General features: G+C 43.2%; 1 protein-coding gene across 1 annotated transcript; it reads left to right on the top strand.

Annotated features, from left to right (window-relative positions):
• Window positions 1-15,433: 15,433 nt before the first annotated feature.
• On the top strand, window positions 15,434-67,449 carry dhx8 (DEAH (Asp-Glu-Ala-His) box polypeptide 8). Its single transcript, XM_085966388.1, has 23 exons — window positions 15,434-15,691; window positions 20,119-20,204; window positions 22,075-22,150; window positions 22,358-22,443; window positions 24,085-24,185; window positions 30,224-30,559; window positions 32,111-32,255; window positions 32,485-32,688; window positions 33,812-33,899; window positions 34,691-34,788; window positions 35,364-35,511; window positions 36,213-36,394; window positions 38,536-38,730; window positions 41,047-41,232; window positions 41,838-42,048; window positions 43,581-43,762; window positions 48,204-48,344; window positions 49,977-50,132; window positions 53,080-53,217; window positions 54,136-54,264; window positions 54,931-55,127; window positions 58,405-58,584; window positions 66,067-67,449. The coding sequence occupies exons 1-23, from the start codon at window positions 15,583-15,585 to the stop codon at window positions 66,284-66,286; spliced, it is 3,594 nt and encodes a 1,197-aa protein (XP_085822514.1). The 5' UTR covers window positions 15,434-15,582; the 3' UTR covers window positions 66,287-67,449.
• The last annotated feature ends 4,640 nt before the right edge of the window (window positions 67,450-72,089 follow it).

Genomic DNA, 72,089 nt, shown 5'->3' with positions numbered 1-72,089 from the left:
AAGGACAAAAAGCAGAAGTAAGATATTACAATTTCAGTGTATTTAACATGGGATTAAATTGTGTTCTTCTACCGTGGCTCAATGGTAGCCCTCTCACCTCTGAGTCAGAAAATCATGGGTTCAAGCCCTACTCCAGAGACTTGAGCATGTATTCTATGCAGTGCAGTACGGAGGGGGAGCTGCACTGTTGGAGATGCCGTCTTTCGAATAAGACGTTAAACTGAGGCCCCGTCTGCTCTCTCAGGTGGACATACAAAATCCCATGGCATTATTCAAAGAAGAGATGGGGAATTCTCCTGGCATCCGGGCCAATATTTATCCCTCAGTCAATACCTAAAACAGATTATCTGATCATTTATTTCATTGTTGTTTGTGAGATCTTTGCGCAAATTGGCTGCCGCGTTGCCTACATTACAACAGTAACTACAGTTTAAAAGTACTTCATTGGCTGTAAAGCGCTTTGGGACATCCTGATGCCGTGAAAGGCGCCATATAAACATAAGAATATAAGAAACAGGTGCAGGAGTAGGCCAATCGGTCCCTCGAGCCTTCTCCGCCATTCAATAAGATCATGGCTGATCCAATCTTGGCCTCAACTCCACTTTCCCGCTCTCTCCCCATACCCCTCGACTCCCTTGTAGTTCAAATGTCTGTCAATCTCCACCTTGAATATATTCACTGACTCAGCCTCCACAGCTCTCCAGGGTTAGAGAATTCCAAAGATTCATGACCCTCAGAGAAGAAATTCCTCCTCATCTCCGTCTTAAATGGATGACCCCTTATTCTGAAACTATATGCAAGGCTTTCTTCTTTCTTCTAACCACTGTTTTGTTTAATAAACAGAGTAGCTAAGCTTTCACAGAATGTAGTTTGTGTTGAATTGTGTGGGATATGGCTGCGTGCCAATGTATTGGGAATGCCTATAAACAATGTGGCAGTGGCCTGACGCACCATTGTGCAGAGTCACTGAGTGGTGCCGCACAGCTTCATAGCCGCAACTCTTATGCACTACATTAAAAAAAAAGCATTATGCAATAAAAAAGCAGAAAATATTCAGAGAGTGACAACGTAAGCTCCAAATACATCCATGTAAATAGTGGCAGTCTGTGGGGTCATGTTGGAACAGTTTCCCCTTTATAATAGGAACCATAAGCAATCAGCACGATATTCAAAGTCATGTATTATCAGAAAGTGCCACATTGACGGGCTAGTACAATAAAAAAAACAAACGTCTCAAAAGATTATACTCGCACTATTGATCAAAGATGATAAATGAGGATGGATGAACCAACAGCTGGGATGTGACTAGCTCCATTAACAGGCATTAAATATAGCATTCGAAGCTGCAGTAATATTTTCTCTGCTTTGCATTTTTTCCATCAGTGTTTCTTGCTTCCCACAAGAGCTACAAACCTTGAGGCGAAGAAATGGAGAATCTGACTGAATTGTTGAATGCCATGTTTTTCATGAAAAATATGCCTAATTCTTTAAAAAAAAACACAAGAGAAAACTTTACAGAGACCGCCTCACCCCACGGATCTGTATCTGCCATTCCTCGCATGGTAAGTGATGGCGCATTGGAGGGGAGGAGGGAAATTCCAAGGACTGGCTATTCTGGGCAGCTCATGTGAAGCTGCATTGTCAGGGCCCTGTGAGCGAGTTAATGATCTACTTTCTCGGCTGGCTGAATGAGGTGGGGGGGAGGGTAGCCTAAAGACGGAGAGAAAGATCATTAAAAAACAGGGATGGGCGATCACCTAAAAACAAATGTCCCATTAAAGAGCAAGTTAAATCCCAAGGGGGAAAAATTCAGTTGCTTTGCGCCTCCTGTTAGTGCTCTAAAAGGCGCTAACGGGGCGCAAAGCAACTAGCGCCCGGGCGCGGCGCCACCAAAGCCTCCCACGAAATTCAGCGGGAGGTTAGCGGCGGCGGTAACCATTAGTACCCCGCAGCGTTGTGCCACCGGTGATGATATCATCACCGTGCGCAGCACCCCGCTCGCGCCCTGGCCACGATCTTCGGTAGTGCCCCCTGACTTACCGCTGGACGCTATGTCCAACGGGGTCAGGGGAGCTTATCTGCGGCCGGGGCAGTGCTATTTAAAGGTGAGGTGCCGGGCGGCCATTTTTGTTGCTGGCCACCTGCCTCCGCTGCCGTCCCCGGCCTCCTGAGCACCCCACCCCACAGGGTGCCGGCTGCGTTCCATGAGCCCGGCACTTCTCGAGTGCCGGGCTCTTTTGCCAGCACTCCCGATCCCCAGGGGCCCAGCTGGGCCCTGGGTCACGATGCGCCAGGCCCCTCCCCTTTAAGAAGGGGAGGAAGGCCTGCAATATTGTGGCACGTAGCGCCGCGATATTCCCTCGCAGTGCCCCAAGAGGAAGGAGGGGCACTTCCAGTAGCGCCCCGCTTCTCTTTTGGGGCGCTACTACTCAATTTCGGCCGCGGGGGCGCGACTCAATTTTTCCCCCCAACTGTTTGGCATAATAATTCAAAAGCCCCTTTAAAGGAGCAATGTTCTCGTCTTAACCTGCCATACGAGATATTTTAACCTGCAAATAAATAAACCAGAATATGTTGATGTAATTGGTAATGTGACAAGCTCACTGCATAATTGACTGTGCATTGTTGTGGTAAATTTTAATAACTGTTCCTAAAATGGATATAGTTATTTAAAGAAACACCTTGCAAAACATGGAGCACTGAACATCTGCTGCTGTGTGAGCCTGCTCCAGTGGTCAAAGCCCAGGGTCGGCGCCCCATTCTTGCTCAAGGTTTGCAAAAAAAAGGCCTCCATCAGTGAATAGCAGCACCTCGAATTGAATTTGTTGTTTTTTTGGTAGCCAAATTGAAATAATGAAATAGCGCCGCATATACCTTCCATCACCCAGTTAACCTATTACTATAGATGGCTAAATACCTGTTGACGAACTTTTCGAGCTGGATTTTCATAGAGGAGGCGGGTAAGAGGCGGGACTACAACTTTCAGGGTTGTAGTCCCGCCTCCATCGAGTTGTAGCCAACCCACGCGATTTTGACTTGATTGACCTTGTTGAGCCCGCAGGCAGTTAATTGGCACTAATCCCCTTCCCGCCTCGGGGAGGCAGGTCCCAGCGCGGGTCGGGTACCCGCCCCCTTTGAAACTGGCATGGAGGCGGGTTGGGGGCGGGATGGGTTCGTGCCCCCCGATTTCAAGATTTTAACCCCCCACACACCTCCAATCCCGCCTCCACGGCCCAATGAAAATCCTGCCCTTCATCTCTATTTTCATTGTGGATGAGGGACAAGACTATCAGACAATGGTCTTGAAATTGCACTGTGTCGTAGGAATGCTTGGCGCTAACTCATTTATTTTAAATGGGTTGACACCTGTGCTAAGAGAGTGGGAGGAGAAATTTCAGACTAACACATTAAGCACTCGTATACCAGTAGCCCACTGTGTAATTTCAGGGTCCATTAGTTAAAACACTTTGGAGAAGATTTCCTTTGTGCATTATATATAATACAATCATAAACCTGTTCTTTATAAACAGGTTTACAAATTCATGACACACAGCTCACACAGGAAGTCTTGCTCCTATATAATTATTGTAAAAATGCTGAACTATTTACATTACATATATTATTAGACATTCCTATAACACTTACCTTGCTATAACTCATTAAGCACTTGGCTTCTAAGGGACAAGCTATGTTGTGGGTGAGCTATATTTATGCCTGGTTAGTAAAAGGCGGAAGGTGTAGAAGTACTTTTAATATGAAGCATTTCCCTCCCCCTCTCGTTCCTGGGAATGAAATAAATGTCTCTCGAGATAGTTGCAGTTTTAACATTCTTTTCATCCCTGTGGTTTGGCATCTGGTTCTCAATGCCAAATTAAGGCATCTTAGCTGGAAAGTTAAGTACTTGGTCAAACATGCAGCGGTTCTGTTGGTGTCTCCTCTTGTTAATGCCCATTTATCACTCATCAAAACAAGGTTAGGTGCTTTATATGCATAAAAACTTAAAGCAATATGCCAAAAATGTGCGTACAATTTGATTTGGGTTCTGAAACACGTGTTTTGAAATTGAGCCCCTCAAGTCATTAACACCTCCACTCACCTAAATGTTAGCCAAGATATAGCCTACTGTGCTTACTTTATGTTGGTTAATTAATTGATTTGCAGCCTAGTTACGCAGTGATTATATTAAGAAATGATTGTAAAATGGGAAGGAGTGGTAGGAATTTGAAGTGGTAGAAGAAGGAATGGTAGAAATATCCAGGGAGTAAAACTGTGCTCGAACCAGAATCATCATTAACTTTTTACTTGTTGATAAGCCGGAGTGAAAAACCAAGGCCTACAATGCAAGACACCACCAAGGTTGAAAAGAAGTCAATATAAATGAAGAACTGGTCAATAGGCGATGCAAACTTTGGTTTTAAAAACCTGAACTTAATAGTAGTTAGGGAAGACCGAAGAAATTGAGGAGCTGCCGAGTTTTGCGATCCCAGAAAAGAATGAGTTTGTGTAGGACACTGTATGATGTGTCTTGATTTCAGCACAGTGAGGATGCTCGGAGGAAGAGTATAACTGTTATATAAAACATTCTTATTGATTTCTTAATGGATTTCTTTTAGTCTTAAAGAAGATTTAATCTTATTACAATTAACGTAACCCATAATGACATATTTCAACGTGCAAGGAGACGCTAATGTGAAAAAAAACATTTTTCTCCATTTATGCTTTTTATTTTTAAAAAAAGGCTATTTCACTTTTTGCAGAAAGGCTCAATATCAGTAGCTTATGATTTGTATACCTGTGGCATCAACCCTGTGGTCCCTATCTATCACAGGGTCGGAGACTAAGACTAAGTTCAAAGGGTAGAGGTCAGCAGCACAAATACATAAAGCATCCATTCCTGCTATTGATCCCTGCTCCCAAAAATTCCATAGAAAATGATGTAGCAATAAGATTTTGTTTTTGCACAACATATCCTAACACCGAGATGTGTGGAAAATGCAGTTGGGACGCTGCCCCTTTAACTGGCTCCATTTGAACCATTGTTTGACACAATATTACACAATAAAAGATCATTGTGAATGTAAGGCCAACTGCAGTGAAAAGACTTAATCAAAGATGGAAAATCGGACCTATTCATCAATAAATGGATGAGTATATGTTGTTCGAAACCATTTTCCTTCCAAAGCTAAGTATTCCCAGATGGAGTGACACTAATTTTTCCAGTCTGTTTCAGTTGTTGAGGCAGAACTCCCACATACAATATCTTAGCAGCTGGGACCCTTTCCCAAGGCAAGTTTAAATGGCTTGACAGCTGATGGGACCTCATTAATCAACAGGGGACACGAACAGGGTCATTTCTCTAAAGCAAAAATTATTATAGTAAATTGTTGCTATTTATCATCCACACTGACATGCTCGGTGGCTTACCAAGGTAATGTACCATTCTCCAAGCGTACTGATGCTAAGTACTGCACACTAGCGTGATTCAAATTCATTTGTTAAACACACATCAATAAACATGACAGCAAGACCCATATTTGATTGTCTGTGTCATCTTTGAATCAGTGTTATATTCTGTTTCATGGCAATTATTGAGCATAATAAACTGCTCGGTTTCTTCTGTAAGGTTTAAATGTTCCGGCTGGATGGCTCTGACAGGACGCTGCTGCCTGGCACAGAATTACTTTACGTGACAAGTTGTACTTTTGTTTTATTAGTGATGGTGACTGAAGTGATGAGTACAGTTTTGAAATAACAACAGAAAATGCTGGAAAAACTCAGCAGGCCAGGCAACATCCGTGGAGAGAGAAACAGGGTTAACGTTTCAGGTCGAAACCCTTCGTCAGAACTGAGAAAAAAGCAGGACGGCTACAGAACAGCTAAAGTGATGTCACAACCAGGGAAGGAGCTGATTGGTGAGTAGCTGATAAGGCATGGCAGGACAGCTCAGTCCCATGGAATGCACATCCTGTGCCATGTGGGAACTGCAGGACGCTTCCTGTGTCCTGGACAGCCACATGTACAGGAGGTGTCGTCAGCTGGAGGAGCTCGAGCTCCGGGTTTTGGAGCTTGAGCAGCAGCTGGCGTCACTGCGGTGTATCCGTGAGACTGAGATTAAATGGCAAGTTTGGGGGCTGGGAAATGGGGGAGGGGATGAAAGAACAAAAGGGAAGGTCTGAGAGGTGAAGAGACATTAAGAGATATTCAAGGCGAGATGAGATGGTAATAGGACAGGTAAAGAGACAAAAGATGGCTCTAGACGAAGTGTGAAATACGCTGGCAGAATGAGAGACAGCTGCCATGTGGGAGAGAAAAAAAGGAAAAGGCACAAACCCAAGGGGTGGATAAAAAATATATTAAAATATAATAGGGGCCGAGGCTATGATCTGAAATTGTTGAACTCGATATTGAGTCCGGAAGGCTGTAAAGTGCCTAATCGGAAGAGGAGGTGCTGTTCCTCGAGCTTACGCTGAGCTTCCATGGAACAATGCAAGAGGCCGCGGATGGTGCACGTTTTTGACATTGCGTATGATCCATTGAAGACAATATTTATCCCCTACCCTTTTTGTTTTGATTAAATAGAATATTGTTAGAATTAATGAACAATGGGGGAAAAATTCAGTTGTTTGCGCCTCCCACTAGTGCCTTAAGGGGGCGCTAATGGGGCGCAAAGCAACTAGCGCCCGGGCGCGGCGATGTTTGCGCCACTCGCGAAATTAACTAGAAATTTTGCGGTGGCGCTAAACACTACCACCACGATCTCCTGCGCCGGCAGATCGTGACGTCAGTCGAGTGCGCAACGCCCCGGTAGCGCCCCGGACCGGATATTGAGTGGCACCCCCTACCTTACCACCTGCCGCTAGCAATGACATGTTGAGGGGAGCGTTTTGCAGTCAGGAAGGGACTGGGGGAGCGCTATTTAAAGGCGATCGCTTCCTGCCTTTTTTTGTTGGTGACATTTTTGCACCACGCATTCTGAGAGAGAGAGAGACTTCTGGAGAGATTCAACACTGTGTGAAGGAGTTTTGGGTACTGAGCAGCACTTTGCAGGTTCATTTTGATTTGCCCTTCCTTGCTTTGCTAGCGCTCTGAGGTAGCGCCTCGCTCCTCGGCCTTTGCGCCTTAAGACAGGTGTGAAGCGCCTGATTTAGACCTCCAATCACCTCCAGGGGCGATAAAAGCCAAGTTTGCTGTCGGAGGCGATAATTAGCGCCAGGCGCTAAACTTTGTGTACGGCCGATAATGGCGCCCCAAACGGGGCACTACTGAATTTTTCCCCAATGAAACTAGTCTTTAATTCCCCCGCTTTTCTGCTGAAGGTGCTGGTGCATGCTGGGATATGTTTGCCGATTTTCACCCTTCTCGCTCAGCAGAAACCTGGCAGATGGGCAGTTAAAATCGTCCTGGCTCCTACTTGTTCGAAAGCCGCCATGATCGCTGATGTGCCTCAATAATCCCGAGACTCGATGTTAGCGGAACAAAACAAGGCTTTTATTAACTTAGAAGATAACACGCAGTGGAGAGAGGTATCTTCCATCTGGAGCTCTGCAGTACTGGATATGAGGCCAGACTGAGCTGGCTTACATAGAGGCCAGGTATGGGCGGAGCCCTACACACAACACATTCCATACATTCCAATATACAATACAATGGTGAGGAGAAACCTGAAACCAACCACAGTCACAGGCAGTGATGAATGGAATATTTCATCACAATCGCAACATCTGCAATTTTAACCTGCTCTCTTGAGCAGGCAGCAAGGACACGCGCCCGGAGATGACAGGGTCCTTCTTTACATATGCATGTTGCAGCCTGATGACATCATTGAACCCCGACTGTAATTTTAACTCAGGCCTGAGCAGAGAATCCACCTGGAGATAAAATTGGGGCCCACAACCTCTGGTACTTTGGCCACAGTTTTGCCGGTGCTCAGAGGGTGGGTTTGGAGGCGGGTCAAAGGTTAAAATCATTTTGATTGACGGCAGGTTATGATCCTGCCATCAACCCGCCTCCAATAATTTTCCCAAGTGTTGGGTCCCCGATTTGCGAATGGACCCAACACCTAGCGCTGGGAAGAGGATTAAAGGCAATTACCTGCCTATTAACAGGTAGTTGCCAGTAGTCGACAGCCTATTTTTGAATTTTGCCGCTTCTGGCTCGGGTTTCCCAACCCAAACGTCCGGACACCACGCCAGGTAAGTGTGGCGTGTTGTGAGTCTGCTGTAATGTTTCTGGGTTGATGACAGCTCCAGAAGTGGTGTGAAGGATCCAATGTTGCACATGGTGAGTCTCAGAGGAAAGAAAATGTTGGGAACTGTATTTTTAATACATTTACACTTTTCTTCATAGGAGCGTTACCAGACAAACTTTGACACCTAGTCACATAAAGAGATACTAGGACAGGTGAACAAAACCTTGGTCAAAGAGATAGGTTTTAAGGAGTGTCTTAAAGGAGGAGAGAGGGGTGCAAAGAGGCTTAGGTAGCTGATTGAACGGCTGCCAGTGGTAGGGCGATGGAAATCAGAGATGCACAAGAGGCCAGAATTGGAGTAACGCAGAGATCTCAGAGGGTTGTAGGGCTGGAGGAGGTAACAGAGATAGGGAGGGGCGAGACCACGGAGGGATTTGAAGACAAGCATGACAATTTTAACTTCCCACTGACCTTGGTCTAACCGACATCAAGGCACAGACACGATGGAGTTCCGAGCATGTTAGGAGAGCATAAGCAGGAGGGTCTGTTCACTCGTAACATTGAAAAGATTCTGTGCAAAGTTTTACAAGTCCCCATGCGGTCCAACCGGCCAAGTACTCTGAAAAGAAGGCTTTACAGCAGGCTGGAGTTATACTGCAGGCGGTGTAAACTCAAGCTGTGCGAGATGGCTTCCTGCATGAAAGCACTAGATTTTATTGCTCTCAGGCCGTGACGCGATACCTGAGGAATAGTGTCAGTTTTCAGGTCAATCCATAACCGCTTGGCATCAGCTCAGAAACAACATGTAAATATATTCTTATATTATTCACCAGTTCAAATTCTCCTTGAGCACACACGACGTTTCAAATTTGTTGTGATTTATAATTGGTGTTGAGTTACACAGAATTTTGAGAGAAAGCTTCAGCCTGTCACTATGCGCAGTGATATAGGTCTTTATTAAACTCTAAATATGCATTTGCCCTTTTGTTTGATACTGGTTCTGCATTCATTTTACCATTAAGTGAAAAGCATGCTGAAACGAATGGCCGCTGTAGGATTGTACAATTAATGTAGCATATGGGCAGGGAAGACTAACTGACGTTTTGTCCTTTAATTACCTGTGTAATATTTGCATGTCTTTTCATTACATTTGTTTTATGTTTGCCATCAGTAACATGGGCCCAGACAGGGCAGTCAGTTACATGTGCATCCCACCCCCCCCCCACCCCGCCCCCTGCCAACCACCCGACCTCCACCCCCACACACAGCCTGTCCTATCAAAAGAACAGATGCAGAGTGTAAAGGGCACAGGCCCAGCTGCCTCAGCCTGTGTCTGCGAATAGCACTTTGGCCTCAGACAGACTAACACCAAAATGAATGCCTAATTTATGTGTCAATACCGATAAATTATTCAATGAGGTGGGCAACCTGTCTGACCTAATCTGCTAATGTGTGCCATGTGCACGGAGGAAAGTAAGATTTTAAACTGATCTGATTCATATAATAATGTGCTCAGTAATACAACCATAACATGCTCAAATCCCTTCCACTGGGCTAGTATTGATTTCCATCCAGCTCTGTACGATGCATGGATTTTATTCATGTGAATCTCTGCTGGTGGATTTGACCACAAGACTGGGTAACTAGAGAAGTGGTGTCCTGTGTATTTACAGACTAACCTGAATTAACAAGGGGCCTACATTAAATCACTTCCTTCAGATGACATCTGACAAAAGAGCCAACACAAATCCAATGGTAACCTTTTTAATAGGATCGCACCGATTTGATCTGCGCTACATGGTAATGGAGAATCCCAAAGGACCTGTATATTAACTCCTGCATATTTATCATGGGAAAGGAAGCACCTCTGGGAGACCAAATAATGTGCCCACTACCAAAGATGAGCTGCAAGTGCAATCAAGAAGCCAAGTCGAGGTGCTGCTGTACTAACTTAAGTGCAAAACTTGGTCCATGTTAACTTCAATTCACTTTGGACAAAGGGTCATCGACCTGAAACGTTAACTCTGTTTATCTCTCTCTACAGGTGCTGCCTGACCTGCTGAGTATTTCCAGCATTTTCTGTTTTTATCACTAAAAAACAGTTTATCTGTTTATTATCTCATTGCTGTTTGTGGGACCTTGCTGTGCACAAATTGGCTGCTGCTTTTCCTATATTGTAATAGTGACTACATTTCAAATGTACTTGATTGGCTGTAAAGCACTTTGGGATGTCTTGATGTTGTGAATGGCGCTATAGAAATTCAAGTTGTTTCTTTCATTTAACCGCTATGCCCAAGACCAGCCGCCTGAGGTGGACGATGTTCTATTTCCCAGCACTAACATCCCTCGCTCGATGAACACAAAATTAATTGCAAAAATGTTTCCAAATAAAGGTATAGACTCCAATTCAGAGATTTGTGAGCAGATCTCCACAAACCATGAAGAAAAATGGACTTGCCCCTCTACTATTCCTCCTTTATATGAGGTTAAATTTTATTTTAAATGTATTTATTTCTGCCCTTCTTCGAAGTTCATCTGCCTGCCTGAACTCGAGTGGTGCTAGATTTTTCAACCAGCGTTCCCATTTAAGCCCCCCGATTTCCAAAATGTTGCTACACAAGGGGCTGGATTTTCTCAATGGAGACGAGTTGGAGGCGGGACTGCTGCTTGTTGGGTCAATGTCCCGCCTCCATCATCTTCTGGCCAACCAGAGGGATCTTCCCCTGATTGACCTTGCTAAGCCTGCCCTGGGGGCTCAGCAGGCCAATTAGGGGGGAAGTCACTGACAGCACATCAGACGTTGGCGTGCTCTATCTGTCAAGACTTCTTGAAAGAAGAAATGTCAGCGTTTGACAGCTCTGTGAAGCTGTCAAACATTGATATTCTCTGTAGTTTGATGAGCCCTTGTGTTCAGGACTCATCAAACCTTTCAACTTTGTAGATTTCAGATGGCTGCTGGTTCGGAGGATCCAACAGCCAGTCTCTGAAATCGACAAGGAAGATGTTGGGTCTCCCAATCCAGGGTGGATGAAGGCTCTAGGCAGAAAACAAGGTAAGTGAACATTTTTTTACACTTATCACTCACCTTCCATACTTACCACTCCACACTTGCACCCATCACTCACCTCTACATCTTACTTCCAGGTGCCTCCGACCCCCGCAGACCTCCTTCACGTCTCCTCCAACCTGGCGGGGTTCTCCGAGGTCGGGAAGCCTTCACCTGAGAAGATAAAATGGGACTAATCCTTTTTTCTGCCTGTTAACTACCTGTTAACAGTCAGTTGAAAGGATTTAATCCCTTTCCTGCCTCCAGGAGACGGGACCCGAAGCAGCAGATCTTCCCGCCTCCTGGCAAAAGGGCATGGAGGTGGGATGGGGGCGGGTTTGCCATCCACCCCCACTTTCTGCTACTTTACCGGCTGTCCCGCCTCCATACCCGCCTCCTCGGGGCTTGGAAAATCCAGCCCTAGCAATCCCCTTGAGCAAAAGTCTCACCTGTACTGTGCTTCAGTCTACTCTGCTGCTGAATGGGCACTAGCATTGTGAGGAGGTTAACAGGAGTCCTATGTGAAAAGATGGGCCCCTGTCTGCTAGAATTGCACATTACTGGCACCAGGGCTATGAAGGAGACATGGGCACTCCTCTTATTGCTGATCCTTTCATTAACAGCTGGCTGTGGACAACTTATTTTCGGTTGGGAATTATAACTGTTTCCTTTGATAATGCAGGTTTATTAGGTGGGAAGCGGAGGTTGGTATCTTTGTTTAATCCCTGATATTAGAGTGGTGTCTACATATAATTGTTGCCAATGTATAAGGGTGTATGTATGAATATTCACTGTTACCATAGTGGGGGAAGGGTATCCATGTCTCAGGAGGCTTCCACACTGGATCTGTGGCATCAGAATTGAATAATTGTCGAGTGCTTACTAGCTTTGGCAAATAGTTCTGATCAGCAAAAATCAGTCAGAATTTGACTAGTTAAAACCCTTCCATAAAATTGCACATCTTGGGGCCTATGAAACAACTGGACCATGATAGCAACAAGGGCTTAACACAGACACAAGTATAAGTTACTATTTCTATATAATATATTCAAAGGGTTGTGTGTAAAACATTGTACTTGCTTGCTGTAACACTTTAGCCGTCACAGCTTAACTGTCAAACTTCAGATGTCACACTTTCCGACGCACCGTGAGCAATGCCACAGGAGATCTGCTAGTATTTAAAACCGTTTGGTGTCAGTGAACCAGCCTAATCGTGTCTAGGGCTCAGCTGTTGTTTTAGTTTAATTACAATTATCTATTCATTTAAAGCTAAGTTCTCCTTGGTCGGGGGGGTGGGGTGGTGGCTGGTAACCAGCTGAGGTTCCCGGGTTTGGGTTGGCTTAGCTTAGTTCAAAACCTCCCCGTACTGGGCCATTCGAATATTAAACCCGTTAACTCTTTGTGGAGTATTGTGTGCAGTTTTGGTCTCCTTACCTAAGGAAGGATATACTTGCCATAGAGGGAGTGCAGCGAAGGTTCACCAGACTGATTCCTGGGATGGCAGGACTGTCGTATGAGGAGAGATTGGGTCGACTAGGCCTGTATTCACTAGAATTTAGAAGAATGAGAGGGGATTTCATTGAAACGTATAAAATTCTGACAGGGCTAGACAGACTGGATGCAGGGAGGATGTTTCCCCTGGCTGTGGGGGTCTAGAACGAGGGGTCACAGTCTCAGGATACAGGGTAGGACATTTAGGACTGAGATGAGGAGAAATTTCTTCACTCAGAGGGCGGTGAACCTGTGGAATTCTCTACCACAGAAGGCTGTGGAGGCCAAGTCACTGAATATATTTAAGGAGATAGATAGATTTCTAGACACAAAAGGCATCAAGGGGTATGGGGAGAGGGCAGGAATATGGTATTGAGATAGAGGATCAGCCATGATCATATTGAATGGCGGAGCAGGTTCGAAGGGCCAAATGGCCTACTCCTGCTCCTATTTTTCTATGTTTCTATGTGATTGTGACAGGCCTGGCTCTTGACTTCTACCTGTGGTTCTCTCCTCCCCTTCTTCATTTTGCTTGCTTATCTTTCAGTTTCCAGTTTGACAAAGAATCTACATCCCAAATATTAACCTGCCTTTTCTTTTTACCTGCGGTGTCGTGCCAACATGTTCTGTTTTGACAATAGCAAAATACTGCGGATGCTGGAAATCTGAAATAACAGAAAATACTGGAAACACTCAGCAGGTCAGGCTGCATCGAGGAGAGAGAAACAGAGTTAATGTTTCCGAAACGTTAAATCTGTTTCTCTCTCCTCGATGCTGCATGTTCTGTTTTGAGTTCAGATTTCCAGCATTCAGATTTCTGGCCAAGCCATTCCGTGGAAATATTCTAAACAAAGTTTTAAGACGTCAAAAGTATGTGCGGTAATGAGCACTTTTTCAATTACAGTCTTTGCAATATTGCATTACAGGAGCTCTTTGATTCAGATCACCAAAATCTCAATAGCCCCCTATACAAGTGCAACTGGAATTTTTTGGCTATTTTTATTTTCAGAATATCCAAATCAAATCCCAAACCCTTCAGAGAAAGGTTTGGGCTTATTTCCATTTGATTGGTCAAATGCTGACATTTGTGTTCATGCAAATTGTGGCTTTGGTTTGATTTCAGCTGCTGGACTTCAGAACCCATAGGATGCGCTTTCATTTCTTGGCATTTCACAGAAATCACAGAAACCACACAGTGCAGATAGAGGCCATTTCGGCCCATCGAGCCTGCACCGACACATATCCCACCCGATCCCCGTAATCCCTACACCAACACATATCCCACCCTATCCCCGTAACCCCATGTATTTAATCCCGCTAACACTAAGGGTCAATTTATCATAGCCAATCAACCTAACCCGCACATCTTTGGACTGTGGGAGGAAACCGGAGCACCCGGAGTAAACCCACGCAAACACGGGGAGAATGTGCAAATTCCACACAGACAGTCGCCCGAGGCCGGATTCGAACCCGGGTCCCTGGCGCTGTGAGGCAACAGTGCTAACCACTATGCCACCATTTCTGGAAAGTGCATTACAAAAATGCTAATATTTAATTTGAAATAAAAAAAAACCCTGGAAATACTGAAATAAAACCAGAATCTGCTGGAAATTCATGCCAAGTCTGTCAGTATCTGAAAAGAGAACATATAGGCTAGTGTTTTGAGTGAAGACCCTCCATCAGGTAAAATTTGATACAGTACAACTGTAACAATGATGTGCAGAAAAAATTCAGCGCACACACAATAAATAAACTAATCTGTCGGAGTCTCTTATTTCCAGTGACACTTCATTGTATTTTTGTTAAAAATTAAGATCATCTTTTTCTATACATCTCAGTGTAAAAAAAAATCTAAGGTTCTAACAAAGGGACACCACCATTAATGTTTTTTTCAGGTGCTAATGAACCTGCATTGCATTTCAATATTTTCTGACTTTTCTATTTTAAATTTCTCTCATTTGTAGTTTTCACTTCTCTGTGTAACTTCAGTAGTTTTGCAACTGCAGTCTTTCAAAACACCTCACTGTGGCCTGTCCCAGGCTACAGCAGTCAGCTGTGGCTCAGTGGGTAGCACTCTCGCCTCCGAGTCACACTCCAGAGACTCGAGTCACACTCCAGAGACTTGAGCACATAAGTCTAGTCTGACACTCCAGTGCAGTACTGAGGGAGTGCTGCACTCTCGGAGGTGCCGTCTTTCGGATGAGACGTTAAACCGAGGCCCTGTCTGCCCTCTCAGGTGGACGTAAAAGATCCCATGGCACTATTTCAAAGAAGGGCAGGGGGGAGTTCTCCCCGGTATCCTGGCCAATATTTATGCCTCAATCAACATCTCAAAAACAAATTATCTGGTCATTATCACATTGCTGTTTGTGGGAGCTTGCTGTGTGCAAATTGGCTGCCGCATTTTTTACATTACAACAGTAAATATACAACAGTAAATACACTTCAAAAAAGTACTTCATTGTGTGTAAAACACTCTAGGACGTCCGGTGGCAGTGAAAGGCGCTATATAAATGCAAGTCTTTCTTTAATTGGAGCCAATATTAGTAATAGAATCATCACTTGGTCTTGGACTTGCTCCTCAGTTCTGGCTCTAGTACATAGCGCACCCTTGTGGCCAAGAGGCGGGACTTTCCGCTCGGGAGTTTCCGGAAATCGCCGAAAGGAATCGGCGCGACGAACTCACGTCAGAAAGGTGAAAGGTGAAAGTCGTGCGTGTCTGCGTCAAGATGGCGGCGGTTGGGTGAAAAGTGTTTGTTTTGATCCAGTTTAAGGAGTGTTTCGGGGGGGCTCATCCTGGCCGTCGGCTTTTGCTGAAAATAATAATAATACCTGGCCTTTGAGTTTAAAGCTGGGAATGGTGGAGGTGGCGTTGGACGAGCTGAGCAAGCTCGAGTACCTGTCACTGGTGTCCAAGGTCTGCACAGAACTGGACAACCACCTGGGCATCAACGACAAGGACCTGGGTAAGAAACCCGGCCGCTTAGGCCACCCCAGAACCCTCTGGTTCAAAAATGTTACCTATTTCTCATCGAAACCCGGCTCCATGTGTGGAAGGCTGCAGTTACACCGGCCCCTCTGCATCAGTGTGAAGAGGCTTTGAAAGAAAGACTTGCATTTATATAGCGCCTTTCACGGCCACCGACGTCCCCTAATGTGCTTTACAGCCAATGAAGTACTCCTGAAGTGTAGTCACTATATTGTAATGTAAGAAACGCGGCAGCCAATTTGCGCACCTCGAGATCTCACAAACAATGTGATGATGACCAGATAATCTGTTTCAGTGATGTTGATTGAGGGACAGATATTGGCCAGGATACCGGGGATAACGCCCCTGCTTTTCAAAATAGTGCCATGGGATCTTTGACGTCCACCTAAGAGAGCAGACAGGACTTCGGTTTAACGTCTCAACCAGAAAATGGAACCGCTGACAGTACAGCACTCCCTCAGTATGGCACTGGAGTGTCAGCCTAGATTTTTGTGCTCAAGTCTCGAGCGGGACCTGAAGCCACAGCCTTCTGACTCGGAGGCGAGGGTGCTACCAACTGAGCCATGGCTGACACATTTGGGTGCACGTTGACATTAAAGTGGCAGTATAAGCGCAGAGTCAGTCTTGATCTGACTGCAGATTACATTTAAATCAAGTAGAAGACAGTTTCTCACATCACTTGTATTTGGCACTTTTTGGAGTATAGCTCCAGTGCTGGGTTTAAAAAGTGTTCAGGTGATCTGTTGGGCCACTTTATTCACTTACTCAGAGTCTTTTTAATGTTTTGGGCAAGTGCTTGTTTCTACTTTCACCCCCCCACCCCTGGTACTCCTCCTGGCCCGTGATTGCTTCCGATCAATCCCCACCGTGCTCCTCCGGCTGCCACCCGGCCCCCACGCGATCCTGCCCACCCTCCTCTCTGCGGCTGAGTGCCGCAGGCCTACCCGCCCAGAGCCAGCCAGCCTGTCAATCTGGCTGGCTGCGGGTGGGAAACAGAGACTTCCCATGCAAATCACCGGCCTGCTGTTAAACTTGGCAGAGTTTGCAGGAAAGCCGTTTTCCCGGGTTTCCCGATCACTTCGGAGCACCCCTGCTCTCAACCCGCCTTTCCCATTAAAATTCAGACCAGTGTTTCAGGTCAATGACCTTTCATTAGAACTGGAAGAAGTTAGAGATTTAACAGTTTATAAACAAGTACAGAGCCAGGAAAAAAAAAGTGAAGGAAAGATCAAAAGGGAATGTCTGTGATCAGGTGGAGGGGAGGAGTGATTCAATGACAAAAGGGATGATGGGGCAAGGCACAAGGGGGTTTTATTTGAGACTAGTAAAGAAATGAAAGATGGGTCTAGCGGAGCTGTAAATGGCAACAGCAGAACCATTACCAGCGCCTGCTGTCCAGAAAAAATGGGAGCAGTGGTTTTGATCTGAAGTTGTTGAACTCAGTGTTGAGTCCAGAAGGTTGTAAAGTGCCTAATGAAAAGACGAGATGCTGTTCCTCGGGCTTTCGTTGAGCTTCATTGGAACTAAAGGAGGCCGAGGTCAGAGTGGGACAACCTTCTGGAATCAAAATGGCAAGTGACCGGAAGCTGAGGGTTATGCTCGCGGACTAAACGGAGGTGTTCCACAAAGTGAACACCGAATCTGCGTTTGGTTTCCTCAATGTAAAGGAGACCTCATCGATTACAGTATAGTAAGTTGAAAGAAATCCAGGTAAATCCTGCTTTCATCTGGAAGGAGTGTTTGGGGCCCTGGACAGTGGGAAGGGAGGAGGTAAAAGGTGACTATTTAATACTGGTTTTAGTCATTTTAATTTCAGAATTGTCTCAACTTAAGTGGAACGACTTTACTAATTTGAGTTCTTTTTATGCATGTTTATAAATAGCAAATAGTGGGATTTTAGAGATTTAGAAATTGCTAACAATCTTTAAACTAGTTAGGTAGCATGTAGGCTGCTGTGAGTGCACCTCTTGTAGAATACTGTCTCTCCTCATAACAGCTGAGTACTTCCAATAATGTTTCTTTTTGTGGAGATTTTTCTTTAAACTAACATGATGGATGTTGTAAGTTTTGGATCACAGGTCACACACACATTACCCAAGGGGTCTTAGGAGTCATAGGTCGTTTTATTAAGGAGCGGCAGTTCAAATATAGTTAAATACAACACGCAATCAGGATACACATAGTAGACATACAACCCGTAACAGATGAGAACGGTTTACTGGCCCCGGAACGGACGGGCGGGGGTTGAGGCACAATGGTGGTCTCGGATTCCTGCAGCCTGCGGCAGCGGTCTCTTCCTCTTTGGTCGTCTCCCGAGCTGGCGTAGGTGTTAAGCCGAAGCTAGCATGAATCCACCTCCGAGGTTGAGCTTGACCAAGGTGTTAAACAAGTTAACATGAATCCACCCCAGGAAAGCCCGTCCCCTCTCTGCCTCCCCCGGGGAAGCCCGTCCCCTCTCTGCCTCCCCCGGGGAAGCCCGTCCCCTCTCTGCCTCCCCCCGGGGAAGCCCGTCCCCTCTCTGCCTCCCCCCGGGGAAGCCCGTCCCCTCTCTGCCTCCCCCCGGGGAAGCCCGTCCCCTCTCTGCCTCCCCCCGGGGAAGCCCGTCCCCTCTCTGCCTCCCCCCGGGGAAGCCCGTCCCCTCTCTGCCTCCCCCCGGGGAAGCCCGTCCCCTCTCTGCCTCCCCCCGGGGAAGCCCGTCCCCTCTCTGCCTCCCCCCGGGGAAGCCCGTCCCCTCTCTGCCTCCCCCCGGGGAAGCCCGTCCCCTCTCTGCCTCCCCCCGGGGAAGCCCGTCCCCTCTCTGCCTCCCCCCCGGGGAAGCCCGGCCCCTCTCTGCCTCCCCCCGGGGAAGCCCGGCCCCTCTCTGCCTCCCCCCGGGGAAGCCCGGCCCCTCTCTGCCTCCCCCCGGGGAAGCCCGGCCCCTCTCTGCCTCCCCCCCGGGGAAGCCCGGCCCCTCTCTGCCTCCCCCCGGGGAAGCCCGGCCCCTCTCTGCCTCCCCCCGGGGAAGCCCGGCCCCTCTCTGCCTCCCCCCGGGGAAGCCCGGCCCCTCTCTGCCTCCCCCCGGGGAAGCCCGGCCCCTCTCTGCCTCCCCCCGGGGAAGCCCGGCCCCTCTCTGCCTCCCCCCGGGGAAGCCCGGCCCCTCTCTGCCTCCCCCCGGGGAAGCCCGGCCCCTCTCTGCCTCCCCCCGGGGAAGCCCGTCCCCTCTCTGCCTCCCCTGAGGAAGCCCGTCCCCTCTCTGCCTCCCCCGGGGAAGCCCGTCCCCTCTCTGCCTGTTTTTCCCTTTCAGCTGCCCATTTATATACCTTATTTCGGTGAGCTGTTGGATACCTCGCGTCAATCATTTGTTACCCATTCAATTGTCCAATTACAGGGGAATAGCACCTATGGCAAACCCTTCCCAGACTCATGAGGTAATTCCTTGGCTTATCTCCTGTTTGGACATCTTGCACTTTCTCGTAGACAGTTTGTTTTTATCACAAGGCTCCTTACTCGACCTCTTATCAGGCCTAGCTATACCTACATGAAAGCCTGTTTCTGCGTTATGCCCTTGTAAACGACCTCCGCTCTTTGTGCAACTCCTTATGTGACATGATTGGAATTCTTCTGTATCATCAGCTTATCCTGGCTGTTGAGCTAAGCAAATACATTTCTTTTATAAAACCATTGTTTCTTTTACAATTCACAATTTCTTCTAATTCACGATTTCTTACAATGTTGGTGAATTCGCATTGTTTATAAATCTGAAACAAGTGACTAGCAATAGTTTTCATTTCTTAAACAGTTCTCAGTTGGTAGCACACTCGCCTCTGAGCCAGAGGGTTGTGGATTCGAGTCCCAATCCAGGGACTTGAGCAAACAATGTAGGCGGGTACTCCAGTGCAGCGCTGAGGGAGTGCTGCACTGTTGAAGGTCCGTCTTTTGGATGAGACATCTGCCCCCTCAGGTGGACGTAAAAGATCCCACGGCACTATTTCGAAGAAGAGCAGGAGTGTTCTCCTCGATGTCCTGGCCAATATTTATCCCTCAACCATCGTCACTAAAAACAGATTACCTGGTCATTATCTCATTGCTGCTTGTGGGACTTTGCTGTGTGACTTTGCTGTGTGGAAATTGGCTGCCACATTTCCATTACAACAGGGACCACACTTCAAAAAAAGTACTTAATTGGCTGTAAAGTGCTTTGCGATGTCCTGAAGTTGTGTAAGGTGCTATATAAATGCAAGTCTTTCTTTCATTGGGCCCAATATTACCGATAGAATCATTAACAATCACTAACATTTGTTTCATAATAAAAATAATTATTTGTGACTTCTGCTAATGTAAGGGTGCCTTTGATTTACTTGCAACGAGCTATGTGTAATGTAAAACGCTGGCTTTTCCACTGTAACATTGTTTTTCTAATTCCAGCTGAGTTTGTCATCAATCTGGCTGAGAAGAATATTACTTTTGAGACTTTTAAAGGGGCACTGCTGAAGAATGGAGCTGAGTTCACGGTAAGGTCCGTAGAGGGAGAATTCCAATCTGATCCCCTACTGATAATGCAGTTCATTTTGACCAAAGTGATCGGAGATGTTTCATAAACTAAAGTAATCTGACAATAAAAGAAATGGGTCTGTTTGCAGGCTCTCCTGTATCGGCAGTATCTTTCCCCTAACTGAGCTGCCTGCTCTTCTGTGAGGAACTGAAATACTTCTTCTTAGGCAGTCCCTCGGAACCGAGGATGACTTGCTTCCACACTAAAAATGAGTTCTCAGGTGACTGATGAGTCCAATGCGGGACCTACAGTCTCTGTCACAGGTGGGGCAGACGGTGGTTGAAGGGGCGGGTGGGTGGGGTGCTTGGGTTGACGTGTGCTCCTTCTGCTGTTTGCGCTTGGCTTCCGCTTGCTCCCGGCAAAGAGACTCGATGTGTTCGGCGCCTTCCCGGATGCTTCTCCTCCACTTTGTGCGGTCTTGGGCCAGGGATTCCCAGGTGTCGGTGGGAATATTGCACTTTTTCAAGGAGGTTTTGAGGGTGTCCTTGAAGCGTTTCCTCTACCCACCTGGGGCTCACCTGCCGTGCCGGAACTCCGAGTAGAGCGCTTGTTTTGGGAGTCTCGTATCGGGCATGCAGACGATGTGGCCCATCCATCGGAGCTGATCGAGTGTGGTCAAAGCTTCGATGCTGGAGATGTTGGCCTGAGCGAGAACATTGACGTTGGTGCGCCCATCCTGCCAATGGATTTGCAGGATCTTGCGGAGGCAGTGTTGGCAGTACCTCTCCAGTGCTTTGAGGTGCCTGCTGTACATGGTCCATGTCTGAGGAACTGAAATACAGTTGTGTGAACACGAGCAGTAGTGAAACCAAGCTCTTTTGCAGAGTTTGAACAGAAGGGGTTATTCCTAAATGGTTCTACCTCACTGTCTTTATTCACTGGCTTGTCGGGTGCCGTTTCCACCGTATGCTATTTTCACTACTGTAAACTCTTCTACACAAGATTGTTTGAGTGTGTAACTTAGACAACTGATCTAAAGAAACAAATGGCACGATTGTATCATGACAAGAAAGTGGACTTACTGAAAAGTCTTTCACTATTTTGCTACGATTCTCACCATCTAATGTACATTACAGGATAAATTTGTAACGTAATGCTACTTTGCAGAGCTTTGCCCAATAGAGGAGCGTATTGGAAATTCAAGCACCGAGGTCAGATTGCCTGATTCACAACCTGCAAAATTTTACATCCATTAATGTAAATTCCTGATGCACATTCCCATCGCATGAAGCTCTCTACCAAAGGTGCTGAATCATAGGCCTAGAAATTCGGCTGTGTAGCACCCATTGTTTGGGCGCTAAACGACCTCCTAAGCCTCCAATATGGCGGGTAGGAAGCGCACGCTCATTACAAGCTGGAAGTGCGCCGTCCGCCATAGTGGTGAATGCCAAAAAATCAGCGTGCAGTGTATACGTCTGAAACGGGCGTTAGCCTCTTTGCATATGCAAATAAGGGGCTTAATGTCTGTTTGAGGCCCTCGCTGCCAGATTTTGCACTATTTTACAGTGCTTGCACATAATTCTTGTTTTTTTGTTAGATACAGTCCACTCCTCTTAAGTCAAAGTTGCTTAATTCAAATTACTGAATAATTCAAATTCTTTCTCGCTCCGAAAACAAATTTACATGATCAGGAGTAGACTGTAATTTTTTTCCACCTCCGCATTCTCATGTACAACTGTATATCTAAGGTTATAACATTTTCATGCAAATTATACGAATAAATGTGGTTGGTTGTTGCCAAGAGTCATCTGCTTACGAGTAACTATTTTTATTTTGGACTCTTAAATTCTTTGTTCTGATTAATAGCAGTACTTTTTGTTGTTTTCCAGGATTCACTCATCAGCAATTTGTTGCGTCTAATACAGACTATGCGACCTCCAGCCAAGCCCTCGACATCCAGCAAATGTGAGAAATGCACCACCTTCTCTCCTTGTACTAGTGTAACTAATTGAGTTTTCATAGAATCATGGAATTTCAGAGCACATAAGGATGCCATTCAGCCTATCGCAGCTGCACTGGCTCTCTGAAACAGCTTTCCACTTCGACTTATTTCCATTTTCATCCTTGTATATTTATCTAAATCTTTATTGCTTTCTCAATATTTTTGTACAGCTGAAATAGCCAAACCAAGAACAGAAAAGGAGAAAATGAAGGAGCTGTTCCCTGCTCTTTGTATGCCTGATAACCCATCAACAAGGGTAAGATCTGCATTTACTTCACTTCCAGTTCCTTACTGGGGAATTTGATTGTTCCTGAGGCCGGCCTTTTGTTCTAACTTCTAATTGTCCTTTGACACTCAATCGAGGATAACTTTCATTCTTGAACATGCTCACTTTCATTCGTGCATTGAACTGCAAACAAGAGATGTTGGAAGTGGGCCAGTCAGTGTCTGAAAGAGAAAAGACAGGCGAACATTTCAGGTGTGCCCTTTCATCAGAACTGAGTTCTGATTTGCAACATTCAGTATTTCTTCTTATCTCTACCTTGTGCACTGGACTAATCCCACCCTCGAGTAACCCCACAATGTGGGCATCTTCTCAAATACTTTGAAGGGGTTGATTGAATATCAGTAATATAGTGTGTGCCTATTCTAATTGAAGGACTGTTAGATTTTCAAAGATGTAACCTTTGGTCTCAGCTTTCAAGTCATCTGTTTTTTTTCTTGATTGAGGACACACTTGGTTGCATTGGGTTTCTAAATGGCTTCTTCTTCACCGCTATCACATCCATTAGGTGAGAGACCGCAATAACCCATGGCGCCCTTTGTGGCTCCACAGCTCCAACTTCCCACTACAAGTCTATTTAAATATTTGCTGTTGCTTTCTGCTTTGTAATGTCAAAAAAAAAATCAATTTCCACTATTTTAGACTGGACTCGCCCTTTCATGCAGTTTTACTGCAGACACCGAATAGCTGTCTTGCTGGATGTTCGCTAACTGAAACATTTGAGCACCGTTTGTACCTTTTAAGATATTTAGAGGTCTCTTATCATTTAACCCCTGACAACATAATACAGGAAACTTTTTTTTATCCGGCACGGACGGGACCGACGTGGTGCCGGTTCATCAACAATTCCGGATAACCGAACGCTATAGTAAAAGATACGGAGCTCAGAGCTCCGTATAAAGCAACAAACCCTGTTGCTTACTTCAAAACAATGGCCACAAGTTGCAAGCGCCTCTGTAGCTTAGCAACAGCTGCAGCCACACAACACATGGAGGGAGGCAAGTAATAAAAGTTACCTGAACCTACTCCTGAATTTTGCCGGTTAACTGAGATTTCCGGTTATTTAGGTGCCGGTAAATCGAAAGTTTCCTGTAATGTACAGGCAACAAAACATTCTTCAGTAATCGCAGAATGCACTTCTTTCCACGTTGAAATCTTGTATTATTTTGCATGAAACCATTTATGAGTTACTCTGTTACTGTGTGGACACATCTCCACGATGGCTATTGCTACAGGAAACTTTGTGATATCCGGCACCGACGGGACTGAGCTGTTGCCGTCCCATCAAAACTGCCGGACAAACCAGCGCTAATGTTGAAACATATGGAGATTTTGAGCTCCGTATCTGGCAACAAACCCTGTTGCTTAGCAACAGCTTCTAAACAGTTGGCTGTACCTTGCAAGCGTCTCTGTAGCTTAGCAGCAGCTTCAGCGAGACCTTGCAGAGCCTGACTGGTGGAAAAAAAAGCAACGAAAAGAAAAAAAACCTAACGAAACGGCTCCTGATTTTTGCCGGTGGCTCGAGCATTCCGGACAGTTAACCTCCAGATAAACCAAAGTTTCCTGTACTTGTTAGTGCTCTGGTAGAAACTTAACCCGGTGTTTGTTTTGCAGACTCTGCTGGATGAAGATGATATGAAAGTAGCTGCAGACGCATTGAAGGAGCTTGAGGCCTTGATGCCAACAAAGGATGATAAGAAGAGTAGCAAGCGCAGGTGTGCAACGGGCAGTTTCCTTTAAACGTGGTTTAATAATCCCTTTTCTTCAACAGATGAGTGGAAGAAGGCACCACCTGAAGCGGCGATAAGCTGCGCAGACCAGAAAGTCCTATGTTTGTTTCCCTGGTCTGTGCTGAGCTACCTGGTCTCAGCTGGGCAGCACTAGGGGTACTGCTGTTGACCTTTGCACTCTGGGTTAAGGGGGTGGGTGAGGGAGGGGGAATCAGCCAGGGTTCCCACTCCTGATTGCTATCCAGTGACTACAGCTGAAAAGTGTGGATGAGACCATTGGATGATGACCAGACCAGGTTTGCCTGTGACTCCCTCAATGATAGAACACTCTGCAGATGCTTACAATCTAGATTCAGAAGTGAATGGCTGCTTAGTCAAGGCATGGGAGGAGTTCTAATATGAAACTATATCTCAACAAAAGTCAACAGATATCAAATACATAAAGATTAATGGCTGCCAGCGAATTCAGTGTATAGTAGTTTTCATTTGGGACTTAAGTCATAATGGTACTGAATTTTAAATTTACATTTCAGCCCTAAGATTAGCATTCAGGTCTGACAAGGATTCTGATTCCCACTAGGATCAGGGACAGCTGGCTGGAAAGGGTCCTGTTATCTAAGTGGGTTTTTTCAGCCAGTAATGGGCTGCTTTTTTTTTCCTGGCTAGAACAGCAGGTACCTTCTTTGAGTGTTTCTTTCACTCTTTATTGTCCTCACCCTCCCAACAAAATGGATCCCCTTTTAAAGCAGTAGTTTGATTCAAGGAGCCCTGCGATTCATAAATGCACGGGAATGGTTTAATGGATGTCAGCAAAACCCAGAATTGCACTGGGTCCCCCCTAATTTTAAATTCGTCATTCAAAGTTTCGGCACTTGCGCAAAATTTCACATTGGAAAAGCCGATCCCGGGTTACGCGGGACCGGCAGACAGCTGCGTGGCCTAGAGTGAACATTGACTAACAGTCCCAGCCTACATAAATTACTGTTACGTAAACTAGAGAAGGTGGGATAGGAGAGGGGGGCTCTTTCCAAATTATATCTCAGACTCACGTTTCAGAAGTTTACGAGTAATGGAAAAACTTCGACCGTATTATCTTAATCAACGGAACATGTTTAATTTGATTCTAAATTTTGAGCATCCATCCGATGTTTGACTATTGGAGTTGGAGGACAGTTGGGCTTTAAGAGGTTATGTACAATTAATTTTCATTGGAAATTAGACTTTTAAACAGTTACTAAATTGTGCATTTAAAGAACCATAATGTCACAAAGGATAATTGGCTATAATTCACAAAGCATTTAACTATGAAATATGCATCTCATTGTTTATAAACAAATTATTTGGGAAAGCTGCTTAAACTCTTGAGAAATTTGTTCTTGTACGTCTTTTGAAAAACTGCTATATAGGAGTGGAAGCTTTATGATCTGATAGTGATAGTTAAAGGTTATGGTCTTGGGCATAGCTGGACTGTACTATAACAATATCAGGTTTTTCTGACAAAACGCAGTAATATTACCAACTCTGGAATTGAATTGATTGACATCTACAGGTTTTTAAGGGAGGGCTTTCTTTTTAATACATTTTATCACTTCTCTTGTGAGAGGAGAGGTAGTAACTTGAGTGGAAATGTTTCAGGAAGTTGTCATGCTGTGCATGCAACCTCCAAAATGACCAGAAGGGGGCACACATTCATGATCATTTTGGTTTTCTGGATGAGAAAGCTTATGACGGGTTCTGTAGCTTTGAACTGACCATATGTGAGCCTGAATTGTGTAGCCCACTTTATCACAGTAAGTTGTTGAAAATACAGTGGCTCAAAAGGACTCTAGGAAAATTGTACGGGAAAGATTCCTGTCATTCGATTTTTATAGCAAAATTGTAAATGTGTATAAAAGAACTCTGTTACCATTTTACTATAAATGGTGAATAGTGGAAATCTTTCCCCGTGCAATCTGAAATCCTTGTGGGTGGGTGGGCGGGATGGGGAGGGGAGAGGAGAGTTTGAAACGGTTCTTCAGACACGGGCAGAAAAAAACTGAGCTCCATTCTCCTTTTCCATTTGGAGCGGGAGCATTAGATGGGTAGGGAGTAACAAGTTTATTCTTGATACTGCCTTGCAACAGATAATGGACCATAAGAAATGAGTACGGTTAGATTACCTTATAATCTGACAAGAGTTTCAAAGCACCATTTTGGTTGAAGTTTATACAGGAAACTTTGTGCTATCCGGCACTGACAGGACCGAGCTGTTGCCGTCCCATCAAAACTGCCGGACAAACCAATGCTAATGTTGAAACATACGGAGATTTTGAGCTCCGTATCTGGCAACAAACCCTGTTGCTTAGCAACAGCTTCTAAACAGTCGGCCGTACCTTGCAAGCGTCTCTGTAGCTTAGCAACAGCTTCAGCGAGACCTTGCAGAGCCTGACTGGTGGGAAAAAAAAGCAACGAAAAGAAAAAAAACCTAACGAAACGGCTCCTGATTTTTGCCGGTGGCTCGAGCATTCCGGACAGTTAACCTCCGGATAAACCAAAGTTTCCTGTAATGTATGCTGTTTGTAATGAGAGTTTTGGTTAACTTGATTGTTGGTGTTTTGGTTACTAAAGTTGGCCCCGTTTGCCCTTTTAGTTTTTGCACTGGAAGCAATAAGGCCTTGATTATTAATGCAAATGTTATCCTGCTGGTTTGTTTTGGTATGGAAAAGTTGTATTAAAGAAAGACTTGTGTTTTATATAGTGCATTATTACATCTCTAATAACCATCGCAGAGTACTTCACATACAGTTAATTACTTTGAAGTGCAGTCAATGTGTTATGGAGGTGAACACAACAGCCATTCTGTGCACAGTAGTGCCCCATTGCTAAATCTGTAGTGCCTCATGAATGCTAAATTTACTATTAAAAATGACAAAAAATCCTTAATTAAAACCTGTGCCCGAGCTGTTGTGCAGGTAACAGTAAATGTCTTGTCTTGAACCTTCCCCTGTATACAGGAGATTTGAAATAGGTAAGCTGTGGTATATTTATGTACAAAATGCTGAGCTGCTGTTTTATTCCCATACGAACACAGTTTAATGGTGTATGATGGTGTCATTTCTCTGATCATATGATGCTGGACTGTAGGACCTTGAAGTAACAGTGTAATATTTTGAGCAGAAGAATATTGGTTTATCTCGCTTGTCCTTTTCAAGCTTCCTATCAGTTTCCTTATTGTAATTCTGGAGCTAACAGCCCTGTAACCCTTTTCTAATAGGAATTCAGCCAGTCATTTTTGAAAACCTGCCTTTTATCATTCGCTTAGAAGAAACACTGCCAGTTAAATTCCCTATTTTCTTTTCACACTTTTATCTTTAAACAGTATCTCCTAGTCATGGCACCCTGTGCTTGATAGAAGAACTATGCTGAATCCAGCTTCATATTGTGATAATCTTAAAGATCTTTATCAAGCCCTCCCTTTTTTTTCCCCCTCCTCCTCCTCCTCCTGCTCCTCTTCCAGAGAGTAAAGTTCTAAGCTAGACAGTCTTGCTTCATAACTTCTGAATTTAGAGGGCTGAGTTATCATTGTAACTTTATTCTGGACTCCCTCCAATAGTTTTACATCTTTCCTGTAATACAGCGACTAAAACTGAACATAGTACTCCCAGATCAAAACAAAAGCAAAATATTGTGGCTGCTACAAATACTTAGCATCTGTGGAGAGAGAAACTGAATTAACGCTTCACATCGATGGCCTTTCATCATAATACTCCCTCACCAAGGTCAGATACAATTTTGAGATCACTTCCTTTGACTTAGGTTGCACCTTTAGCTATACATCCCAATATTTTATTTGCTTTCTTTATCACCCGTGAACACTGAACCAATGGTTTTACTGGCCTATCCACCAACACCCCCAGATCTCTTTCCTGCTCCGTTGACCTCAAGCTTACTGCCATTTAATACGTAATCCACCTTCTCACTTCTCTATCCTCATCTCATGACATTACACACATCAGTGTTGAATTCCATCTGACACCTCTTTGCCAGTTGATCTAGCCTGGTCCAGATCCCTTTAGATTAATGCATGTTGCTTAGCATCATTGGCCACTGCACCCAATTTGGTGTCATCCACAAACTCCATCATTTGTAAATTTTCTAAATCATTTACATGAACATGGCTCCCAACCCAGACCCTGTGGCACTCCACTGGCAACCAGTTTCCAGACACCACCTCCCTTTGATGGCTTTCTTTCAGTCACAAATCGATCCAGTCTAATATCTTACCATCTGTCCTGTGGCCTTGCACCTTGTGATTCAGTCTGTTATGTGAGACAGTTATGTCTTGCTGAAATCCAGTTCGATAACATCCACTGCCTCACCCGTAGCAATCAGACTTAAATCCTTTGTGAAGAAATCCAGTAAACTGGTCAGTCCCTTTTGAAAACATGCTGGGCTGGATTTTCATTGAGGAGGCAGGTAGGAGGCGGGACTACAACTTTTGGGGTTGAAGTCCCGCCTCCATCGAGTTCTAGCCAATCCACGCGATTTAGACTTGATTGACCTTGTTGAGCCCGCCCAGCGGGCTCAGCAGGCCAATTAAGGGCCACCCGGCAACAGGTGATGTCACAGATTGAAATTTCATCTGTCAAGACCTTTTGACAGATGAAATATCAGCGTTCGACAGCTGTTTGAAGCTGTCAAACACTGACAATCTGTACTCCAGGTTAAATCCTTCCTCTCAGGATGATTTAGAGATCTCCCCGGAACAGAAAGCAGAGGCTGCAGATTTTGACAGCTGGCAGCCATTCTGCTTTCTGTGCCGGTGAGATGAGGGACTCCCGAGACCTGAAGGAAGGAAGGCTGTAAAGGTAAGTAAAGGTTAGTAGAACTTCTTTAAACTCTTTACACAGACCAAACACACTTACCTCTGCACTCATGCACCCATCACTCACCTGAACCCCGGACATCTCGAACCCTCCAAGCCCTTCATCCCGGCGGCCCGCCTCGCTAACTTGCCATGGTTTGGAGCCGTCGGGAATCCCACATTTCAACAATGAAAATAGGGATTAGGCTAAAAACTGCCTGTTAACTACCTGTTAACAGGCAGTTAATTGGCACGAATCCCCTTCCCGCCTCGGGGAGGCGGGTCCCAGTGCGGGGCGGGTACCCGTGTCCTTTGAAACTGGCATGGAGGCGGGATGGGGTCGGGACCCCCGATTTCGGGATTTTAAACTCCCACACGCCTCCAATCCTGCCTCCACGGTCCAATGAAAATCCAGCCCGCTGACTCTTTCTAATCGGATCCTGTCCTTCCAGATGATCACTAATGCAATACCTCAACAGAATGTCAAACACTTTCCACGCAATAGTGGTTAGGCTGGCAAGTCTGTAATTTCAGGGTTGATCTTTTGCCCATTTTTTTTTAAACATGGACTGATATTCTCTACTTTCTGATCCATTGGGATGTTGCAGCATTCCAGTGAGCTTTGAAGGTTTTGGTAAGGGGATTTGCAATTCCCTATCAACTCCAACAGTACCCTTGGCTAGAAGTTGTTGGAGTTTTTTCACCAGCTCTGTTAGCTGCACTGAATAAAACAAACAGGACAGTAAGCAGCAACTTGTTGAGAAAAAGAACAGTGTAGCAGAGTCATATCTGCAGCTTTCTTTCAAATTAAGCCATGGCAGTCGGACTGAGAGGAGACCTCATAGATGTATAGAAGATGGTAAATCCAGGACATTATTTCAAAGATGAATCTGCAATGGTACGACATGGGGCACAAGTTCAAGCTAGTGAAAGGCAAATTTAGGACTAATATCGGGAAGTTGTTCTTCACACAGAGTATAATCAATCTGTGGAAAGGACTTTCTGGTAGGATAGTGGAAGCAAAGAATCTGGAATCTATTGAGGTGCTGTAATAAAGGCAATGTTAATATTTTTCTGGTCTTTCTCATCTGTCTCTCATGACATTGGCTGTGTCCTGTCGACATTTTTATCATCATTTATTTGACATTTGTAAAAGCGAATTATTCTGTTTTTTTAAAAGCTCTAATGAAAAGGGAAGGAAAAGGAAAAGGAGTCGTAGTCGCAGCAGAGGCCGAGACCGAGACCGAGATCGGAAACAGCGTCGCAGGTCAAGGTCCAGATCACGCTCCAGAGACCGAAACAAAAGTAAATCCAGCAGGCGATCCAGAAGCAGGAGTCGGAGCCCGAGCAGAGACCATAAGGATCGGGGCAGAGCCAATGAAAAGAGCTGTGAGAAAAGGAAAGACAGACATGTAGACCGGCCTCCCCCAGAGGAACCATCAGTGGGCGAGATCTACAACGGCAAGGTCACCAGTATCATGCAGTTTGGATGCTTTGTGCAGCTGGAAGGTCTGAGGTACAGTATACCACGAAGGAAGAAGTGCATAATGTAGGAAGTTCATCAGAAATTATTGCCGCATTCTGATCAATTTGGGGGGTGGCACTGTTTTTCAAACTCTGAAGAAATTCAACAGGCTGAATGTATAGACTCCAGTAAATAGCATTGCATTACTAAGACAGTTCTCAAACCCATTTCTTTTTGCATCGATTTCCTGCATTTGAGCAAAGTTTTCCAAATCTCTAATTTTTGTCCAAACAGTTTATAAAATGACTTGGCACATGGAAGTGTGTTTTCCCTACCACATGTACTGCTCCATCAATACCTCGGTGTTCTGGAGGGCCTAAGGGGATATTGGATGTGCTCAAGACAAATCTTCCATTACAAAATTATAACCAAACTGTCTTTTTGTTGGTCCATATATGGGTCATATAAACTAATAGATTTTTTTTTAATGTGCAAGAATGGGTTCACATTACCTAAGTATGACTGAAGTTGATAAGATCATAGAAATTGGTTCTGTACAGCTGAGTTTTTCTTAGACTGCCCGAATGTTCCCATTCAGTACATCGACAAGGTTTGAGACAGGACAAACACTATTTTCAACTTCTGCCAACCTTTTGAGATGCTGACAGCATTTCAGCTTTAGCTGTGCCAGGGGAAAGTGTTTTTTTTTCTTTGAAATGCAGCTGAGGGGGGCAGTGGTCAGAGCTCCTGGGGCAGAAGCATGCCACAGGATGCCAAAAGTACAGTGGGGAGCTGTGGCAGTGCTCTACATCTACCTTGTCTTGTATTAAGATAAATACAGGAAACTTTGGTTTATCCGGAGGTTGAATGTCCGGAAACCTCGATCCACCGGCAGAAATCAGGAGCCGTTTTGTTAGGTTTTTTTTCTTCTCGTGGCTTTTTTTTTCAACAGCCAGGCTCTGCAAAGTCTCTCTGAAGCTGTTGCTAAGCTACAGAGACGCTTCCAAGGTACGGGCCGACTGTTTAGAAGCTGTTGCTAAGCAACAGTGTTTGTTGCCAGATACGGAGCTGAAAACCTCCGTATGCTTCAACATTAACGCTGGTTTGTCCGGCAGTTTTGATAGATCGGCAACAGCTCGGTCCCGTCGGTGCCGGATATCGCAAAGTTTCCTGTATTAAGATAAATACCTTGTAATCATTACCGGGGAATGGCGTTGTCCTTGATTCCCATGTGTCTTGAAGCTTGACTTTTAGAATTTTTTTAAATCTTTGAATACAGTTAAATATAGCTATTGCCTCTAAATATGAACATGTATTGCTAATATTGTGAAAATATTTACCTGTAAAGCAAAAACCTGTCTATTGATTTTTTTTTTTATCTCTGTTGTGTTTTTCTTGGATGTTTCAGATATCAACCATTTCCCAGGTGTGTCTCCGAATGCATTAAAGTAACTGGTTTAAAAAAAAACTTAATGTAGATTTTCCATTTTTAATTCAAAATGCTTCATTCACCATGTAAAAGGAATTGTGTATAACTGTTGTTTCCGCAGTCAGTTTACCAATAAATGAATGCTTTTTCCCCCCCCCACCCTTTTTTTTTAGAAAACGATGGGAGGGTTTGGTACACATCTCCGAGCTCAGGCGAGAGGGGCGTGTAGCCAATGTTGCTGACGTTGTTAGCAAAGGTCAGAGAGTAAAGATCAAGGTGTTATCGTTCACTGGCTCCAAAACAAGCTTGAGTATGAAGGTAATTATAAAGAATGTAAATTTGCATTCAATTTTGGATTGAAATGATTGAAAGTGAAATTTAAACGTCATGGTCAAAAGTGGTTAAGGCTCGCACAGGTGTCGGAGTGAACAGCTGGCAGAGCCTTTTATTTTGAGCTTGGAGTCAATTTTCCTTTTTTATTATAACATCAATTTCTGCTTGGTGAGCTCTGAATTAAAATTGTTCCTGCTTCAATTTGTTTCTTTAGGATGTTGATCAAGAGACTGGAGAGGATCTAAACCCAAACCGGCGCCGAAACGTTGGCGGAGAAAACAATGAGGAAACTACCATGAGGAACCCTGATAGACCCAGTAACCTGTCAATGGTGAACACCCCTGAGGTTGAGGATGATGTACTGGAACGCAAGCGTCTCACAAAAATCTCCGATCCTGAGAAGTGGGAGATCAAACAGGTGGGGCCCAGTTAACAAGAGACTAATCTACTAGAAGCAAAACTGAAAATGCCGAACAACACAAAGCTTCTCAACCAGCAGCTATAGAGAAAAGATAGGTTGATGTTTCAGATGGGACTGTATCTGAAGTCACTGTTCACCTATCGCTTCTCACTTAGTTACTGACTGATTTGTGCATTGATCTGTTTGTGTCCGAGATTTCCAGTGTTCTCTGATCTTCTCTCTAAACTGCCAAATGTTGAGGATAATATTTTGAGATATTTTAATATCGTTTTCTGAAACTAGTATTGAGGTGGCATTTCAGAGAAGATTATGGCCCGTAATTTCCGATAGGAGGCTTAGGGGCGCATGCGGCTTGCAAGCGTCCCTGGGATCATGTGGGCCAGGCCAGCCAATGAAAGAAGGGAATCTCCCTTCATACTTTTGACAGATCGACCTGTCAAAAGTATGAATGGAGATCACCCCAAAAAGACACTAAAACATTAAACAATTAAAAAAAAAAAAATCACGTTTTTTTTTAAAAAGTTAAAATTACATTAAATTATATTTTAAACAAATTTAATTTTTTGAAAAAAATAATGTTTTTTTTGGGGGCTAAAAATAAACTTACATTTTTTAAAAGTATTTTTAAATTATAACTGAGTGGGGGGAAAAAAAGTTTTTTTTTTAAACTCTTTTACCAGGTGTAAGATTTCTAAGGGTTTTCAGCGGGCGGAGGTTCTGCAGAAAAGCAGAACTCTTTCCCCCCCCCCCCCCCCCCCCCCCCGCAGAGGCCCTTCTCCAGGGCAGGCGTCCGATCTGTCAAGCGCATTCTTGACAGATCGGAAATGCCGGTTTTCTGCGCGTGCACTTCGCATGCCTGAAACCGGCATTTCCGATGTCCCTATGGGTGTACACAGCGCGTGCACACACGTAGACATCGGAAAATACGGGCCAATATTACAAGAACAAAGCAGTGGTGAAGTTCCTGTAGTAGTCATTTTCGGCCACTAGGTAGCGCTAATGCATAACGTGCATCGGGGTTGATCAGTGGACCTATCATATTTTTCAGGGACACTACATTTGAAAACTAAGTAGAGTGCTCTTATTATAATTATTTGTGTGTATATAATTAAAATTTCAGATGATTGCAGCAAATGTTATCTCAAAGGAAGAGTATCCCGACTTTGATGAAGAAACGGGCATCCTTCCTAAAGTTGATGATGAAGAAGGTATACCCCATCTCTTGCATTCTTTCCTTCTACTGAGCACTTTGATTAAAAAATTACACTAACAATTAAATCACATCTATGTGTTTGCTAACTTCCTGCTTAGGTTTCTAATCGCTCCACCATTGATGGCAGTGCCTTCAGCTGCCTGAGCCCTTTGGAATTCTCTACCCCTCTCCTCCTTTAAGACACTTCTTACAACCTACCTCTTTGATTTACCCTGTCCTAATATCTCCTTGTGTGGCTTGGTGTCAAATTTTGTTTGATAACACTCCTGTGAAGTGCCTTTGGGAAGTTTTACTGTGTTAAATGTGTTATATAAATACAAGTTGTTGTTGTTTTTCTATTGATGTAAAAATCATTGTTGAATTTGTGTTCCTTTTATTCAAGACCTTTTAATAATAGTCACTTTAAAACTGTTGAATGAGCAGCAATATACACAAAGCTTTCAGTATTGCATAAGTTAAACCAAAACAGATCCAGTTGGCTCGTATCAATTGGATTATTGAGTTTATGCACACCTCCTGCTTTATACCATGCAATGGTAGACGAGGAAGCGTGTGAAGGGAGAGACTGATATGTACTTGATCCCAATGGCACTCACCCACTGGATTGATCCAGTAAAAATCTTAACCTTCAGTCTATGTTGCAGTATTGTGGATTGTTGAAAAGACAATTTAACAAATTAAGACACCAGACACTTGAGTCGCAGTAAAAATCAAATATTAAAAATTCAGTTAGATTTTATATGCAGTCTGTTGAGTTGTTGACTGACTTTGTCTACTATCTTGCAGATGAGGACCTTGAGATAGAGCTAGTTGAAGAAGAGCCTCCATTCCTCAGGGGACATACCAAACAGAGCATGGACATGAGTCCTGTTAAAATAGTAAAGGTATGCAAAGCAGTTAATGAATCCAGGATCTCTGTTAATGTCACTTCTTTTTCTGTGGTGTAAATTGAATTTGTGAAATATATTTTAAACTTGCACTCCATTTGATGCTTGTTTGCTGCTTGCTTTTAACAGGACTGTTAAATTTACCGAATTAGAAATTAATCCACAATTTATCATTGGGCCATGAAGGTCCATGTGTTGTACAATACTCATTGTAATAATTCTGTAAAAGGGAGCTTTTATGTTTGGTTCTGGGGGGAAAGGGTATATTTGTGCAATGAAGTTTTGAGCTCATTTGGATCCTGAAGGTACAGGTACAATATCAAAAACCAGTGAGACAGTCAGAGCTTCAGAGAGTGAGATCGTAGCTGCTGTGAGCTTGAACTATGCAGAGATATGTGAATAGTGACAGCGAGGCGAGATCTTGGTTGGAGTGAGACTGTTTCCTGAGGCATGTTCTCTGTTTTGTGCTAAATTAAAACCTTTGAAAAGTTTTGACGTCCAATTATTTGGTGCTTGTGTTTTCAAAATGTTGTACTTGAACTGCTAACGTGTTTGGTTTATGCTTGATTTAGAATCCCGATGGCTCACTATCCCAGGCTGCCATGATGCAAAGCGCTCTGGCTAAGGAAAGGCGGGAGATGAAGCAAGCACAGCGAGAGGCAGAAATGGACTCGATCCCAATGGGACTCAATAAACACTGGGTTGACCCACTGCCTGATGGTATGTTAATGGCTAAAGTATTTTCTTTGTGCTGAGGATGGGGAAGGAAAGGTATTGATTGTAAATAGTTTTTGGTTTCTGCTGATCTTGTATTTCAGTGATTGGTAATGTAATATTTTAATGCTTTTCTAGTTTTCAGTTGCTAATTAGATGAATTATTAAAAATATTGTAGATTTGTTATTTTTACTTTATGAATTTTTTACTATTCAAAGTGAGGGCTAGGGATTGGAACATTTTCTATTTTGACACCCAGTCAATATCAAACACTCACAGGTCCGGTATGGTGGAGGTAGAAGCAGAATAAAGCTCTGATACTCGGCCCAAACAATGTGCCTAAGACCTGAGCATCCATCCTCAGTGCTGCATTTTTCACACCAGCCACCTTATGGTGTCTCTGAGTGAGATGATCAGTTTTTCCAAGTTTTGTCTTGTGGGCAAACTAGGAACGAGCCGCACATTAGACCTTTACAGGCCACAAACAGAGGAGAGTTTCAGCTCATTGGTCTGGCTGGGTTTGAACTCAATTTCCTAATGTAAAAACAGTGTCACAACCATGCACCTTTCAGTTCCCACCTTCTCCCCAAATAAGGTATTATTTTTAAGTTTGAGTGTAGTAAATTGTCATGTTTGTTGTAGCAAATGCAGAAACAACTTGAAAGGTTGTTGGGCAGTTCAGTAGCATGTGCGCTTTATTTTCTAGTTGATGGCCGACAGATTGCAGCAAACATGAGGGGTATAGGAATGATGCCCCAAGACATACCCGAGTGGAAGAAGCATGCCTTTGGAGGAAACAAGGCATCCTATGGCCGTAAAACCCAAATGTCTCTTCTTGAACAGAGAGAGAGCCTACCCATCTACAGACTTAAAGAACAGCTGGTTCAGGTATGAGAAATTGCATCAAATCTTTACACAGACATACTAATCATTGCAATCATATTCTATAGATTTCCCTCCTCCCCCACAGGCTTCCCTCTCCTGTTGTCACACTTTATAACATTGAAAATACCTCTGATCGGTTGTAAAGGAAATTTCTTATGTAAACTGGTCCTATAGACCCAGTAGTTGCAGGTTATATCCATTGGGTGGTGTTGTAGTTCTACTCTATCCCATACCATGTTGTGCTCTGACACACCGTGAGCAGCACTGTCTATGGGATCCATTAAAATCATATAACACGTTTTGTTCAGGGATAGTCGTACCTAACCGCATTGGAATCATATCGTTAGTAAAGAGATTGAATGTATAGTCTGAGGAAGGAAGGGTGTAAAAATCAGTACATAAAAATCATCATCACCAGAAATGCGAGGTTATTCCTATCAGGAAAGGATGAACAGGCTGGGTCTCTGAGGGGTGACCTAATAGAGGTCTTTAAAATTATGAAATGTTTTGTAGACACAGAGGGTGTTCCCACTTGCGGGGGAAGTACAAAACTAGAGGCCATCAATATAAGATAGTCACCAAACAATCAAATAGGGATTTCAGAAGAAACCTCTTTGCCTAGAGGGTGGTGAGAATGTGGAACTCGCTACAACAGGGAGTGGTTGAAGTGAATAGTATAGATGCATTTAAGGGGAGGCTAGACAAGCATATGAGGGAGAATGGAATAGAGGGTTATGCTGATAGAGTTAGATGAGGAAAGACGGGAGCATAAACGCCAGCATGGACTAGTTGGGCGAATAGTCTGTTTCTGTGCTGTATATCCTATGTAATTTACAGAGTTCGATCAATTTCATTTTGAAATTTCCAAACCAGTGAATTAAAACTTTTTGGCAATTATTCAGTGTGTATCTTGCTTCTCTCTCCCGCTTCCTCTTTTTGAAGTGTTTAGATACCTTATGGATGCAATTACTTGGCTGAGAGGACAATATACAACCTGTTGCTAGTCATCTGCCTATGGTGCTGTTTGGCCCCAACTATAAAGTGCAAATATCTCTGCTTGATGTCCCCTCCTCCTGATGCCTGGTACATACCAGGAAGTCCCTATGTAATGTATAATTACATCGCACAGCATGATAGTACATTAGTGCAGTGCAAAGCCTAGCAGCCTAAAGCATTGTGGTTCACTGAGCTGTAGCATTAGTCTATTAGATCTTTTGGGACCAAGAAATAGCAGATTATGTTAGCTAAGATCATAGCTGTCAATGTATTTAGTGTTGATATTGGTAACAAGTTCTAACTATGCATTTAGTGCACTCTTTGGTTAATATTCCTTTGCTCTAATAAGATGCAGACTGTTGTGGGTTTGTACAGTGGGTTTTATTGGGGCCTGGACCCAGCAGCATTAAATTCTTCTAATTTATCATGTAGCCTGCCATTTTTTATCCAGTAATACCTGCAAAAGTTATATTCTGAAAATGTTTCAATTATGAAGTAGAGCTCATGGAACATTCAGAACCAAAGATTTTCAGTGCTTTGTAAACTTGGTATCTTGTTTATTTTCCTAATGTTGTGAACAATTAAAATTTAATGGGGAAAATTCCATTCAAATATTTGAAGGAAAAACTTATTACTCAGATTGCTGAATAAACATAGTATTTCAAACATTTTAAGAATGACATGCTTAATGCAGAAATAATCATTTACATATTAAGTATGACTTGGAGATAAAGTAGTGTTCGAGGTGGTGGTGACTACTAGTTTCTGTTTATTTGATTAAAAAAATTTGGGTTCAAAATTAATTTCAAACTATTAGGTTAAATCCTTGCATTAGTTGTCACAGAATGTTATAGTGTTGTAAATAGCAACTTTATTTTGAAATCGGCGTTCTCATTTTAGCTGGGCATTGACTATTTCAGATGTACTAATATAGTAATAAGCTGGGATCCCATAGCGAATGAACTGCTTTCAAGCACATTATGCAACCCAATCATTTTCCATCATTTCCTTTTATAGATCGTTATGGTTCTATTGTAATATTTTTCAAAAATGCAATTAAGTTACTAGAAATTGAACACATCCTTAATGTCCCTGATCCATTTTGAAAATGAATTTCTGGCAATGAAATGGTTTTCTTTTTTTTGTAGGCTGTGCACGACAACCAAGTCCTGATTGTCATTGGCGAGACTGGTTCTGGTAAAACGACTCAGATCACCCAGTACTTGGCAGAGGCAGGGTACACAGCCCGGGGGAAGATCGGGTGCACGCAACCAAGGCGCGTGGCTGCAATGTCAGTTGCTAAGAGAGTGTCAGAAGAGTATGGTTGCTGTTTAGGTCAAGAGGTAAGCTGAAATGGCCTGGCTGTTTTCCAGTTTTAACTTTCCATTGTAGATCTTGTTCCTTTTTTTGATGGTAACCCTTTGCTCTCATTTTTGAGGCTTTTTCACCAGTGAGCTGCTGAAATGAATAGATCATATTCCAGATTTAATGGTGGAACAGTGTTCTAAAGTATATTCTCTTGTCTAGGTTCGTGCTAGTATATAGATTTTAAGAACCATTTAAAGGGGTGTCAGATGCTGTTGCTCATGATGACAAATTAAGCTGTAACAATCTTTGAAATGGTTCTTAAAAATGATATACCAGCATTTATTTAAGAATATGAAGCATGGTGTGAGAAAATGCTTTTCCTCCCCCACCCCAGAAACCATGTACAGGAAACTCGATTTACCGGCACCCAAACAACCAGAAATCTCAGTTAACCGGCAAAATTCAGGAGTAGGTTCAGTTAAGTTTTTCTTCATATTAGTGGCTGTTTCTTGATTCTTGGCTGTGTAATCGGGGGTTTCTGCACTTGTTGCTTGGTCTGTGGCCGGGGTTCTTGCAGCTGTTGCTAAGTAACAGGGAAGCCTGGATTTGTTGCTGTGTACGGCGCTCTCGTACCTTTTAACTATACCTCTCTGTAATCCGGACTTTTTGATAAACCGGCACCACGCCGGTCCCGTTGGTGCCGGATTAAAAAAAGAGTTTCCTGTACTGTACAATCTATCCAATCGTGGACTTAAGTTTCTCCTGATAACTGGGGTGTGCTAACTCTGGCCCATGGGCCACATACAGCACCAAGCTCTGGAAAATCCAGCCCTTGAAGCCCAGGCAAATCAGTCCTATATATGCATATAGAATCATCGAAGTTTACGGCACAGAAGGAGGCCATTTGGCTTATTGTGTCTGTGCTGACCGAAAAAGAGCTATCCAGCCTAATCCCACTTTCCAGCTCTTAATAACTGGTTTATATTTCTTAATAACTGGTTTCTCCAGTTTTGAATTTTGTGGGCCTGAAAATTTGGGATGAGCCATTTCATTAGCTTTGTCACTTCATTGGAGGATACATTCTAAATCGGAATTTTTAGTATCTATAGATTGAGACCTATATAAATTAGTGGGAACATGGATTTAGATTTTAAATATGGCCCCTGAAAGTCCATGATGCACACTTACGCAGCTCACAAAGACAAAAAATTTGCACATCCCAGCCTTAGTCATGGACAATGCTCCCCCCTGAAGTGGGCAGTTGCGCACCAATTGGCAGGTCCCACACAGGTCGCTCGCCAGCGCTGCCACTGGAAGAGATACCGCGGAGCAAATTTAAAGGGCCCACGCAGGGGAAAACAATTAGAGGGAACATTGGTCACTGACTCCTCCTTCTTGCTGTTCTCAAGTCCATCTGTGTTTTTTTTTAGGGTATTGTATGTAAATTGCATACAATATTCCAAATCTGCCCTTGCCTGTGATGCATGTAAGGTTAGAATAATTTGTTTTGACTTGTACTTGACTGTTGTTGCAATCCATCCTCCTAGTGTTCTATTATCTTTGAGAACCTAAAAAAGGATGGCGTGACTAAGGGTTGTTCAGCTCATCACCCCTGCTCTTTCAACTGCCCATGCACACTACTGTGGGCTTTACCCCACCTATTTGATCTCTGCTGTTAAATCCTGCAGTGTCTATATTGTTCATGGAGCCTAGGCCTTTTGCTGCAGCAATGACTTAATTCTCCTCCCTGCTATTTTAACTGAGGAATTAAGCTGTTTATTTTAAGTGGGTTATCATTAAAATAGAAGAGGGGGAAATTTGCTAAAAGCAGGTTAAGTATTCATATGAGAACATCACACAGTAATTCTTACCCTAGTATGTCCTGTACCCTCTACAGTATATTGCAAAACTATAACAAAATGGAGCGGTTCAATTGACTGTGCAGTCCACAAGAATCATGAGAATGTTCTAACCTTGTGATATGCTCTTACGAACCTGCACGATGCAAACCATAAAAATGTGACCTTTTTGAGTTTGTGAACAGTGTGCTACATTTAGTGGTGTAGATCAGGTTGCTGTGATATTGTTGCTCTGCAGCTCTTTCCAGTCATTTTCCACTCACCTATTTTTTTTTTCTGTTTTCATGCCTCAAGGTTACTGAGAGAAACCTTGTAAAATTCCGAGATTGCTCTGCAATTTGTATTTTTAGTTGATTGAGGGGCATTTTATTATGTGCAACTGTATAGGTGACTTTAAACAGTGTGTGAAAGCATTAGGTGGTGACAGTAGCAGGTGGGATACTAGAATGGGGAGAGAGCATCCCTTTTCACTCCTTCCGTTGAACATTGCAGGTTGGTTACACCATTCGATTTGAGGATTGCACCAGCCCAGAGACAGTGATAAAGTACATGACTGATGGTATGTTGCTGAGAGAGTGCCTAATAGATCCTGACCTGTCTCCGTATGCTATCATCATGTTGGATGAGGCCCATGAGAGGACCATCCACACTGACGTACTGTTTGGGCTTCTGAAGAAGGTAAGCTGTCATTGAATATTTTTTCCTCTGTTGCAAAGCCATTAAAATGGTGAGCATAGCGCATTTAAAAATCTCAAATTCAACCAGCCCCATGTTGAACTAAGTTGCCTGGGTATAGTATTTCACTCTGGTGTTGCTTTTGCTTACTGGCTACAAAAGACAACCTTCAGAACGTGACATGCAGAATAATAGTCAGCAGAAGTGACTTAATCAAGAGGTTCAGGTGACGTCCTAAATTCTGAGAATGAAGTTTGATTTTTATGATCCTTCTCTAAACTGCAATTGGATTACAACCTTGAACTCAGTCAGTTATCTATTTCAAATGTACTAGGGTTTAATAGCTCAGCATATTTGAAGTTCATCTTTGTATTGCTAAACTATACAAATTGGATTAGAGTTACTGGTACTGCAATAAGAATTTTTTCAATGTTTTATCCTCTGGAAGCACTGAATACACTGCTTTCTGTAGGTAGCAGTGTTGAATAATGTTGCTATGACTCAAAGCGATGAATAGTGCTGTCTGTTGTGTATGTTTCATTAGAATAGTGCCGAGAAAAATAAGATTCTCCCTATTAACCCAAATGATGCTTATTTTTCCTTTCTAGACTGTTAAAAAGCGTCCTGATATGAAATTGATTGTAACATCAGCCACACTGGATGCAGTTAAATTCTCCCAGTACTTCTATGAGGCGCCTATCTTCACGATTCCAGGCCGGACATACCCAGTGGAAGTGCTTTATACTAAGGAACCGGAGACCGATTATCTAGATGCTAGTCTAATTACAGTGATGCAGATTCATCTAACGGAGCCACCAGGTATTTCTCATTGCACAGTACTCGGATATTACACTATTGAATCTATTGTGATACTAATTAATCTTATTTCTGACCTAACATTCTCATAAAAGCACCTACATATATAAAAAAAAACACTTAAATTTTTTTTTTTTTACACGGAAAAAAATGAGTTTCTGATCTGCATTGTCCCTTCCTCCCAGTAGCTTGAATAAAGGTTTCATAATACAAATCTTTTTAAGAGTTGAATTACCCATTTATAATCTCAAAGGGCAAAAGTATTTGATATTGGCCCGGATTTAGTGGTAAAATAAACATTGAAGCTATCAGCGCTCACCGTTATAGAAACATCGGAGCAGGAGTAGGCCATTCGGCCCTTCGAGCCTGCTCCGCCATTCAGTATGATCATGGCTGACCCTCTATCTCAATACCATATTCCTGCTCTCTCCCCATACCCCTTGATGCCTTTTGTGTCTAGAAAAATCAAATGGCCCGTACGGTGATGGAACCCGCGACCTTGGCGTTATTAGCACCATGCTCTAACCAACTGAGCTAACGGGCCTTGCTAAGGGGTATTAAGGAGTAAATCGGACAGCAACTTCCGGCGACCACACCTGCGCAGTGAAACGTGGAAATCGGGAAGCTGCTGTCCGAGTTGCCCTGCTCCTCCAGAAGCTCCGCTATGTCGGTACCTCGTCAAGAGACTCAGCATTCAAGTACATGGACGGGCATGAAGTTATTGTACTTGCATGAGAAATACCCACTAAGCACACCAGAAAACGTGTTAGGGCTTGTTCCCCCCTCACCACAGCTTACTGCAGCCCCATGTTTTACCAACAGAAACAGAGACCACTTACTCTGTTTCTCTAAGCACATTTATCATTGTCCAGGTCAATTATTCTGTCCCCCTTTCCTTCAAATCTGCCGTCATCATCCCTCCTCAAATAACCCACCCTTTGCCCCTCTGTCCTTGGAATCTAGCGCCACAACTCCAACCTCCATTTCCTCTCAAAGTTCTTGAACGTGTTGTCGCCTTCCAAATCCGTGCCCATCTTTCCCAGAACTCCTTGTTTGAATCCCTCCAATCAGGCTTCCGCTCTTGCCACAGTGCTGAAACTGCTCTCACCAAGGTCACAAATGACATCCTAATTGACTGCAACAAAAGTAATCTATCCCTTCTCGTCCTTCTGGACCTGTCTGTGCCTTCAGCTGCCTAGGTCCTATGCTCTGGAATTCTCTTGCTAAACCTCTCCGTCTCTCCATTTCTCTTTCCTCCTTTAAGACATTCCTTAAAACCTACCTCTTCAACCAAGCTTTTGGTCATCTGCCCTTACATCTTATATGGCTCGGTGTCAAATTTTGTTTTTTCTGTTTGATAACGCTCCTGTGCAGCGCCTTGGGACGTTTTATTACGTTAAAGGCGCTATATAAATACAAGTTGTTGTAGTTATGAACACATTTTTTAATTCCAAAATTAATATTTGCCATGTCTACCAAAACGTTCAGTGCAATTTTAAAGCCTGTACTAAATTTTCTTTTTTTTGCCTATTTAGGTGATATCCTGGTTTTCCTAACTGGTCAGGAAGAAATTGACACTGCGTGTGAGATTCTGTATGAGCGAATGAAATCCATGGGCCCTGATGTACCGGAGCTGATTATTCTGCCTGTGTATTCTGCTTTGCCGAGTGAGATGCAAACCAGAATTTTTGATCCAGCCCCGCCTGGCAGCAGAAAGGTAAAAATGCAGTCTCACTGTTCTACAGGCGAGGTTGTTTCATTAGTGATGGAAGGTGTCGTCGACAGTGCTATCAAGCGGCACTGACTCAGCAATAACCTGCTAACTGACGCCCAGTTTGGGTTCCACCAGGGCCACTCAGCTCCTGACCTCATTACAGCCTTGGTCCAAACATGGACAAAAGAGCTGAACTCAAGAGGTGAGGTGAGAGTGACTGCCCTTGACATCAAGGCAGCATTTGACCGAGTGTGGCAACAAGGAACCCTAGTAAAACTGAAGTCAATGGGAATCAGGGGGGATAACTCTCCATTGGCTGGAGTCATACCTAGCACAAAGGAAGGTGGTTGTTGGTCATTCATCTCAATCACATGACATCACTGCAGGAGTTCCTCAGGACAGTGTCCTAGGCCCAACCATCTTCAGCTGTTTCATCAATGACCTTCCCTCCATCATAAGGTCAGAAGTGGGGATGTTCGCTGATGATTGCACACTGTTCAGCACCATTCGAGACTCGTCAGATACTGACGCAGTCCGTGTCCATATGCAGCAAGACCTGGACAACATTCAGACTTGGGCTGACAAGTGGCAAGTAACATTCGCACCACACAAGTGCCAGGCAATGACCATCTCCAACAAGCGAGATTCTAACCATCTCCCCTTGACATTCAATGGCATTACCATCGCTGAATCCCCCACTATCAACATCCTGGGGGTTACCATTGATCAGAAACTGAACTGGACCAGCCATATAAATACTGTGGCTACAAGAGCAGGCCAGAGGCTGGGAATTCTGCGGCGAGTGTCTCACCTCCTGACTCCCCAAAACCTTTCCACCATCTACAAGGCACAAGTCAGGAGTGTGATGGAATACACTCCACTTGCCTGGATGAGTGCAGCTCCAACAACACTCAAGAAGCTCGACACCATTCAGGATAAAGCAGCCTGCTTGACTGGCACTCCATCCACCACCTTCAGCATTCACTCCACCACCTTCAGCATTCACTCCCTCCACCACCGGCGCACTGTGGCTGCAGTGTGTACCATCTACAAGATGCACTGCAGCAACTCTCCAAAGCTCCTTTAGCAGCACCTTCCAAACCCACGACCTCTACCACTTAGAAGGACAAGGGCAGCAGACGCATGGGAACATCACCACCTACAAGTTCCCCTCCAAGCCACACACCATCCTGACTTGGACCTGTATTGCCGTTCCTTCACTGTCGCTGGGCCAAAATCCTGGAACTCCCTTCCTAACAGCATTGTGGGTGTACCTACACCATATGGACTGCAGCGGTTCAAGACGGCGGCTCACCACCATCTTCTCAAGGGCAATTGGGGATGGGCACTAAATGCAGGCCTAGCCAGCGACGCCCACATCCCATCAATGAATTTTTAAAAAATTAAAACCTATTTGGGTAGAATTAAGAATATATTTAGGACAGAATTAAGAATGCATTTAGGATAGAACTAAAAACAAAGTTATTTGAATCTTTGGTTATCAATCCTTCAGGAAAAAAAGTGAGCTAATTCATTGAGCTCTGCATATCTGGTATTTTCTGCTCTTAGATTTGCATGTTTCCTTATCAAGGAACCCAGCATCTGTGGAACTTCAGTAGATTTCTTGCTGCCTGATGTAACTAGCTATCACCACTCCTTCAAAAAACCCTTGCTAACTTTCCTCTTTTCATAGCTACATTTAAAAAGCCCACTGTGTATTTAGTGGCATACAAGGATCATTAAACGGTTCGGCAATCAGGTACCCAGTGTTTCTTTTAACATCCATTCATGGAATTATGATTATATTATACTAAACACGCAACTTCTGTCACTAAACGCACTATCGCTATTTGTTTCCCTTCAATTTTCTCTTGTAACTTTGAAAGTGCTGACTTGTGTGGGGGGGTTACAATTCCACAGGTGGCAATGGCCCTCTAATATTTTGCTCAAGTGGCCATTTTGTCATGTGTGAGCCTAGATTGGGGCGGGTGGTTAGCTGTGCTTGATCCTGTAGGCACAGACATACACACATGCTCAATTTCCTAGCCAAAGCTTTTTTTTATTCATTCACAGGATGTGGGCATTGCAGGCATTTATTGCTCATCCCTAATTGCCCTCGAGAAGGTGGTGGTGAACCACTGCAGTCCGTGTGGTGAAGGTACTCCCACAGTGTTGTTAGGGAGGGAGTTCCAGGATTTTGACCCAGCAACGATGAAGGAACGGCGATATACTTCTAAGTCAGGATGCTGTGTGACTTGGAGGGGAACTTGGAGGTGGTGGTGTTCCCATGTGCCTGCTGCCCTTGTCCTTCTAGGTGGAAATGGTCGCGGGTTTGAGAAGTGCTGTCGAAGAAGCCTTGGCGAGTTGCTGCAGTGCATCTTGTAGATGGTGTACACTGCAGCCACGGTGCGCCGGTGGTGGAGGGAGTGAATGTTTAAGGTGGTGGATGGGGCGCCAATCAAGCGGGGCTGCTTTGTCCTGGATGGTGTCGAGCTTCTTGTGTTGTTGGAGCTGCACTCATCCAGGCAAGTGGAGAGTATTCCATCACACTCCTGACTTGTGCCTTGTAGATGGTGGAAAGGCTTTGGGGAGTCAGGAGGTGAGTCACTCGCCGCAGAATACCCAGCCTCTGACCTGCTCTTGTAGCCGCAGTATTTATGTTACTGGATAATAATCAGAAACAGGAACTATGTTTGATTTATTCCCCTGCCCCTACCCAAATCCTAGAGTGTGGAGGCATTTCTTGTGTTCTGCTTGTCTCAACCGAGATGATTGTACTAATTAATCTTTTCACCAGCCCTGCAGTTGTATGATCAATTGCTTTCAGTTATTATTTTGCAGTTTGAGGTGACCTGTTATGGTTGACACTGGTTTAAGTAGATTGGTATATTCGTTAGTAAGTTGGTAAACAAATAGATGATTTAGAAAATCTTGCAAATGTGTACTGCCTGTCACATCCTCAGAATGTCCTAATGTGCTTCACAGACTGTAGTCACTGTTGTAATATAAGCAAACGTGGCAGCCAATTTGTGCACAGCAAGGTCCGACAAACAATAATGTGATAAATGACCAAATATTCTGTTTTAGTCATGTTTGTTGAGAGATGAATGTTGGTTAAAACACTAGGAGAGCTCCTCTGTTCTTGGAATAGTGTTATGGAATCTTTTAACGCCCACAGAAAAGTCCAATGGGGCCTCGGTTTAATGTCTCATTCGTAAAACGACACCTCCACTGCAGGACTAAGGAAGTTCTGCACTGTTGAAGTGTCAGCCTAGATTATGTGTTCAAGTCTCCGGAGTGGTGCTTGAACCCACAACCATCTGACTCTAGAGTCAAGCGTGCTACCGAGCCAAGGCTGACGCCTACATCCTTTTACCCTCTCTTCCCTCCCCGCCACCCAACCAAGCTTTCGCCCTTTTAGCAAGGCAATGATTTGTTAGTTTTATCGTCACCAGAAGCAATTGAGTACCTTTTCCCAAATGCCCACTCTTTGCATGAGCCTGGACATTGAGCATTGGCAGACAATTCAGTTGTCAGCCATTACATAGAAACATAGAAGATAGGAGCAGGAGTAGGCCATCCCGCGACCCCTTCCACCTCGAAGGACAAGGGCAGCAGGCACATGGGAACACCATCACCTCCAAGTTCCCCTGTAATAATATATATATTACAGTCAAGCCAGATCCTTTCCTTGCTTGAAATCCACAATCATGGGCTTTCCAGCAGGCGTCGTTTGATAGTAATCAAAATCACAAACTCTGGCTAATAATTTTTGTTTTCTCTTCCTGCGCTAGCCCAAGCCAAGTGTATTGCGCTCCTCATCATTCCAGATAAGGTAAAGCTAACTCAGCATGGATGCAGAGGACTTTCCTGGTCTGCATTATTCAGTAGTACAATTGCACACTGAGGAAATATTTTCTCTGTTTTGCTATTTAGCAAAATTACTGAAACGTTGGTCCATTGCTTCATCTCCAGGTTTGACCTCTGCTAGCTAGGCACCTTCCCCCCCCCCCACTCCCTCTGCTCCACTATGTGTGCCTGATCGTTCAGCTACGACACTCCTGTCCCACCTGCCTGGTTCCCCCTGCCTTGCCACCTCCCTTTCTGCTTTCAAAAACTTTCTCGATGTCCTTCTCTTCGACAGCGCCATCAGCAGTCGCCCCCCAGCTCCCTCCCTATTGCTACTTCCCTTTTGCTGCCTGCTCAGCGTCTGCAGATTTGATCTTTTTAATGTAAAGTGCTTTGAGTAACCATCCTCCACGTTAAGAGCACTATAGAAATGGTGGTGATTGTTGGCAGCTGCTCCCAATGCCATGGGGGATTGGGAAGGGCCAAAAAATCGACGATTTAGTGCTTCTATCCCTGGTCTTGCTTTTTTTAATACGTTCATTCAATTTTTTTTTGCGAAACCTTTTCCGTCTATAACATTTTTTTTTAATTGTAGGTTGTAATTGCTACCAACATTGCTGAAACATCACTGACCATTGACGGCATCTACTATGTTGTGGACCCAGGGTTTGTTAAGCAGAAAGTCTATAACTCCAAGACTGGCATTGACCAGCTCGTGGTGACTCCAATTTCACAGGTTCTTTTTTAACCCTCTGTTTTAAATGTAATTTATTGTTGGTCATATTCTTAATTCTTTATATTTTTTGTTATAAACAAAGCCAGCACAATGCATCACATTAACTCTGACACAGGTTAGGTGCCATTCAGGACTCTCGAGACTGTGCCAACGGTGTATATTAATCCAGACTTAAAAAGCCATCTTCTACTCCACCAGTATTGCAGTTTCCTTTTATTTCTCCCTAGCCAATTTTCTTTGCTTCTCTCCTGAAGTTATTGGGGTCGATTTTCCTGGAGCCGTCAGGCGGGGTTTCAGGCATGTGGGGGGGGGGGGGGGAGATCCCGAATTTGGGGGTCCCGACACCATCCCGCTCAAAACCCCGCCCCACGCAACTTTCAGGGGCGGCGGGTACCCGCCCCGCACTGGGACCCACCGAAACCAGGCGGGAAGGGATTAGTGCCAATTAACTGCCTGTTAACAGGTAGTTAACAGGCAGTTTTTAGCCTAATCCCTATTTTGAGGGGTTTCGTGTGGGATTCCCGACGGCTCCAAACCACGCCAGGTTAGAGCAGGCGGGCCGTCGGGTTGAAGGAGTTGGAGGGGTCGAGATGTCGGTGTTCAGGTGAGTGATGGGTGCATGAGTGCAAAGGTAAGTGTGTTTGGCGTGTCTAAAGTGTGTAAAGAACTTTTACTTACCTGTACTTACCATAACAGCCTTTCTTCCTGTAGCCGTCGGGAGCCCATCACTCAGCTGGCACTTAAAGCTGAACGGCTGCGATCTGTGAAAAGTGACAATCTTCAGCTTTGAGTGCTGCTGAGAGTTCTAACTGAGTCTGTGCAGAAGGACTCATGTTAGAACTCAGACTGTCAGTGTTTCACAGCTTCAAACAGCTGTGAAACACTGATATTTCATCTGTCACCTGTTGCCGGGTGACCCTTAATTGGCCTGCTGAGCTCGCTGGGCAGGCTCAACAAGGTCAATCGAGGGAAAATCGCGCAGATTGGCCGGACGTCGAAGTAGGCGGGTCTAAAACCCGACAGTTGTAGTCCCGCCTTCTTCCCGAAAGCTTCAAGAAAATCGACCCCATTGATTCTTTGCTGGGTTATGGTTCTGCTGGGGTCAGTTACTGTCTGGTACCTTGCCCAAGTGGGCATAATTCTGCGTGAGCCTTGATGGTGATTTTTAGAAGCCATTTGATCTCGAGGGGTTTCATACCCAAGCTCGATCCTGTCTTCGCCTGACATCCGCAGAGACCCATGACTACCAGGAATCACCACGGTAATAAAGACGCATATTAAAGGCATTCAAAATCCCTGTTGGATGCTAGCTTGGGTGATTTAGGATGCCAGAGGGATGAACTTTAGGCTGAATAACCTTTTCTTTTCCTTAACTGTTCATGCACTATTTAAGTAAAAATAGTTCTAAACACCACAATCAATGGGGAGAATCAAACGATTTTGATTTTTAAAAAATTAATCTTCAAAACTGATAATTGTTCATGACATGTGAAGGGTAATGGACAGAAAAGGCGGAAAAAATGTCTTAAATTGTAATATTCTCACCTAGTGCTAAATTTTGTTTGGTATAGTTGTGTAATTTTAGATACCTCCTCCATTTCCAAAGCTTTGAATATTGCCTGTTGTCCACAGGCTCAAGCTAAGCAACGAGCTGGCCGTGCAGGAAGGACAGGACCTGGGAAATGTTACAGACTGTACACCGAGCGTGCCTACAGGGACGAAATGTTGACCACAAACGTTCCTGAAATTCAAAGAACGAATCTTGCTAGCACGGTACTGTCACTCAAGGTAAATTAAATACAAATTTACAGTTGCATCTTAAAACACTGTTAAATACTCTGGATGTTTTGAGGTTTAAGTGTGGCGAGAGGAGACATATCTGGGATCCCCCCCCCCCCCCCACCCCACCCCAGCCTTAAAATAATGACTTTTGAATGTTGAGGTAACTGAAAGTGTATCATAAAACCGTAGAAGTTTACAGCACAGAAGGAGCCCACCTTGTTGGTGCGGGCGTTTTGCTGCAGAAATCCAAAACCAATCCCCCTGCTTCTCCCCATAGCCCTTTATCTTTCTCTGCTACAAATATTTATCCACTTGATGCAATGGTCTCTGCCTCAACTACTCCCTGTGGCAAAGCATTCCCTGCTCCCAACTCTCTGCTTAAAGTTCTCTAATATCTTCTCACTCTTTTACTGACGATATTAAATTGATTACCCATTATCACTTGAGTCTTCATTCACACTATCAAAACATTTCATAATTTTAAAAACCTCTACTAAATCTCCTCTTAGCTTTATCTACTCCAGTGGAAATAGTCTCAGTATCCCAAGGCTCTTGCAACTATAGTTTCCCATCCTTGGTATCATCCTGGTGAATCAGCTCTGTACGCATTCAGTGGCTTTAATGTCCTTTTTGTAATGGTGTTCTGAAAACTGCACACAGTACTGTAACGTTGGTTTAATCATTTCATTCTACAAACTTATTACCTCATTTCTCTTGTACCTTATGTCCCTATTTATAAAACCCCAAAATGCCATTGGTATCGAAGTGTTACCGGGCAGTTGTGAATTGAGAATGTTTGTGTATTTGTAAGCTGCTAGATTGTGTACCCCAGGACAGTGGTGATGACCAAAGTGATGTATTTAGTTTCAAATATATTTGAGTTTAAAAAAAAGATGTATACAAAACGCACCCTCTTGTTAGACTATGGCTCATGTGTCATGGGCTGTACCAGATAACCACCTCCAAGGGCAAGACGCCTGCTGCTTTGGAATTAACTCCTCAGAGTTGCTCATTTTGTGTCTTTGAAATTATGGAAAGAAACAGTCAAAGCAGTTACTAAACTGAAATTGAGGTGAGGTATTGAAAGTGGGCATTTTAGAGTTTCATAACTAGCCAACAGTTTTCCTAAAATCGAATCGTCTGTTCTACAGCCCTCCAAAACTTTGCATGGCTACATTGCTGCTATTGATCTCTCTTTTGGCTCTATCATCATCTGGATCTGCCAATCAGTGAGGGACTTTTGATTCTTGTCGGTTCAGAACTGTGACATTTGCTAATTGAATGAAGTCCGTTTGGCCTTTAACACTTCCTGTCTAAATAGTTAGCTTCTGAGCTCCATGGTGCTATTGAACCCTGTTTGCTTATATTGTGTTGTTAGCCATCTTTTTGAACAAGATTTTGGTCACTTCTCTACAGTTATAATGTGGGGAAATGTGAGGTTATTCACTTTGGTAGGAAGAATGGGAAAACAAAATATTTTTTAAATGGTGAGAAACTACTAAATGTTGGTGTTCAGAGAGATTTAGCTGTCCCAGCACAAGAAACACAGAGAGTTAGCGTGCAGGTACAGCAAGCAATTAGAGAGGCAAATGGCATGTTGGCCTTTATTGCAAGGAGTACAAGAGTAAGGAAGTCTTGCTACAGTTGTACAGGGCTTTGGTAAGACCACACCTGGAGTACTGTATACAGTTTTGGTCTCCTTATCTGTCTTAGAGGTGGTGCAACGAAGGTTCACCAGATTGATTCCTGGGATGAGAGGGTTGTCCTATGAGGAGAGATTGAGTAGATTGAGCCTATACTCTCTGGAGTTTAGAAGAATGAGAGGTGATCTCATTGAAACATATAAGATTCTGAGGGGGACTGACAGGGTAGATGCTGAGAGGTTGTTTCCCCTGGCTGGAGAGTCTAGAACTAGGGGGCACAGTCTCAGGATAAGGGGTCGGCCTTTTAAGACTGAGAAGAGGAGGAATTTCTTCACTCAGAGGGTTGTGAATCTTTGGCATTCTCTACCCCAAAGGACTGTGGATGCTTAGTTGTTGAATATATTCAAGGCTGAGATAGATTTTTGGACTCTAGTAATACGGGGATCGAGTGGGAAAATAGAGTTGAGATTGAAGATCAGCCATGATCTTATTGAATGGTGGAGCAGGCTCGAAGGGCTTTATGGCCTACTCCTGCTCTTAATTCTTATGTTCTTTATGTTCTACCCTCTTAATTTTCCCACCATGGCATGGTGTCTGTTTCTTTATTTTCTTCTCCTGTTTTGTAAAATACCGTGGGATATTTTCTACGTTAAAGGTGCTACCTAAATGCTATTGTTGGATAACTAACTGATCTCGGTGCTTAAATCATTTATTGCATGCTACTGAGCACAGCAGTGGTTATCATTCCAAGGTATGGTGGAGGAAAAAGTTTTCCAAAGAGTTCTGTGACCTAGGACAATTTTATACATGTATAAACAGATTTTACAAATTCCCACTCCTGATGCAGAGCTTTATATGCTGGGCACACATATCAGGAATTTGGATGCAAAAGTCTGCTTGTCCCGCAGGATTTTCTGTCCTCTCGAGTGAATTGACCTTAGTGCCCAAATACTCTCTGTGATTGCAGTATGGACAGCTGTACGTCAGGATTATGTGTTCTTAAAATCTACCCTGTGGTGTCATTTTTATATTAAAGAAAAATCGAGTGTTACAGAAAGTTTGTGGGCTTGGTAGCATATCATCTTATAATGTAAAGACCACCACTGGTCTGTTGTGCTGGTCCAATAAATTGTGTATGATGGAACTCATACTGCTCTTTATAGTTCAGAAGCAAAGTCTAAGGAAGTCTGTACTATCAGGATGTAACCTTCATAAAAGCACTCATCACAGTATAGGTTATTTGTTTTATTAACTGTCGACTGGAGTTCAAGATGTATATACGTTCACAATGAAACCTCTCTCTGTCTCAGGCTATGGGCATCAATGACCTGCTTTCATTTGATTTTATGGATGCCCCTCCAATGGAGACCCTCATCACAGCCATGGAACAGCTGTACACATTAGGAGCACTGGATGATGAAGGTTTGCTGACAAGACTTGGACGCAGGGTAAGGGGAACCTAGTGGATCTTTGGCAGTCTAAACCCCAAAATGCTTTCAAATTTGACTTGAAAACATGATTACACTTTTATAACCACTGTTGTAATAAATGAGTTGGGCATCAGTTAAGATTATTAATTTAACTTTATGCTGTGACTGGGGTGTTGTGCAGGTTGCTTATTTTGTAATAGAACATTTAAGAAGTTATAAGGTTAAGTGAATATTAATGACTGAAGTTTGTTAATTTTAATATCAGTACTCCTAAGTACTAAGCAGGAAGTGATTGGAGTGAGACTCATCACATCTCACTTTGGTCCATTTATTACTCCATGCATAGGTCAGTTATACAGCTATTAACCTTGCAGTGTTTGCTGATGTCGTTGTGATAATAAAACTGTCTTCCATAGAACAGAATGAGATGTGTCTGCACAATTTTGCAATGGCCAAATTGGCTGGGTGGACAAGGTGATTAGTCTTATTAAATTTTCTGTTGATTTAAGTTTCTGTATTGATTTTATTTTGATTGATTGGCAGAGCTGAGCTATGAGCTAATCCCAATCGGATACTCAAGTCTTTCAGGAAAAAGGATCTATAACATACAGTATTTTGTATATAACTCATTTTGTCTCAGAGTCTGAAGTCTTGTTTTGGACATATGGACTTGTACTGCATCAGTCGTTACTGAGCTTGATGCAGTCTACTCCTAATTCAAAGTTGTTTAATTTGAATTGTCTGTTAATTAGAATTGATATCATGCAAAAAAAATGATAATTCAAAGTGTTCTTTTTTCAAACAAAAAAATCACTTTCAATTAACAGGAGGAGGCGATTGAATCCTGTCCATCTTTCAGGTTACTAAATGTTGCAAAAAGTTGAATTTTGATTCATTTCAGTATTAAGCTCTTACATTTTTACACGTCTTTTTCAGATGGCAGAGTTTCCTCTGGAGCCCATGCTATGTAAAATGCTGATCATGTCTGTACATCTTGGCTGCAGTGAAGAGATGTTGACAATTGTGTCTATGCTGTCCGTGCAGAATGTTTTCTACCGACCAAAGGTGAGAAAATCTCGCTGGACTGATAGTGAACGTGCTCACTAAAGCCTCCTGTGAATCGCTAATGTGTCAAAATTATAAATCACTCTTGGTAAATACACGGCATATCCATGGAATTGAGATCTTAAACATTTTGATGCTGCTAGTACTTTTTTCAAGCTAGGATTTTCTGGAGAAACTATATTTTAGAAATAAGGGAGTTTATTGTAAGGTACCTGGGTTTATGCCACTTGATTGGATTTAGAAACCAAATGTTGTTTTTTTCTTTTAAATTCTTAAAGCAAGTGAAAGAAAGAACTCAACACAGCGATTGTTGATCTAGCAAAGTATACATTGGTACCAATAGAATTGAAAAAGTTAGTTGCAAATTAAAACAAAATGTTGGAAATGCACAGCAGCTCCATCAGCATCTGTTAAGAGAAAAGACAGACTAACGTTTCTTTTGTAGAAACTTCATCAGAACTGTACTGACAGAAGATCAACATCCAAATTGTTAACTTGCCTTTTCCCTTGACAGATGTCAACTGACCTGTGCATTTTCAGTACCTTCTGTATTCCAGATTTCCAGTGTTTGTAGTTTTTTTTTCTTTCTATTTAAACCGCCGCAGTTGTCAACCCAATCTGCCGTCAGTCAATTATTGTTCATATGTGCTGTTCAATCACTACTAGGATAAACAAGCTCTTGCAGACCAGAAGAAAGCCAAGTTCCACCAGGCAGAAGGGGATCACCTTACTTTGCTTGCTGTCTATAATTCATGGAAAAACAATAAATTCTCCAACCCATGGTGCTACGAGAACTTCATCCAAGCACGTTCCCTTCGCAGAGCACAGGATATCCGCAAACAGATGCTGGGCATCATGGACAGGTATAGGAAAATATCTTGTCACTCTCGGGAGTACACGTCTCCGCAAATGAAGTTAAACAAAATACTCAATATTGAATCTTCATTTTAGTTATTGGTCCAATGAACAATACCCATAATGAGTGCACTTGTATGTATAATGATGTATTCTCACTACACGGGCAGTTTAGATCGTATGCAATTTTAATTTATAGCATTATGAGACATATTTTTCTCCTCTTCCCTGCTCAATGGTCTCCGTGGGATGTGCAGTATCCCTAGCTAGGAAGGTGAATGTACCGATAACACTCCAGGCCTCTGGCATTTTCTGATCAGCTGCTGGAATGTGCACAAAAGCAATCTGAGTCACCTCTGTTTCAGTTGTGTTGCTTTCTGGGGGGGCATTGTCTAGCTTCCATGCAGCACTTCCCCATGAGGGCATGGCTATTAATGGTACCTCATTCTGTGAATCCGTGTTCCCAACACTCCATGCTATTCATGCAGAGTGTGTATAATATACACAAAGTTAGTAATAATTCACTAAAAAAGTAAGGATAACCTGTTGGGGAGAGGGGGGAGAATAATAAACCAAAAACATATGGAAATCGTAAAAGGAGAATGCTTAGGATTGTGCCCATTCCTTATCCCATTGCTCCAGTAGTTAGATTTACTGGCATTCATTCTGTGTTTTATCATAAAAAATGTATATCTCTTGCCTAGGTTTTTGGAAAGCTTATTCGTAACCCCTGCCAGAAGCTGTCATGGTTATTAAAGTTGTCCTGTTCTATCATAAGGAGAAAAAACACAGATTTGAAAGTCTTGTACTGTAAACATATGGTTATATAGAGGACATAGTATCATTTGGAAACAATTCTTGTCTATATTTGTAGCAAATGCCTCTTGTGAATATTCCACTGCACAACATTAGTTAGTTTTAACTAAGATTAAACTTGAGCAAAAGTTAGTGTTTCAGCTGAAAATGGTAAGAATTATACTTTTAATTTGCACAGAATCATAAAAATCTATAGTTCAGAAAGAGACCATTTCACCCATTGGGCAGGATTTTCATTGGGCTGTGGAGGCGTGTGGGGGGTTAAAATCTCGAAGTCGGGGGTCACGAACCGCTGGGCGGGCTCAACAAGGTCAATCAAGTGAAAATCGCGTGGGTTGGCCACAACTCGATGGAGGCGGGACTACAACCCCGAAAGTTGTAGCCCCGCCTCCTCAATGAAAATCCAGCCCATTGTCTCTGTGCTGGTGCTTGCTCTTCAACTTGCGCTGTCTACTCTAATTCCATCTCCCTACCTTTGCCCTGTCCTTTTTATCTTTTTTCCCTCTAATTCCCTTCTAAATGACATGGCCTCTGTCTCAATAACCATTTGTGGTAAAACATTCCATATTCTAATAACTGAAAAGATGTTCCTCTATGCTGATCTTAAATTTATGTCGCAGTCTTTCATTATTTAACCTCTCGAAGCCTTTCATAATTTTGAAAACATTCATTAGATGCCTCTTAATCTCTTTTCCAGTAAATAAAGCCCCAAGTTTTCAAACCTATCTTGATTAGTTCTATAGCTCTAATATCCTTCCTACAGTGGGGTATCTAGAACTGTATGCAGTACTCCAACTGTGGCCTAAGCAATGCCTTGTACAAATTCAACATCACTTCCTTGTTTTTATATATAAACCCCAGAATTCCATTTGTCTTTTTATGGCCTTGTCTATCTAGATTCCCATCTTTGAAGATCTATGTATCTACACCCTAAACCTCTGTTCTTTCAATCGCTTTAAAACATTACTGTTTAGGGTATACTTCTTTTCACAATCTTTTTCCCAAAATATATTACTTCACATTTCTCTGCATCTGCTGGCAATTTGCCCAGCGCACTAACCAGTCCATGTCATTCTGAAATCTCCTGCATTCTTCTTTGCAGTTTGCCGTGCCTCCTAGTTTGGTGGTATCAAAATGCTTTTATATCATTCCTTTTGTGCCTATGTCCAAATAATTTCTATAAATGGGAAACAACAGAGATCCCAGCACAGATCCATGGGGCATGGCACTACTCACATCTTGCCAATTCAAAGAACATCAGTTTGCCCCACTCTGCTTTCCATTCCCCAGAATCTTTATTTCCAAGTGGTTTACATTTTCTTGGTACAGGAAACTTTGGTTTATCCGGAGGTTAACTGTCCGAAATGCTCGAGCCACCGGCAAAAATCAGGAGCCGTTTCGTTAGGTTTTTTTTCTTTTCGTTGCTTTTTTTTTCACCAGTCAGGCTCTGCAAGGTCTCGCTGAAGCTGTTGCTAAGCTGCAGAGACGCTTGCAAGGTACGGCCGACTGTTTAGAAGCACAGGGTTTGTTGCCAGATACGGAGCTCAAAATCTCCGTATGTTTCAACATTAGCACTGGTTTGTCCGGCAGTTTTGATGGGACGGCAACAGCTCGGTCCCGTCGGTGCCGGATAGCACAAAGTTTCCTGTACATGGTAAGACACTGGCGAGTGATTTTTCAAGTGTAATTTAATATAGTAGGCATCTCTGAAAAGGAGCAGTAACCTTGTGGTTAATGATACCCTACAATTTCTTAGATTAGTGTCTTGTAATGCATGCCCTGCTATCCAGTGTATAGTGCTTTATATGACGCACTGTTTGGATGCAGTTGCGAAACTGCCACGGTATTCGGTGTGATTTTCTAGCTAATCTATGGACTAGTGTATTTCTTCGTTCATTACATTCGAAACTTCTGTTGAGTTAGACATGGGAGCTTCGATAATTTGGCCCCTCCACCACCTCCATTGATTGGGAAGCATCTTCTGTCAGAGAGCAGGGCAGGACTATGCTGATGTGCCCGTAACCTCTAAAGATAGAAATAACTTGTATTTATATAGAGTAGTGACTTTCACAACCTCCGGCCTCTCCCTCCTGTACAAGGTCATACTCTGATACTGTGTGTTCAGGCCCTAGCTGCCAGGTAAATTCCTGCAGGGGAGGGGGTACCTCCACTGACCATTGAATGTTGGAGATCTGAGCCTAACGGGTGTTTCTTACATCCAGCTTTCAACTGACACAAATATGGGAAATACATTAGAGGATGTATTTCCCTCATTGGCACTTCTTTTTCACATGCCCACCTGCATATGGGCATACTATCGACCTTCTGCCCAGCCCAAATGTGCCAAAAAAACAATGGGGTGGATTAAAGTCTAGGCTGGACCTTTGCAGTAAATCGGTGCCTTGTAATGAATGCTTTGAGTTGTAACCAATTTGCTAATTTGTTAGTTTGGCTTATGTTTTCTTACAGACATAAACTGGACGTTGTTTCATGTGGAAAAGCCACGGTGCGAGTTCAGAAAGCAATCTGCAGCGGCTTCTTCCGCAATGCAGCTAAGAAGGACCCACAAGAAGGATACCGTACACTGATTGACCAGCAGGTGGTGTACATTCACCCCTCCAGTGCTCTCTTCAACAGGCAGCCTGAATGGTATGTAATGTTAATGAGGTAATCACAATGCCAAAACTAACCACCGTGTTGGAACGCTCCTGCGGACTGTCGGTCTGGCTCGCGTTTTACTGCTGAAATGTGTTTATCAGCGAGCAACGGGAAAATACTGCGGATTAAATTTCTGATAAATTTTAAGATTGTTCAAACAAAGCACAATTTGCCAGGCTCTCGAGACAACCATTTTGCTTGAAGGAAGAGATACTTAAATCACTGGTAAGCTTGTTATCCTTTCTGGGAGGAAGAAAGTAGGAGGGCGGAAAATGACACTGCCCTGTGAGCAGCCACACAAGACGACTGGTGTTTTTCTTACCGCCCTCACCTCACTAGTAGGTCTGCAAGTTAGTCTTTTGACCAGCCTACACCTCTACACTTTTTAAATGATGTTACAGTCTCTGCCTCAATAGCTATTCATGGTAGAGCAGTCCTTTGTGTGTGTGTGTGTGTGTGGGGGGGGGGGGGGGGGGGGATTTTCTCCTTATTTCTGCCTTTATCCTTCTATCCTGAAACTATGCCCCTTTTTACCAATTTGCCAACTAGTGAAAACAATTTTTCACTCTTTACCCTTTCAAACCTTTCATAATTTTATAAACCTCTTAGATCCTCTTAACCTTTGACATGAATCAGTTATTCATGAAAGAAAGACTTATGAAATAATACTGAGCGGCCTACGGGTGGCGCTGTCCAGGGAGAGTATAAATACTTGGGCATGGGCCCAGCTTGCGCAGGACATTCTTAACAGGAACTAGTGAAGGACACAACTAGATCTCCATGTTGTAAAACAGTTGATTAAAGCCTTGTTTAATGCTTAGACCAAGTGCCTAGTAGTTTTCTTAGGTCAACTTTCTCAGTCCCATTTTTGAGCCATTCTTCGTGTCTATAACCACTCATTCCTGGTATAGTTCTATCCTTTCAATAACAGAATGACCAGAACTGTACTCAATACTCCAATTATAGCCTAACCAATGTCATTTACAAATTCAACACTAGTTGCGTACTTTTATAGTCAGATCTCAAAATATATTACTTCACATTTTTCTGGATTGAGCTGCATCTGCCACCTATCTTCCCACCCCACTAAACTGTCTATGTTCTCCTGCATTCTTCCTCACTTTGCCAGACTTTTTGAGTTTAGCGTCACCAACAAACTTCAGTATTCTTCCTCTTTGCTTATGTCCAAATCATGCACATTTTTGGATTCATTTTCCTCTGCAATAGCTGAGACAAAATACTTATTTACATATCACTGCCATTCCTTCACTCTCAATTACAAGATGGTTTCCTTTGTCTCTAAGTGTCCCCACCCTAGCCTTGACTATCCTTTAATTCCTTGAGTGCTTGTAAAAGCTTTTGCTATTTCCCCTTGTGCTAATCTTTTTTCATACGCCCTTTCAACCACCTTAATCTCCATGTTTGCTTTCCTGCTGTTCTTTTTATATTTCTCATAGTTTTCTCTTGTATTATTTTCCCCTGTATTTATCATAATATGCCTCTTTTCAAACGTAATTTTTGCCATAATTTCTCTTTATTCATGGGACCCCAGACTTTGATGCATCTCTTTTACACCTAGCAGGAATATATTTAACCTGCCCTTATTCATCTCTTGTTTAACTATCACCCGCTGTTTGATCTGCCATTTCTTTTCTAACAACCCATTAACCTGGCTAGGTCCCTTTTTAAGGTCATATACTTGTCCTTTGAGTTGAGTTACAAATTGAACCTTGTCATTTATTTCACAGCACCAATGAGATGTCATCATCAGTTTGTATGTTGTTGCTAGAATATTTTGCGAATATTCCAGCAAGTCCATTATACCAGTGGAATGCTGATGTGATTTCTCCTATGGTATGACCTTTTTTAAGCTTAAATCCTGGTGATTTTTTTTCCATAGTGATTTTCCATAGCCAGTACGACAGTAACATTTTACTACAGTGTCTGTAGTACATATAAACAGTTTACATTACATGTTGCTTACATATTTGTGGTATTTATAAGTATGACAAAGTTCTCTTGATGGCTTACTGAATAAAAGCATTATGTATGGTACTGAGCTATACAGATTGGGAAGGTCCTGGAGTTGAGCAGAGGTGGCTGGTCACCGTGGACGAGGGGGCAAGGCAACTGGTTTCTATGTCCGTGGGCTAGCGAGAGGAAAAATTGGCTCGAGTTCCTGTTGCTGATTGCTGTCCAGTGACGCCAGCTGCAAAGTTTGTGTGTTTAGGTGCCAGGTGGGAACAACTTGGCTGTTATCCCAACCATTTTGAATAATTTGCTAACATTCACTGCCAAGGCTCACTAAAAGCTTGGGGCAAGCTACTGGAGAGCGATTGAGAACAGTGGGACTCTACCCCAGCATGAGTTTGCATCTTTTGTGGGGGAAGGAAGAGAACAATTACAGCAACAAAGGAAAGTTATAGAGCTGAGAAAATATATTGTTGGCGTTATTAGTGGACAGTGAAATAAACTGGTTAACGCTGCCATTAAAATAGCAGATCGCGAGCTGTCGTACGGACATGCCAAGAGATTGTCTGCTGATATCGCCTGTAATTTATAACCTTAGCTGTTTTAATAGGAGCTGTATCTAGCGTATGAAAATGTAATTAACTGCTCAATTGTGAGTTTTGTACCATTGACCAGTGCTCACTGGGAATTGAGTTGAGATTGGGCCCAACTCCATTTTGCTTAACCATAGAGAGTAAACTTCATCTTATTAGCCAGGACTGATTTTTTTAAACCTAGATCCCAAGTGTGAAAGGGCATGCTGTAGTCCCTCTGTCCCTTGTTCCTACCTATTTCAGTTTTACAACTGATACTTGCACGCAACGGATACAAGTGAGAATCGCCACTGGGACTAATGGTGTAATTTGGGTGTAAATGTGTCATTATGAATCAAATGTATGTGAAATACATCACAAAATAAGCTACAAAATGATCACAAAACAACAAATTGAAACATTTCATTACAATTTAGGGAGTTTTTATATACAAGAACAACAAGGTGCATTTATAAAGCGCCTTTAACATAGTAAAACGTCCCAAGGCGCTTCACAGGATTTGACACCGAGCCACATAGGGAGATATTGGGGCAGAGGTACGTTTTAAGGAGCGTCTTAAAGGAGGAAAGTGAAGTAAAGAGACAGAGAGGTTTAGGGAGGGAATTCCAGAGCTTCGGGCCTAAGCAGCAGAAGGCAAGGCAGCCAGTGGTAGAGGGATTAAAATCGGGGATGTGCAAGAAGCTGGAATTGGAGGAGCGCAGAGATCTCGGAGGGTTGTCGGGCTGGAAGAGGCTACAGAGACCGGGAGGAGCAAGGTGATGGAGGAACCACAAAAACAAAATCATGTGATCTTGAACAAACATCTGGTATAAAATGTTCGAACAATGAAAATGAGATGTTGAGTAGTAGACTGGAAAATCTCCATCAGAAACCGGGGGATTCTTACTGTCCCAAGGTAAGTGGTGACTGTCCCAAGGTAAGTGGTGACTGTCGCGCACAACACCAAGCAAAGGTGAGGTCCGTAGCTGGTGGGAGGAGAACAACAAGTTGGCTGAGGTTCCATACTTGAGTCACACTAGCCACAGAACAGTCTTGGTGGGGACCACGGAGATGTCGAATTTCTTAGCTGTCCTTTCTCCAGAGTCAGTGGAACACCACCGAAGATGATGACTGGGAGAGTAAATCTTAGAGTCATAGAGTAATACAGCACAGATAGAGGCCCTTCGGCCCATCGTGTCCGCGCCGGCCATCAAGCCCTGTCTAATCTAATCCCATATTCCAGCATTTGGCCCGTAGCCTTGTATGCTATGGCATTTCAAGTGCACATCCAAATGCTTCTTAAATGTTGTGAGGGTTTCTGCCTCCACAACCCTTTCGGGCAGTGAGTTCCAGACTCCAACCACCCTCTGGGTGAAAAAGTTCTTTCTCAAATCCCCTCTAAACCTCCCGCCCTTAAATTATTTTAAGTTTTAGAGTTGACTTTCTGTGGCAGATTTGAAAAAGGATATAGTGCTAATAACAGGAATCCCTCTACAAAGTTCCAGGGGGTGAAAGCGATACTAACTCCATGATGGTATTTTCTGTTTCTTCAATACATGGATTGTCTTCTGATTGGCTTGCAGATATTGTCAGCCCATATTCCACAGTGAATTGTGGTATGGTAAGCCCTTTGGGCTAAATGAGTCACTTCCCCCATGTATTTAATTGATTTGCTACATTTGGCAGCCTGACTTGACATTCTGTCTACATAACGTGTGTGTCCCTGTGCAGATGTCTGTTTGCTGGCCTTTGTTTCACTTGAAGAAATAAGTAAACTTCTATATTCTATAAACACATCCTTTTTTTGCCCTATGATTTCTGCAAACTAGCCATAGGCTTTGTATGTGGAATAGATTTTTTTTTTTCCCTTTTCCGTGTACATTTCTAGCAGTCCTCTTTCAAGTTGCCCATTTTGTAAAGTGGTTTGCTCCCTCTTTGCATGTTTTAATTAGTCTTCACATAGCTGGTTTGGGAACTTTCTATTTCTCATCGCATTTCCTTCCTTTGGGGTTAGCCCTGTTAATCCCAGGCCTCGTTTCAGGTAGGCGGCTCCAGGCTTTCCACTAGTTCGTTCTTGTTCAGGACTCTGTAGAGTGAAGCTGGGAAATGGGATAGATCATCTCATTAGTTGAGGTGTTTTTTTTTGTCTGACATTTTCTCCTGCAGTGCTGCATTCTAGCCAATACAACATTGTGCTTGAAGTTTTCCCTTAGTTTTTTTGGCCAAATCTTCAAATCACATCGGTTTTGTAATTTTTGTTAATGTGTATGGTAAATGAAATTACTGTTGGTGAAAAGAGGTGTGGAAGAGCATAATATCCTGCGCTGGTTAGTTCATAATGTTTATGGCCTGACCGTGATGGATTTGGCCCTGCAAGCGATAGAACAGAAAGAGAGCAGAATCATAGAATAGTACAGCACAGAAGAAGGCCATTCGGCCCATCGAGTCTGCGCCTGCTCTTTCGAAGAGCAATCCAGTCAGTCCCCCTCCCCCGCTCTTTCCCCATATCACTGCAATTTTTTTCTCCAAAGTATTTATCCAATTCCCTTTTGAAAGCTACTATTGAATCTGTGTCCACCGCCCTAATCAGGCAATGCATCCCAAATCCTAACCACTCGTCGCGCAAAAAAGTGGGAAACGGGATGAAAAAAAAAAGCATAGAGGGGAAAGAAATTAGAAAATTGCACTGTGCCAGAAGAATGATGGAACATTTTCTAATTTTGGAATCCAGTTAAGTGCACCCGGGTCAGGTATTAGAGTCATAGCGTTATACAGCACAGAAAGAGGCCCTTCGGCCCATTGTGTCTGCGCCGTCCATCAAGCCCTGTCCAATCTAATCCCATTTTCCAGCATTTGGTCCATAGCTTTGTATGCTATGGCATTTCAAGTGCTCATCCAAATGCTTCTTGAATGTTGTGAGGGTTCCTTCCTCTACCACCCTTTCAGGCAGCGAGTTCCAGACTCCAACCACCCTCTGGGTGAAAAAGTTCCTCCTCAAATCCCCTCTAAACCTCCTGCCCCTTACCTTGAATCTATGCCCCCTTGTTATTGACCCCCCTACTAAGGGGAAAAGTTCCTCTTTATCTACCCTATCTATGCCCCTCATCATTTTGTACACCTCAATCAGGTCCCCCCTCAGCCTTCTTTGCTCCAAGGAAAACAACCCCAGCCTGTTTAGTCTTTCTTCATAGCTGAGACGCTCCATCCCAGGTAACATCCTGGTGAATCTCCTCTGCACCCCCTCCAAAGCAATCACATCCTTCCTATAGTGAGGCGACCAGAACTGCACACAGTACTCCAGCTGTGGCCTTACCAGCGTTTTGTACAGCTCCATCATAACCTCCCTGCTCTTATACTCTATGCCTCGGCTAATGAAGGCAAGTATCCCATATGCCTTTTCAACCACCTTATCTACCTGTTCCGCTGCCTTCAGGGATCTATGTACATGTACACCAAGGTCCCTCTGACCCTCTGTACTTCCTAGGGTCCTACCACTCATTGTGTATTCCCTTGCCTTATTTGTCCGTCCAAAATGCATCACCTCGCACTTTTCAGGGTTAAATTCCATTTGCCACTTTTCCGCCCATCTGACCAACCCGTTTATATCGTCCTGTAGCCTGAGGCTTTCCTCCTCGCAATTTACCACCCCACCAATTTTCGTGTCATCTGCGAACTTACTGATCATACCTTTTACATTCTCATCCAAATCATTTATGTAGATCACAAACAGCAAGGGACCCAGCACTGATCCCTGAGGTACCCCACTGGACACAGGCCTCCAGTCACAAAAGCAACCTTCGACCATCACCCTCTGCCTCCTGCCACTCAGCCAGTTTAGGATCCAACGTGCCAAGGCACCCTGGATCCCATGGGCTCTTACCTTCTTGACCAGTCTCCTATGCGGGACTTTGTCAAAAGCCTTACTGAAGTCCATGTATACCACATCTACAGCATGGGTTAAGTACAAAGAAAGAACTTGCAATTGCAGTGCACGTTTCATGACCTCACGACGTCTGACTGTGAAGCACTTTGAATCTGTTTTTTTTAACGTAGGGAAATGCGGCAGCCAGTTTGTGGATAGCAAAGTCCGACAATGATATAAATGACTGGATAATCTCTCTTTTTTAGTGACGTTGGTTGAGGGATAAATGTTGGCCAGAACACTGGGAGAACTGCCCTGCTCTTCTTCGGATAGTACCATGAAATCTTTTATGTCCACGTGAGAAGGCAGATAGGGCCTTGGTTTATTGTCTCATCTGAAAGACAGCACCCGCATCAGTGCAGCACTCCCTCAATACTGCACTGAAATGCCAGCCTAGATTATGTGCTCAGTCTCTAGAATGGGGCTTGAATCCACGACTTTCTGACTCGGCACAAGTGCTGCCACCGAGCCAAAGCTACCTCTACACAACTCCCAACGATGTGCCTAAGTCCCAACCTCTGAAGAACACCACCTACTGCACCAGTGTAACATTTCCATTTCTATTACCAGCCATCCTTGTGACATTTCTGAATCAGATTGCCAATTTGTGCTGAGTCACAGAAAGCTTTCAGAAGACTAATTTCATGTGGAAACCTTAATAGCCAACAGAGGGAAGAACCTTTCAGTCCATCAATCTGGGTCGATTCAAACTCAGATTCTGGAGATGAAAAGACCTCGTTGGTATTTCTTTGCAGCTCTTTCTCTCTCCTGTCCTTACCCACAAAGATTAGCACTGTCAGATGCTCTGTTAATAACTGGCCAGAGAATCCATTTATGAAAGGTTGAACCTTAATAGAGATTCTGTACGTGACTGTCTTTACTCTTGAGCTATTTTGAACAGTGTGATAAAACTGTGAAATTGTTTCTCATATATGAAAAGAGGAAACGCACAAAAGAAAATAGCAAACTGAGAGAGTAGAATGTAAAATATTTGTATGTTTCTTTCAGGGTTGTATATCATGAACTTGTCTTAACCACTAAGGAATACATGCGAGAAGTGACCACAATCGACCCACGCTGGTTGGTGGAGTTTGCACCCGCTTTCTTCAAAGTGTCTGACCCTACTAAACTCAGCAAGCAGAAGAAGCAACAGAGGCTGGAGCCCCTGTACAACCGCTATGAAGAGCCCAATGCCTGGAGAATCTCCCGAGCATTCAGGCGACGTTAGGCTGCTGGTCACCTTAATTTCTTGAAGAGGGTGGGGTAGGAAGCGAGAGAAAATGGTCCGGAGGATTGCAGGCTGAAAAGCAGGACTCCAGGCTGCACCCTAAGAACCAAAAATTGGTATCCCCAATATTTAAAAAGACTTATTTTGTATGCTGCCCTATATGACGTATTCTTGGCATTTAAAAACCTCGTGAGCCAGTTTCCTATATAAGGAAATATTTTCTATGTCCAAGTTTATTCTTGATGTATTACTGTTACGCATATCTGTTATACTCAAGCCTGGTTAGAAGCTGCTGTTTTATCTGTCTCTGCATATTATACTATAGTATAGTAGTAATTGAATCCAAGAAAAAACATTTCCACTGCATCAAATAGAATATGGTCGAAAGTCCTTAAAATACAGCCTTTACGTTTTTAATATAGCTAATATTTTGGAGGCCTACACAAATTGCCGTTGAGAATGTGTTTGACCATTTTCAAATATTAAGCATTTGAAACCTCTGTAGAGTCAACTACAATATAAATCTGGAAAGGTGTCATCAGGAGAAGCTGGATTAATATTGTAGTTGGACATTTCTTTCCTGCCCTCATACTGAAAGATCTGGCACAATTCTAAACCTTCCTTAATCTCAACCCCACATCTTCCTAGATTTGTTTTACCCAGAATGTAATAGCATTTTTTTAATTCCTCGAGTTATTTTATGGTTCTTGAGAGCTGTAATTATAATTGAAAATGGATTAAACATTTAAGTGTAAAACATGCCTCTTGGCCATTACCTTTTTAAAGAGTTTAACGATTCTTTCACCGCACTGTAAGGTATAAACTGTAGCGCTGCTAATAGCGTGATGCAGGTTTTTGTTTAATGTTTGTGTTTAATTTCAAAAGGAAATGGCAAATACTATACTTTTTTTTAAAAAAAACCTGATAACATTTCTTCTGTACCGTATTTAGTTCTGACTAGTGGTTTCAAAGAGCAGGTGTTGCAGCAGCTGGGAATCAGTAACCAAGGGAATTTTCTCCATTGAAAGACTCCTGTCAGTTTCATTTACAATTCATATATATTTATATTACAATTTAATGTACAGATGCACTAAAAAAATACAATTTTTTTTTTAATGTGTACTATCTCAAGGACACAAATAAAAACCGGGCTGTATATTTTGTATGGAATGTGCATGTGTGTTTGTATTCCTCTCCTTTACCAGCAACCCTGCAATTCTTTCATGAATGACTACTCTGTAATAATTTCATCTGTGGGTTCAGATGCTGCCAGGAACCACAAGACCAGTTTGTTATTGTCGTGTGTGCTAATATGTGATTACTACCAGGAAATGCTCCCACGTGTTCAATACTTTATAGTAATTACTGGAGTTGGTAGGTTACAATTTTACTGAGGTTTTTTGTTTCAGATGGTGAACATTGACAGCCAGAATCTCCAAGTAATTGATGCACAGTGTCATTACTGAACTTTACATAATGACGGTTTGCCATGGTGCTCACCTGACTACTGGGGAAATAATTATTTATATTAGCTTTATAACTTCCTCTTGTGCCTAGTGCCATCAATGAGACACTTGTCCTAGATGCTCACCCTCTTTTCTACTATCCTCTTCGAAAGGTGTTGATTCTTGCACTTATCTTCAATGCTGGAAGCTCTACAGTGCCTTGCTCAATTGTACATTCCTCATGTGCAAGCCTAGACAGTGTGTGTTAGGTTATTTGACCCATAGTGGACATCCGATCTCCACACACCCCTTTAACTAAAGAGTCAGTGGAAAGAGTCACAGGAATAAATGTTTTCTTTCCCTTGCCTTGCCCAATTTCCTGAAGTAAAATGTAGGGCTCCAGCTGTTGAGATAGGTTCAGGTTGAGAATTGAGCGTGGAATCTGTGACCTTATCCATGTTCTTTATAGGCCATTCAGGGAACGGAAAGCTGTTCTTTTGAGTGATGACATCTTGACCATTCTCTCCTAGAATTCTTAGTTCCTTTTTCCAGCTTCAGATAGATATTTGCAATTGGAGAAATCATTCTTGTTGAGGAAAATAACTTTATTTTCCAGATGTCATCCTTGGGTTACAGAGTGAAGTTACTGGGATGCTCTCTTAGCCCACACTTTGCAGTCTTCAAACAAAACATAGATTCCTGATCCTTGGTACCAAAGTGGCCCCCCAGGAGAGGAAGTTCCTGAATGCCAATCAGTTCTGGAATCTCATCTTTGTTCTACAATTGCTGGGCACATGCAATGACCAATTCTAATAGCAGTTTGGTAATGGGAGTGAGGTGCACTTCCAATTGAAGAGTAGAACATAATGTCTTGAGCAAGACATGGCCATTTGGCTCAAAACTCACTCCATCCAGGGCTTCTAAATGTCATTATATTTGAGCCATTCACCCCACACCACCTGTTGATCACTATTTTAAGGAACACTAGATTCCTTTCCCTATGTACTCATTTTGGTGGGGTAGTGGTGGGAACCAAAGCATGGTCACAAAGGTGGGTTTTAAGGAAGGTCTTAAAGGATGAGAGGGACATGGAGAAGCAGAGGGGTTTAAGGAAGGCATTCCAGAGCATGGGGTCTAGGCGGCAGAAGACAGCCAGCAATGATGAGGTGAAGGTAGGAGGAATGCACAGAGCAATGGAGAGTTTTGAGGGGGTGGGGTGGGGTTAGAACTGGAGGAAGTTGCAGAGATGGGGAGGGTGAGTCCATGAAGATTTAAACACGATGAGCATTTTAAATTTCAGACTTTGAGGAACAGGGAACCTGGATAAGTAATCTAGATCACTGCCTTTCTATCTCTTCATTTCAAGTAGGATAATTTAGATAGAATTGCATAGTATTTACAGCACAGAAACAGGCCATTTTACCCAACAGGTCCATACTGGTGTTTATGCTCCACACGAGGCTCCTACCCTTCCTCATCTAACCCCATCAACATATCCTTCTATTCCTTTCTCCCTCGTGTGTTTTATCTAGCTTCCCCCTTAAATGCATTATGCTAGTTGCATCAACTACTCCTTGTTCCACATTCTAACCACTCTGGGTGAAGAAGTTTCTCCTGAATTCCCAAATGGATTTATTAGTGACTATCTTATATTTATGGCCCCTAGTTCTGGTCTTGCCCACAAGTGGAAAAATCTCTACGTCTACCCTACCCTATATAAGCTGTGTCTTTATGCATTTCTCCACTTCACCTGACGAAGGAGCAGCGCTCCGAAAGCTTGTGATTTCAAATAAAACTGTTGGACTATAACCTGGTGCTGTGTGACTTCTTACATTTGTCCACCCCAGTCCAACACCGGCATCTCCACACCATGGCTACTATCGATACCACAAACTGCCGGCTCAAAGTGGAGAGGATCTCCAAGAAGATCGTGCATATCGACACAGACATCAAGGGCTAGATTTTCAGTATAGACAGTTTTGGGGCGCTAACCTTAGCGCCTGCCCCAAAGTAGCGCCCCGTTGCCGGAAATTCAGTGGCTTCGCCCTAAGAGGTTGGTGGAGCGCTAAAAGAGGCGTTCCACTACTATCTTTAGGCGCTAAGCCGGCGGTGCAGACCGCAGCGCTCGGGCGCAGCGCACGGCAGACACTCTGGTGCCAGTGAGGAGGAGGAGGATGATGATGATGATTATGGAGGAGGAGGAGGAGGATGATTATGGAGGATTGATGGTGGTTCACAACAACACACTGGATCCTTCCACACAACACATGCAGACTGCCCCGAAAATCACTTCTCTTAAGGCGCTAACTGCTGGCGCAAGCAACTGAAAATCTAGCCCCAAGTTTCTACAGAGATGCAAGAAAGCAGACAAGATCCCGAAAGGACTACAGATCACGGACCCACTCAAGTATAACTGGCAGTTAGAAAGATTACCTGTAATCATCTGGCATTATTCTCTGACTATATAAGCTGTGTCTTTAGGCATCTCTCCACTTCACCTGACGAAGGAGCAGCGCTCCGAAAGCTTGTGATTTCAAATAAAACTGTTGGACTATAACCTGGTGTGTGACTTCTTACATCTATCATAATCTGAAAGACCTCTATAGCTAACAGACCTTCCATAAATGGCATCATCAAAATAGGCCTTCTTTCTCCCACCACCTGTACACCCATTACCTGCCTCTGGAAGGTACTTTTTAATTGTCAGTTGAGGCTGGGATCCAAACTTTTAATGAAGTGATAGTGATCCTGGAGTAAAAATTTTTTTTTTTTACCAACTACAAGCCCAAACTTGGTTTTTGAAACACAAAAGCACGCTCTTGGACAGACTAAAGTACAGGGACTCCATCAACATTTTGTTGTCCTGTAAAGATGAAATAATTTTGCTTTGATCCATCTCCATCAAATGAGTATTCTAAACTGCAATAGTAAGCTTTTACTTCAGGATATGAAGTAAAGGTTTAAAGAATGCCTGGTTCTTTGATATTGATTGATCTACATCACACCATATACTTATTTGAGAAGTTAATAAAGTTTATGGATTAAAGTGCTTAGTAAGGGCCAAAACCTGTGATCTATCTTGGATTTTAGAAGGACTTAAAAGAGAAGGGAAATTGTCAGAAATGTGCATTTTCTCGCACATAGGCCTCTTATTGTTGCCTTGCTGCCTTTAATAAAAACAATTGCATGTACCTTTTATAAAAATAATTTTTTCTTTAATGTCAGCTGGGCCCTGGGTGCCACTATTGGTTTTCCTGCCTAACGTGTTACAATTAGCAGAGAACGTTGATCGTCCGTCTGAGTTTGCTGCTTTGGCAGGAAGGCTTCACGCCCCCTTTATCGTAGTAACAGTCATCCCCATGTTGTGACCAAATCAAACAGTGCACCTGGTGGCCCACTCCTGGCGTTAAAAATACATTTATATGGTAAATATTTAATTAAAGGCACCATAACTAAACTTATGTGGAAAAGTGCTTGTTTCCTACATTTTCTTTCCTTTTTAAGGATCAGTTCTTCGAACATGTACCATTATTTGTTGGAAAAGCAGCATCGGTCGAACCCAGTTTATTTTTAATCGATTCAAAGTTCGTATAAAATCAATTGGAATTAGCTGGTTTGCTAGTACTGTTTCTTTACCAGATTTTCTGAAACATAACATTTGGCTGATCATGAGCTTGTGGGTGGTCAACATTTGGCCACTGTAGCTGTTTACCCAGTGTGTACACGGTTTGGCCTCTAAATATAGGATTTTTTCTTTATTTAGCCTTGTTTTGGATACTCCACCCAAATTAATTTGGTTACTATAAACACGTCTTTAACTCTTTACTCCTGAAGGCAGACAGTTTTCCCATTCCTAGAGTTTCAGTTTCAACTTGAGCTAGTTGAAGTTTCTGTATGAAACCTTTTCAAACTATCAATATATTGGTGTTTAATGCAATCATTTGGAATCTAAACTTACTGGTTAAAAAAGATGAGAGTACTTGTTTTATGCTAAACTTGGGGACTACATATGAATGATTTAATTATGGCAGATTATTTTTTAATCTGGCATTTTTTGCCCCCCTCAAGTATAACACGTGGCATTTGATGGCTGTGTTTTAAACTGGGTGGAATGGTAATTAGATATGTGTGGTGATGACAATGTATAGTCTAATCCAGAGGTTCAGATAACATCATAAAATTAAAGAATGAAGCTTTAATCTTGTCATTCAAATACCATCCTGAAATTGCACCCAATTTGTTATATTGAACAATTTATTTATGTAATTGCATTAAAAATTCTTACCTTCGAGTTGAGGTGCTGCTTTTTGCCCATTTTGGGTTTATAAGATCCACTGATTGCTGAAAATTGACAACTC

This window comes from Somniosus microcephalus, chromosome 24 (genome assembly GCF_052327205.1).
Source record: "Somniosus microcephalus isolate GS21.2 chromosome 24, FLI_Smic_1.0, whole genome shotgun sequence".
NCBI lineage: Eukaryota > Metazoa > Chordata > Chondrichthyes > Squaliformes > Somniosidae > Somniosus > Somniosus microcephalus.
This window is presented reverse-complemented; position numbering and strand designations above follow the sequence as displayed.

Bases quoted from the DNA above. Each gene is read 5' to 3' on its own strand.
- dhx8 (XM_085966388.1), top strand. From the start codon at position 15,583: ATGGTGGAGGTGGCGTTGGACGAGCTGAGCAAGCTCGAGTACCTGTCA. The intron at 42,049-43,580 runs GTATTTCTCATT...TTGCCTATTTAG, and splicing joins TCATCTAACGGAGCCACCAG to GTGATATCCTGGTTTTCCTA. The intron at 43,763-48,203 runs GTAAAAATGCAG...TTTTAATTGTAG, and splicing joins CCCCGCCTGGCAGCAGAAAG to GTTGTAATTGCTACCAACAT.